The sequence below is a fragment of the Hemicordylus capensis genome, chromosome 2 (genome assembly GCF_027244095.1).
Source record: "Hemicordylus capensis ecotype Gifberg chromosome 2, rHemCap1.1.pri, whole genome shotgun sequence".
Classification (NCBI taxonomy): domain Eukaryota; kingdom Metazoa; phylum Chordata; class Lepidosauria; order Squamata; family Cordylidae; genus Hemicordylus; species Hemicordylus capensis.
The window spans coordinates 15703860-15775948 of record NC_069658.1 but is presented as its reverse complement, the minus strand read 5'-3'; the positions used below and the strand labels follow the sequence as shown (position 1 = coordinate 15775948).

The window sequence follows — 72089 nt, the reverse complement described above, 5'->3', positions numbered from 1 at the left end:
CATCGAGTCCTTCCCAAGGACCTGGGGTGGCTGAATTTTATCATCAATACTGTTGGTTATTATAGATATCGTCGCAAAATATAGGCTGTTCCCAGTAAAGCTGCTTTTTGTAATTGGCTGATGGTGATTTCTGTGACCCCTATGGTGTTGAGGTGCTCTTCAAGGTCTTTTGGAACTGCACCCAGGGCGCCAATTACCACTGGGATTATTTTGGTCTTTTTCTGCCACAGCCTTTCAATTTCAATTTGTAGATCTTTGTATTTGGTGATTTTTTCTATTTCTTTTTCTTCTATTCTGCTATCCCCTGGTATTGCTATGTCGATTATTTTAACTTGTTTTTCTTTCTACTCGGCTACAGTTATATCTGGTGTATTGTGTGGCAGATGTTTGGCTGTTTGTAGTCGGAAGTCCCATAATATTTTTACATCTTCATTTCCTTCAACTTTTTCAATTTTATGGTCCCACCAATTCTTGGCTACAAGTAGCTTGTATTTTTTGCAGATGTTCCAGTGTATCATCCCTTCTACCTTGTCATGCCTTTGTTTGTAGTCAGTCTGTGCGATCTTCTTACAACAGCTGATTAGGTGGTCCACTGTTTCATCTGCTTCTTTACAAAGGCGGCACTTGCTGTTCGTGGTTGATTTTTCTACTTTTGCTCTTATTGCATTTGTTTTTAGTGCCTGTTCTTGTGCAGCCAGTATTAAACCCTCTGTTTCTTTCTTCAAGTTGCCATTCTTAAGCCATTGCCAGGTCTTGGTGATCTCTGATTTTCCACTTATATTTTGCAAATATTGACCATGCAGGGGCTTATTTTTCCATTTTTCTGCTCAGTTCTTGACTTGTTCTTTCTTGTAGGCCTGCTTTGTTTCATTGGTGTTGAATAGTTTCTCGTTCTTGACCATTTTAAGTGCATCTTCTTCACTGTCCTTGATATATTCTTCAAGGCCTATTTTCTCCTCCTCTACTGTTTGATGGACTTGCAGCATTCCTCTTCCACCTGAGCTGCGAGGGAGGTATAGCCTATCTACATCACTGCGGGGGTGCAGAGCATGATTGATGGTCATGATTTTCCTGGTCTTACGATCTAGCGTCTCTAGCTCTGCCTGGGTCCAGTCTATTATTCCTGCAGTGTATCTGATAACAGGTATAGCCCAGGTGTTTATGGCTTGTATGATGTTCCCGCCATTGAGTTTGGACTTGAGGATTTTTCTGACTCTCCTGATGTATTCACTTCCAATATTTCTTTTAACTTCAGTGTGTGTGATGTTATCAGCCTGGAGAATGCCCAAGTATTTGTAACGTTCTTTCTCTTCCAGGTTCTTGATCTTGCTTCCATTGGGCAGTTCTATTCCTTCTGTTTTTCTTATTTTTCCTCTTTTCATTATTAATGCAGCACACTTGTCTAGTCCAAACTCCATTGCTATATCGCTACTGAATATATGGACAGTGTTTAGCAGTGATTCGATTTCTGACGGGGACTTTCCATACAACTTCAGATCGTCCATGTACAGCAGATGGTTGATTTTACTTGATGTTTTAGATGTTTGGTATCCGAAGCCTGTTTTGTTTAGAATTTGTGAAAGTGGGGTCATGGCGATTACAAACAACAGAGGGGATAGTGAGTCCCCTTGGAAAATGCCTCTTCTAATGCTAACCTGTCCAAGTGCCTCGCCATTGATTGTTAACTGTGTACTCCACCTGCTCATTGCTTTTTTAATAAATATCTGAATGTTTTTGCTGACACCAGTTGTTTCTAAACATTTTAGTCATTATTATCAGCATTATTATCACTATCACTATCACTATCACTATCACTATCATTATCATTATCATTATCATTATCATTATTATTATCATTATTATTATTATTATTATTAAGGTACAAGAAGGAGAAAAAACACAGAGGTCACTTGCATTGTGCACAAGCTTCTTAGAGTTCTGGGAGGCTTCTGTCTTGGTCTTGGAAGATTCCATCTTGTCCTTGTATGCTTGAGCAAGCTTCTGCATCTGAACAGCACACACTTCTCCCCACAGAGTACCCCTTTGAACCTCACAGTGGACATATATGCCTCTAATGTGGAGGCATCCACATATATCCATCCTATTATATAGGGGGGGAAACCCCGCCCCCTTTCAGACTTTCCAGATGCAGAAGAGCCTTCTTCTGTAGAGCAAGTTGGTTGAGATGCTCTAATCCTTTTTAAATTTGTGAGTGTTTCAAGTGGGGATTTCTAAAACAATCAGAGCTGTGCTTGAGTTCTGTTTTCCAAATTAGAGCAACTCTGGCTGGGATCCATCGATTCCCTTCTATTGACAAGGTTGACTCAGCCTTCCATCCTTCCGAGGTCGGTAAAATGAGTACCCAGAATGTTGGGGGGCAATATGCTAAATCATTGTAAACCGCTTAGAGAGCTTCCAGCTATAGAGCGGTATATAAATGTAAGTGCTATTGCTATTGCTATTTAAAAACATGTGTCCTGCCTTATTATTCCAAGGGTGTTCAAGGTGGCTTACAACCAAAAAATAAAATAAAATTTAAAAAGAAAAATTCCTAAAAACCAAATCTTAGATCAATGAAAGCAATAGGCAACTAAGCAGTGAAACTCACAGTAAATATTTGAACACAGATTGTAAGCACATGGAACATAGCAAGTATCCCTCTTAACCTCTTCAGGTGTTTTGCAGCAAAGTGGCACTCACACGTACAGCAAGGAAAGCAGGGAGGACGTCCCACCCCGGGTGCTGTCACTCAACCCCTGGACCTCACCAGTCACAGCTACAGCAGCGTTTGTGTGAAAAGGCACCTGCTATAACTGTGATGGCTGTCTGTGTGCAGGGGGATATATGATATTATTATTTGCACAGGAGCAAGAGAAAAGGTGTGCCAAGAATGTTCTGCTTTTTCACATTTATATTTTTATTAGCTTTCTATATACCAATGTGACTTCCAGTTCATCTTTCAACATAGTTATACTGTATCATCTATATTTGCTCTTGTATAAATATTTTCTTCATATTTTACCATCATAATCCTTTAGTTTCACTACTCAAACAAATTCCCCAACGGTTACTTTTACATTTCAAGCCCCATTGATAAACCCAAGTTTGCATTATTTTTTCCTATACCACAAAGAAGGTTTCCAGTCTTCTAAAAAACTTCCTGAATGGCCATCTCTTACTAATACAATAAATTTAGAAATTTCTTTTTTCTTTAGGGATTTCTTCATTGATTAAGCCCAACAGAAAGGGTTCAAATCTCTTGTGACATACATTTGAGAATCTTTTTAAATTCCTCATAAATCATATCCTAAGGCCTCTTTACTTCTCTACAGAACTGCGACATATGATAAAAGGACCCCTCACTTTCTCTACATCTCCAACACTTATTAGATACATTTTTGTAAATTAGAGCCAATTTCTTATGTATTAAATGCCACCCATCAAATTTTATCAAATTCTCTTTTACATTATATCACACTGTGAATTTGAAATCTTTCTTCCACCGCTTCTCTAAAACCTCTAAATTAATATTATATCCTACTTCATGTACCCACCTTACCATTATTAATTTTACCTCTTCCTCTCTTGTTTCTTCACATAATAACAAATTATACATTTCAATAATTTCCCCAACTATTGTCAAACTTCTTCTACTTAGATCTTATCATAGAAAAAATACACATGCCAACACCAACATTTACAACATGTCAGAGTATTAATTGCAAGTATTTAAAATAAATATAACATCTTTAATAATACTCCATTTCTTGATATAATTATTAATTTAATAATTTTTCTAACTTTAATTCTCTTCTGAAATAGTAGCTGGATCTGAATCAAAATTTGCCAAAAAATTTCTAATTCTGAACAATCCCTCATAACAAATTTCTTAGATTTATTTTTAAAAGACATCCCTTCAGGCAATAGCCATTTAAAGGCTATATTTTTCTTCCTCAAAGAGTCAGTCCGCCACATACTTACAATGCTTCCGTTTCTTTAAGATTCTCAATGGGATCTCTTTCAGAACCCTTATAACATGACCCCCAGTGGTGAGAGTATTAGCGAAATGTGTGCCCAAAATCCTCTCTTTAATAGATGTAGTGGTAAGCTGCACTAAGCAATCTCTGGGTAGCTTATTCGCCAAAGCATAGTTGGAGTTCACACGAAAAGTCAAATCCACTTGGCTCTCAAGCTCTTGATAATCCATTTGCATGAGCTCCGCTATCTCTGTAATAAGCAATTGTCTCAGATCTTGGTCCTTTTCTTCTGGTACACCCCAAAGTCTTAATATTTTATCTTTCTGTCTAATTTCCAACATCGCCATCTGCTCTTGTAGTGGATCAGAGCAATCCTTTAGTTGTATTATATCTTGCTCTACAGAGTTCATTTTCTTGCCTATCTGATTAACATCATCCACCGTCTTTTTAACTGTCTCCTCCAAATTAGTTACCCTGGCACTCAGTTCTGCTGTTTGTCGTTTGATAATTATCATATCTTGACTAAGCATCTGTAAAGTAGCCGAGTTTGCCGCCAGAGCTGCGGCATTCTCTTTAGGGATGTGCACGAAAATCTTCGGCGCTGACGGGGGTAGCACTTTAAGGGCGGGGGAGGGTGTACTCACCCCTCCCGCTGCATTTCCCCCGCCGGCACGCTGTTGATTTTAAGCCCCTCAGGGCGGCAGCATTCCTCCCTGCCACCCCGTTTCCTCTGTCAGCCGGAAGTGGCCGGAAGTCGCGAGCGTGCGTGCACCTGTCGTACGTGCGCACGTGTGCCCTTCTGCCGTGTGCACGTGCACGCACGACGGGCGCACGCGCACTCGCGACTTCCGGCCACTTCCGGCCGACGGGGGAAACGGGGCGGCAGGGAGGAACGCTGCCACCCCGAGGAGCTTAAAATCAACAGCGCGCCGGCGGAGGAAATGCGGTGGGAGGGGTGAGTACACCCTCCCCCACCCTTAAAGTGCTACCCCCGTCGGCGTTTCGGCGCCGAAACCGCCCCCAGCGCCGAAACATTTTGGAGGCCTTCATAATGGCCTCTGAAACATTTCGGGCACAAGCCTAATTCTCTTCCACACCTTTTCTAATCGCAATTAGCATCTCATTTAAATCAACTGGCATTGTCTCTGATAGTAATCCTGCTGTTGGAGTTGTAGAGACTGAAGCCCTTCTTCCTGTTGTTTTCTTTGGAGAATGTTCTGCTTTTTGACCATGTCCTTATGGTTCTTCTGCAAAGATATGGCAGGGGGAGGTATGGAAGTGGGGCCCACCTACACTTTTTGTCTCAGGACCCACGCCAACCTTGCTACACCCCTAGTTAGGGGCCCAGTGTGTTTGGGGCTGTGGCTTCCTTTTAGACATATGTCAGAACACTACTAGGAGCATACGAAGCTGCCTTACACCAAGTGAGACCATCAGCTGTCCATCTAACTCAGTATTGCCTTAAATGACTGATAGTGACTCTCCAGGTTGTCAGGCAGGATTCTCTCCCAGCCCTACCTGGAGATGCCAGGAAGGGAACCTGGGACCTTCTGCATGCACAGCCGATGCTCTTCCACTGGCCTACAGCGAAACAGACAGTTCTCACTTTTAGTCACCCATCCAAATGCAAACCAGGACAGACCCTACTTAGCAAAGGGGTCAATTCATGCTCACTATCACCTGTGATATCATCAGCTGTGGTAGTGCAGTGGAGAAGCAGCTTGCCTAGGAAGCAAGAGGCTGTGAGTTCGAATCCCTGCTGGTGTGCTTCCCAAACTGTGCCTAGTAAATATATATTTGAAGTCACCTATATTGGGCAGCATAGGAACATAGGAAACTGCCATATACTGAGTCAGACCATTGGTCTATCTAGCACAGTATTGTCTTCACAGACTGGCAGCGGCTTCTCCAAGGTTGCAGGCAGGAATCTCTCTCAGGCCTATCTTGGAGAAGCCAGGGAGGGAATTTGAAACCTTCTGCTCTTCCCAGAGCAGCTTCATCCCCTGAGTGGAATATCTTGCAGTGCTCACACATCAAGTCTCCCATGCAGATGCAACCAGGGCAGACCCTGCTTAGCTATGGGGACAAGTCATGCTTGCTACCACAAGACCAGCTCTCCTCCCTTTAGACAAGCTCTCCTCCCTTTGCAGCGATATAGGAAGATGCTGAAGCCGGATGCTTGCTTCAGTGACAGTGGCAAAGGCATCATCTCATACTTCATGGGGAAAAGGCAATGGTAAACCACTCCTGTATTCTACCAAGAAAACCACATGACTCTGTGGTCGCCATAGGAGTCAACACTGACTCGACGGCACAATCTTTCCTTTCTCTATCACAAGACCAGCTCTCCTCTGCAGCCAGCTCTCCCCCTCCTCCTCTCTTTTTACAAATTAAATTCTATCCACTAAAATTAAATACTATCCATTTAAATGCTATCCACTAAAATTACAAAATAAATACTATCCATCTAAAAGCTTTTGTCCCTAAACAGAGTAATTGCTGGTCCCTCCCCCCCTTTTTTTCCCCTGTAAAAGAGAATTGTTTAAAAGAAATGCTGAAAAGAGGAACCATGTTAGGAAATCATTACATCATATGCCTGCCTTTGCCAGATCACAAGCATTGACAAGGTCAGGATTTTGCTGTGTGCCTCTGTAACTAGCCTCAGATGACCTGAGGTCCTTCATTCATAAATCTTTACAGACTCTTCACATTTTAAAATAAAGTCTAGTACACCCAACTGATGTTAATGGAGTCATCTGCTTGGTTAACCAATTACAGATTTAATTGAAGATTTAAAAAGTACACTGGTTAATCAGGAACCTCACTAGATGGAGAAGGGTTGGAGAGATGGTCTTGTGGTAGCAAGCATTCTGAGCCACTAAAACAACCCAAGAGCTTTCTGTTGCAAATCCCAAGAGGCGTAACTTTGAAGAGTGTTAATTCGAAATCACACTCACATTTATAAATAATCTCTGCATAGCCACAAAGCTCACCAGGTGATTTGGGGCCAGTCATCATCCTTCAGCCTAACCCACCTTACCGGATTGTTGTGAAGATAAAAGCAGTGAGGGAACTCCACAGAATTTTAGAGTTGTACGGGACCATGGAGGTCTGCTAGAATCTAGACCGACTGCCCTTGCTCAGTGCAGGAAATTTTTCTCCTTGAAGAAAGGGTAATGTTTAAATGTAACATATATCCTGTAGGTCAGAGGTTCTCAAACTTGGGTCCTCATATGTTGTTGGATTACAACTGTCTAGCTGCAATGGAGATGAATGGATGGATAATATGCATGTGGCATTTGTATCATCAGGAGGAATTCAAATGTGTATGGAAATAGACTTGGAAAGAATATTCATAAGAACATAAGAACAGCCCTACTGGATCAGGCCCAAGGCCCATCTAGTCCAGCATCCTGTTTCGTACAGTGGCCCATCAGATGCCGCTGGAAGCCACAGGCAGGAGTTGAGGGCATGCCCTCCCTCCTGCTGTTACTCCCCTGCACCTGGTACTCAGAGGCATCCTGCCACTGAGGCTGGAGGTGGCCTATAGCCCTCTGATTAGTAGCCATTGATAGACCTCTCCTCCATGAAGTTATCCAAACCCCTCTTAAAGCCATCCAGGTTGCTAGCTGCCACCACATCTTGTGGCAGAGAATTCCACAAGTTGATTATGTGTTGTGTGAAAAAGTACCTCCGCTTGTAGAATCAAAGAGAACATTTCGGAGAATTATTCCATCCATGTCTATTCAGAGGCATTCTTACCCCTGGACTTCTGGGCCAAAATCCAGGGCCTCCACACACCCTGGGGCCCCCAAATCCTCTAATCCTCTTTAGTCTGTCTCTGGTGGTGTGATCAGCATCACTGTGCTGAGCAGCTGAGTGTGACTGTGACCTGCACCAGATGGCTGAGTGTGACCTCTGCTTTTTAGAAATGGGGGGTGTGGTGTGTGGAAGGTAATATGTGGGATGGGAATATGTTAGGTTGTGTGTTGAAATGTTTCTGCTAATGCATATTTGCATAAATATAACTCTTTTATATTCTTACATTCTTGTGAGTTCCGTTGCTGTTTGTGCCATCAAGAATCCACGTGTTAAAAAAATACTGTGGGGCTATTCTCACGACCAACAAAAATCGGGCTAGCAGAGGCTAGCCAGATTTTTGTTGGTCGTCAGAACCATCGGGCTTGCAGCCGAGCCCAGTGGTTCTGGAGCGGCTAACCCGCTCAAGAACCCCTGGCAAAAAGCAGGTTTGCGGAGTGAGCGCTCCTACAAACCTGCTTTTTGTGATCGTGAGTAGCCATGGCGCACCTTCGCGCCGTGCCTACTCATGAGTAGACCCCTGGCCGGGAGGCTTAAAAGGCCCAGTATGCCCTGCGCACTCACGCAGGGCATACTGGGGCTTGCGGGGGCCACACGGCCCCCGCTCCCCCACCCCCCGCTGGCTCTGTCTCAGAGCCGGCCATCGTGTGGGCGGCCGATCCTGTAACCCAGGGCTCCCTGCCCGCTCGTGAGCGGGGAGAGCGGGCTTAGCCCGCTCTTACCACTCACTAGACAAAACCGGGTCTCACTGATCGTGAGACCTGGTCCAGTGTGTGTCATGGTGTGTGTGTGTGTGTGTGTGTGTGTGTGTGTGTGTGTGTGTGTGTGTGTGTGTAAGGGGTTGAAGCTTAACTTGCAGTGGGGCGCAGGGCAGGATCAGGCTCCAGAATTATCTAGGTGCACCTCTGTGTCTATTGTGGAAAGTTCTTGAAGTGCAGCAGTCAGAAGTAAGGCAAGGAAACCAACTTCACAGGGGTTCCCAACCTTGAGTTGTCCTTTGATGTTGCTGGACTACATACAACTCCCACCATTGCAAACCACAGCAGCACCTCAGCATCCAAGTCTGATCACCCCTGCTTTTGACCCAGGGGCTAATTACCATGGCACAGCTTTATTCAGGGCAGCACCTGGCACATTTAGAAGGTGCTAAAGAGCCATAATAACATCCCTGTAGCACTGATGCCATGTTTCTTACTGTTGCAAAGCAGGGCACCCTCTCTTGGCACTTTAGTCTGGAGGACGGCCACACTATGCAGCGGGAAAATGACAAAAGGGCCACTTGTTGTGAGGAGATGATATATTGAACAAGTTGTTCTGGTAAGAACTAATCTGCCTACATCTCTTTCATCATCATCTTAATTGATAATTACCATCCTCACAAGTTAACCGATTTGCGCCTCAAATGTTCATGCATCCGCCATCTTGAATTGGGGTGGATGACATCATTACAAACTATACCATTCAGGTGTCCCTATGTACCAAATTTGGTTAAAATCAGTTAGAAAGAGTAATGTCTAAATGTTAGACCACTTGTACCTCAAACCTTTACCCATCTGCCATCTTGAACTGAGGTGGATAATATCATCATAAACTACACCAATGAGGTGTCCCTATATGTCCCTACAGCTGTAGCTAATTTTGTTCAAATCAGTTAGATGGTTCACAAGTTAACCCACTTGCACCTCAAACATTTACACATCTGCCATCTTGAATGTGGGTGGATGACATCATAACAAACGACATCCTTGAACCGATGCTGTGTCACTCACTACAACTGTTGGTTCAAATTGGTTACACAGTCCACAAGTTAGCCCACTTGTACCTCAAACATTCACATGCCTGCCATCTTGATTCAAGTTGAATGACATCATTACAAACTATGCCATTCAGGTGCCCAAATGTGTCCCTACAGCTGTAGCAAATTTGGTTCAAATATGCCACTCTCTACAACTGTACCATAATTAGTTCAAATCGGTTAGATGATCCAAAGGTTAGTCCACTTGTACCTCAAATGTTTATGCATACACCATCTTGAATTGGGGTGGGCGACATCACAAACTACGTTGTTGAGGTGTCCCTATGTGTCCCTACAATTGTACCCAATTTGGTTCATATTGGTCCAGGGATTGCGAAGTTGATAGGTGGGGGGACACAGAGAGAGAGGGAGAGGGAGGGAAGAGAGGGAGAGGAAGAGTGCTGGGAAATTAATCTTATGCTTAATTTCCTAAAGGAAAGTAGGCTAAAAATGGGTTTTGACATGTCCCCTGACGTATGTTTTGAATGCCTCTGTTTGTACTTCGGTCTTGGGAAACTAAAGGCCGCATTCACATGTAACATAGTACTGCAGGACCAATGAACCCGCGGTTCTGCTCCCCACACCCCATCCTGCTCTCCTATCCAAATCTGAACATAATGGAGAGCAGGAAGGGGTTTGTTTAAATTTTACCGTGGGATGTGGTGATGGCCACCAGCTTGGATGGCTTTAAAAGGGGCTTAGACAAATTCATGGTGGACAAGTCTATCAATGGCTACTAGTCTGGTGGCTATGGGCCTCAAAGGCATGATGCCTCTCAATACAAATTGCAGGAGAGCAACAGCAAGAGAGGGGGCATGTCCTCACCTCTTGCCTGAGGGCTCCCCTGAAGCATCTGGTGGGCCACTGTATGAAACAGGATGCTGGACTAGATGGGCCTTGTGCCTGATCCAGCAGGGCTGTTCTTATGTTCTTAAATTTCATTTATTTGTAACACTGATCTAGGTTAGGCAAGGATGTCTGAGTTGTCACAACATGCTCCATGGGAGTGTGCAAGGCTCAGTGACTGGGATTTTCTGATATGTTGAGCTTCTTTTGATCAAGAGAACCCGCCCAGTCTGTTTATAAGCTATGTTGACAGCATGCTGGAATTCCTCTGTAAAAATCTGTCCACATGAAAAAGAATGAATATTCCGCTTTCTGCTAAATAATGTCCCTTTCAAAATTGTTATACATGCAGCAGCTGACATAACAACAAGGCAATGGAGCTGGTAAACAATACTTATCATGGGAAGATGTTTAAAAACCAATCTGGGTAAACATCTCTTCTAGGAGAGATAAGGTGTTGTTCTTCCACCCATAATGGTTAGGAACAGATCAGCAGCTCAAACCTGAAATCCTTGTGGAAAATGGGCTTGTGCCAATGGAATGTCTTGGAAACTGCAGTATTATTCAGTTTCTTGAGTCTTAGCTGTGCAGTAGAAAGCTCATGAACTCAGATTCCATTTTCTCTTTCATCTTAACTCCTGTTCCTGGTATGCACATAAGACCAGTCCTATTCCCATGATCTCTTTTCTGCATCTGTAAGCCGTTTGTTTGTTTGTTTGTTTGTTTGTTTGTTTGTTTAGCATATTTATACAGTGCCAAAACCTCACACATCTGGACAGTTTACTCTAAAACAACACAGATTTTAAAAACATTAAAACAATTTCAAAACAATGATGGATTCTATAAGTTAATTAAAAGTCTGGGTGAATAAATGTGTCTTAACAGGCCTTTTAAAAGTTGTCAAAGATGGGGAGGCTCAGTATTTCAGCAGAGTGCACATTCCAAAGCCTTGGAGCGGCAAAGGAAAAGTCCCCAATCTGCTCCCCCTGCCCACTTGGGGATAAGGTGGATAGTTCAGGGGATGAGACAGTGTGGGGAGACCCTTCGGCCCAGGCCTTGGGTAACCCTGCAGTACTAGGACCCCCAGCAGGAGAACCAGGGGAAACAGAGACAGCCGCCCTATTCAGACATTATAGCCCCATTCACATTTTATGTTCAACACTTGTACAAGTGTACACTGTACACAGGTACAGATTTGTGCACAGGTACAATCATTCACATGTTGTGTTGAATGTAGATACAGAAGTACACTTCCTATCTGTACCATGCATTTGGAGGGCCTGTATCCAGGTTCACATTTAAAATGAACACAGGTGCAGTCATTCATGCAAACACATGTACAAGTGTATAGGTATCTGTATACTCGTACAGCATAATGTCTGAATTGGGCGTAGGTTGTACAAGTATACATATGTCTGTACACACCTACATTTTGTGTGTGTGAATGACTGTGCCTGCATTCATTTTAAAAGTGGACCTGTTACAAGCCCCTCAATGCATTGTACTGATAGGAATTGCACTGCTGTACCTGTGTTCAACATATCATGTGAGTAACTGTACCTGTGTACGGATCTGTACAACCCTCTTAGTGTATGGGTGTTCAGCGTCATGTCCAAATAGGCTAGTACCCCCTCCCCCCCAAAAACCCTGAAGACATGGCCCTTCTTTCATCCTGTGATTCAGAAGAGTTCCTCAAGGGCCTGCCAGCCCAAGTAGATGTCCCCCAGCGCTGCTGGGGCCAGCGCAAGAAAACTGGGCAAGGCACCTTTAAGCAACAGCTATAAAAACCAGCAGTCAACTCCAAGCATCTGCTGGAGCAACATCCATCTCATGCCTGTGTACCCTGCATGCTTGAGTGGCTCTTTGAGCTATCCAAGGTCCTGACCACCTTTCCCCTTAGAGCTGTCTCAGGTCTCTGTTCCTCGTGGCTCCCTCCCTACCTTGGCAGAGGGAACACGATACCTTTCCTAACTGCAGCATTCCTGTACTGGTTCCTCATTCACACATGCACCTACCTCAAAGAGCAGCAGCTGTCTGATGATTCAGCTACATGGAGACTGCTTCATGAGGCAAACTGTTTATGTTCATAAAAATGTATATTCTGCCATTGTGTGAGCATTCAAGGCAACAATGTTGAAATAGACTTACAACAATGTTGAAATAGACTAAAACAATAAATCAAGGGACATAAAGCATAACTAATAATTAATCAAAACTACTTACCATGGTGTAGTGGTTAGAGTGCTGGACTAGGACCAGGGAAACCTGGGTTCAAATGCCCATTCAACTATGATACTAGCTGGGTGACTCTGGGCCAGTCACTTCTCTCTCAGCCTAACCTACTTCACAGGGTTGTTGTGAGGAGAAACTCAAGTATGTAGTACACCGCTCTGGGCTCCTTGGAGGAAGAGCGGGATATAAATGTAAAAAATTAAATAAATAAATAAATATTATAAAGCAGCAACGAGAAACAAAAGCTATCCTGGACAGATATATCTCCAGGAAGTATTGCAACAGTATGAAAAGGAAGTCAGGTGGGTCTTCCAAGGCAGGGAGACTCCACATCCTACGTGCGGCCATGAAATGTGAGATGACGGCTTCCCGGCCAGTTGCAATTTCCATCACATCAGCGCATGCAAATGCTTACAGAGGGGGTGGGCTGGCCTGACTGAAATGTCTGCAACTACCAGGAGCCAATCCATATAAACATCTTGCCACGTGGACCAGCCGTGGTCTCCTTGTGTTTCAAAGTCCAAGGTACCTAGCAGTTTTCTGCTCTGAGAAGGGGATTGGACTCACTAGGATGCTTCCAAGGTCCCTTTGGGAGTTCAGTGTGTTTCTAGTTCCTAATGCAGACCAGGCTAGCAGTATTGTATGCTACTGAAAAGATGGCTTCATCCTGTCCTGTCTTGTAGAATGAGAAATCCATCATGTTCAGAGTTGCATGAAATATATGAGGGAGGGAGGGCACATTCTTCACAATGGGAAACTTCAGATATTTTAAGTGTATACAATAGGCAGTTCCTGAGGCAGGGAAAGAACAATAGTTCTCTACTAGCTGGGCTGGAAGCAGAGCACCGTCTCCTCTAGTTCTCCCCCATTCCCACCACCCCACCCTGCTTCTACTCCTGGAGCTGCTGCTACCGGGCCATCTTTCCTTTTGGCTGGCAGGCGGGCCAAAGAGAGGGTGTGCTGCCCTCTCCGCTGCCCACATGCTGGTTTTGCCCGCCTGTCAGCTGCTGCCTTTTTCTACCTGGCAGCCGGGCCAACCTTCCTTTTGGCCGGCAGGCAGGCCAGAGAGAGAGGCTGTGCCACCCTCTCCATACAGTAGTTTTCTCACCCACCCATCCGCTGCCATTTCCACCCCACCCCCACCTGTTGCTGCTGTTTTCTCTGCCTGGTGGCGGCGGTGGCCAGCCACCACCATCTGCCTCCATCTTTCCCCTGCCAGTCGCCCAGCTGCCACCGACTCCCCTGCCAGTCAGCCAGCTGCCACTATACCCATCGCTATCTGGCAGCTACTTGCGAACTCTCGTGAGAGCTGCCACACATGGGATTAGCCACGGGCTCACCTTAAAGAAATATATATATAAAGAAGATTGCTCCTATTAAATTCTATGAAACTACAAAAATGGACTGCAATTGGCAGTCCTGTAGAGAGGAAGGAGAACCAGCTTTCTGTCCCCCAAAAGAGGGCTACCATCCTGAATACATTTCTCTCCTTTCTCCCATGTTAGTGAAAGCTACAATTTACAGCCAGATGGGCAAGTACTGCACCTGGGTCCTGGGGACATAGAGGAGTCTCATAATTCTCAAGTAATCTGCCAGTATTTTGTAATGCTGAGGCCAAAGTTCTCCAGTTAGAAGTTTCAACCACAAGGTGTAGGGTTTGGAGGACCAAAACTAACCCCCAACAGCACTTCTAGTGCCCAGTGACTGGATGCCATTTCTCCCCAGAAACCCACTCCACCATACCACACTTTGTGATTATGTAGTGTTACTCTGAGGGGAGCTCTAGAAATAAGTAGTATCCACCACATGGAGCACTACTATTGCCGCCACCTATGGGGATAGTTTCACCCCTCCCCAAGTTTTGTCCCCCACGCAACAAAATTTTATTTTAAGCAAAATCCCACCCATCCCCTGTGAATGGGACAGTATCTCAACGCTACGATTTTTGTTGTTGTCATTGTTATTTCTGCTAATTTGGCAAAAGAGGCACCTTTTAACGTAGTGATTCTCTTTATTGAGCAGGGGGAGAGTAACTGGCCCTATCCATCCCCAGCATAGTACTTCCAGTGACTGTTGCTGGTGTCTGTCTTAGGTTTATTTTATATTATGAGCCCTTTGGGGACAGGGGTCCATCTTATTTATTTTTTATTTCTCTGTGTAAACTGCCCCAAGCCATTTTTGGAAGGACAGTATAGAAACTGAATGAATGAATGAATGACTTCAGTGTATACCTGTATGATAGGACACTTAATCACTCAATGCCTGTTATGTAGTTATCTTTCAGGCCACTTGAATGAGAAAGCCATGATCCTGAAGGTTTGAAGGAATGTGGACTGAGAAGTTAGGTTCATAGTGAAACGATTCTATGACCATATTTCATCACATATCCAACTACCAATTTTCACTGCAGACTGAGATGCCGTCACACTGTGGCAGAGACTTCACATAGATGCAACAATTGGCATAAAAGGTGGGTTTTTTGAAAGCGTAACCTAGCATAGGTTTCATGAGAATGAACCCTGATCTTTTATACATTTTAACCATCAATTTGTACTCATAACCAGCATTCTGAAGTTCAGTTGTATTTTAATTCTAAATGATATTATTCAGTATGCTTGACACAATAAGAATTGTGTAGACCCAGCTCAACACATGTAGACCTGGGACTCAACACATCCTGGCCTTGGATCAATCCACCCTGCTCCACGCTGTACAGAACAGGGCTGATCATGTGGGAGTGTGCCCCATGCTCCCACCAAGTAGCCAACAATCAGCGGTGGAGGGGGAGAGGTTTGAGAAACCTTCCGCCAGCCCGGTAGGTCATGTGAACAGCCCCTCTGTCTTCAGGGAACTTTCCACATTAGATCATCCACTGAAAAACTGTGTACGGTGTGTCACGAAACTCCAGTGCACTGTCTGTGGATGACTCCTGTGCATGTTCAGCAGCCAAACCTCTTGCACCATTGCCCCACATGGGCCAAGTGTGCATCCTACAACACACCCTGCAGGAGACCAGTGTGAGCAATTCATTTGTCCACAAAGCTTGACTGCCACCACTGATCTCCTTGAGGAACCTGAGGACTCCCTAAAGCAGTCTGAACACTGCTGCTCTGATATAGAATGGAGAGGCGCAATCTGGTGTATGCAGGAAGAGGGATGCTATGTTCTGACAGTACAAAATGAACATGTCTGATGGTGTATATGGAGCTGTTTGTTTTTGATGCAAAGGAAAGCAGCCCTTAGGTTTGAAGATTTCTTTTCCTTCCCTTTATTGATCCTACCATCACATATGCAAGGTCATCTGTGCCCCTCACCACCCACAATTATTCCCCCATCCGACCCCATTCCAGCCCACCCATATATTTCTAGTCCCATATTCACAATCACTAATTCATAATGGGCATTATTATTATTTACGATATTTGCATACCACTTTTCATTTAAAAAAAAAAAGTTCTCAAAGCAGTTAACACATATGAAGCTTCCTTGTCCCAAGGGGTGGTCACAATCCCTTGCTTCACCCACAAGCATGAATTGAAAGCTAGAAGAAATCCCACCCTCTAAAAGCCTTGACTGTGACCACAGCAGAGTGGTTGGGGGTAACTAATCCTGTTCCATAAATAGCAGCTTGCCGAGTAAGAACCTCCTCCAGCCAGCCATGCTGGAAGTATTGTTAAATTGGCTGTCTTCTCTGGTGTGTGTTTTAGTTAGAAACCAACGCCGACCAGTAACTTTTGTAGACATATTCGCTCGTTTCCATTCAGTGACACAAAAAACTGTTCGGTTAAAGCAGGAGATTGTGAACCCATTCGAGTAGGGACAGGGAATCGCCTTATTTTTCTTGTACTTTGTGTAAACGGCTTTGACACTCATGATGTCACCGGAATTGACAAGCACCCGTGTAGACATCCCATGCAATTTATCAAAAAGGCAACAAGGCTCAAGGCGCTTCTCTGGGACGAAAACTAGTCTCAACCTCCTGAAAACCCTTTATCCGCACACTGGGAGGCGGAGATCTGTAGGATTCCCGAGAACGGGGGATGCACACAGTCGCGGGTGGCGTCTGCATGTTTTGCTTTAAGCTTGTGAGCCCTTTCGGGACAGGGCGCACCATCTTGGTGGTCGGTCATTTTCCTGGGCAAACCGCTCTGAGAACTTTTGTAGTACTGTGCACGCTCTCGAGGTACTTATCCGTCATTAAGTGTCGTGCATGTGTTCAGACGGAGACAACTTCTGAGAGATCGGTCCTGCTTTTATTTGTGATGGTGGAGACTTTTCCCCAAGCCCCGAACTCGGGGGCTGAAGAACAGGCTGTGGGGCTGAGCCGCCTCTCGGGAGGGGAGCCTTCCTTTGTCGTCGTCTTCTCCCTTCCCTCGGCGATGCCCCCCACCCACCCCGCCCATCTTCTCGGTCTTTGTTCCTCCCGGCTGGCTCTCACGCCCCGATTCCTCGCGCCCGTCCCGCCGTCCCTCGCCTCCTCCTCGCTCTCCCCTTCCCCGCCTCCCTCCTTGCCCGGAGCCCGGCGGTGGGGAAGCGGTCGGCCAGAGAGAGCCGGGGGGCAGCTGGCCAGGCCAGGGGCGCAAGCCGCAGCAAGAAGCCCTTCCTCCGGCCCCCAGCCTCCGCCGCTTCCCCTCCCTCCTCCGCCCGGGCGGTTGCCCTCTTGCTTGCCCCGTCACAATACGCGCCAGGCCCACCCAACAATCCCGGGCTGCCCTCCCGGCGGCCGAGATTGGGCTGGCCAGCGGAGGGTGCCTGCGCGCGTGTAGATGGTGCCCGAGGGGACCCGGAGGCGGGAGGAGGAGGTGGTGGTGGCGGCGGTGGAAAGGAAGCCGCCGCGGCCGCCCCTGCTCGCTCGGCGCCGCCCTCCCTCCGCCCCCCGCGCCCTGCCCAAGCAACGCCGGCTGCTCCTCCTGCTGCTGCTGCTGCTGCACCGCCGCCGCCGCCGCCGCGACCCAATCGCCCGGCTGGGAGAGCGGCGCGGGGCGGGGCTGGAGCTGCCTGGGCCGCCGCCGCCGCCTGCGGCCGCCGCTGCTGCTGGAGCCGGCGGGGGGAAGCCGCCATGGAACAAAAGAAGCGCTGAGCCGGGCGGGGGCCGTGGCGGCGGCAGCAGCAGCAGCAGCAGCAGCAGCGCCCAGGCCGCGACCGAGTCACCTCACGCCCCGCAAGAGGAGGAGGAAGAGGCGGAGAGGGAGGCCGCCGCCGCCGCCGGAGGAGGAGGAGAAGCGGCGGCAACAGCAGCAGCCGCCGCCGCCGCAGCAACATGTCGCCCAGGGCCGCGTAGTCGGAGCCCGCCGCCCTCGCCGCCTCCCCCCGCCGCCGCCGGCCCAGCCGACGCGCCTCCTTCGCCGGCCATGCCGAGCGGCAGCGCCTCGCCGTCGCCTCAGGAGGAGTCGCCCGAGCTGGTGCTGCTGCTGCCGCCGCCCAGGCCGCCGCCGGGCCTGCTCCTCCAGTATCACCAGCAGCACCGCCGCCACCAGCACCCGCCGCCGCCGCCTGCTCTGGCCGCTTCGCCTTCCCTGCCCGACACGCGGCTGCTGAGGGATCGCCTGGCCGGCTTGGGCCTGCGGGAGCGCGGGGGCGAGGAGGAGGCGGAGGCCGCCTCACGCGGGGAGCTCCATGAGGCGGGCGACGGACGAGGAGGAGGAGGAAGAGAAGACGAGGAGGAGGCGGCGGCGCCCGGGGAGGACGGAGGCGGCCACGGCGGGGACCTGGAGCTGGACTTGGAGGAGCCGCCTGAGGACGACGACGGAGGGGGCGGCGGCGGCGGCGACGACGACGACGAAGAGCAGCTGCTGGAGCCCGGAGGGGGCGGCCCGGCCTCGCTGCTGCTGCTGTCGCCGCCGCCCGGCTCGCCCCCGCTTCTGCCGCCGGGGCTGGGCTCGGTCTTGCTGCCGCCGCCTCCCTCCTCCGGGTCAGCCTTCGAGGCCCCCGAGGTGGTGGGGCTGGGCGGGGCGCTGTACGGGCCCGGCGACGATGTCCACCCCGGGGTGATGGCGGCGATGCTCTCGCAGGCCTACGGGCCTCCCGGCGGAGTGGTGGCCGTGACGGCGCCAGGGGGGCCCCCCGGGCCGGTGCTGACCGGCGAGCAGGCGGCGCTGCTGAGGAGGAAGAGCGTCAACACCACCGAGTGCGTCCCCGTGCCCAGCTCCGAGCATGTGGCGGAGATCGTCGGCCGGCAAGGCGAGTTGGGGGGCGGGGCGGAGGGAGGCCTCGGTGGGGGCGGGGGCCTCGCCAGCCCCCCACCCACCCACAGCGCCCAAGGGTGCCAGTTGCAGGAAGGGGTCCCAAAGTGGGTGGAGAAGAGGCTGTTAAAGGATGGAGGAAGAATAGGGGTGGGGGAAAGGCTTTGCCAAGCCTTATGGAAACGTTGGGGGGATTGTTGTGGGGCTGCTCTTTCACACACACTTACCTGGGGAGTGGGAGGGATCGACCCCCTTAGCCACACTGGCCATGTTCACACAGCCTTTCAAATCTAGGTTTAATGTGGGTTGCCACCTTCCAGCATGATTGTGTGGACCCACACCAAGATGGGAATCTCAGGTCCATCTTGGACCTTTGTACGGTGGTCGCAATCATGCTAATGTCGGTAACTCACACTAAACCTAGATTTGGACAGTGGTGTAAACAAGGCCAATGAGACTGACTTCAGAGGAAGTGTGCATAGGGTTAGGATGCAAGGGGTCAGTGAACTGGGGAGGGCAGCTTTGTGGAGCAGGGTGATGTGGTGGTGGTGGTGGTTTCTCCCATAGGGAGAACGGCGGGGGAGAGAGTATGGAGTTAGGATTGACTTGGGCCTGAGTTAGAACATTATATTCTGTGTGGCAGGACATTTGACCCAAATTGGAAGTGTTGGTGTCCTAGGATGGGGGCGGGAAGTGATCACCAGCATTAAGATGGGGAGGATAGTGGCTGGCTGAGCACTGTTGGTGAATCTGATGGTTTCGGACTGAACACTCTATGAGATTGGTTTGTGTGGCATCAGAGAAAGGAGGACACAATGAGGTCATTCACACAATCAAAAAACTGTGTTCTACCCGGGTTTGGGAGCTGTGTGTGCTCCCAGTTTTTGATTGTATGGAAAGCAAGGTAGGAGGAAAACCTGGGCAGAGATGATTGTGTGGAAACATGGTAGGAGGAAAAGCTACCCAGGTCTTCCTCCTAATTTGCTTCCACACAAGCGAACATTGGGAGCACACACAACTCCCAAACCTGGGTAGAACACGGTTTTTGATTGTGTGAACGACCGTGCTGAATTGCAATTGACAGATTGAAGAGTGGGTTGAGAATATTAGGTGGCCTGCCTGGTTGAAGGGATGGCAACGGAACTCCAGGAGGGTAAGGCTTTTTAGTTTGGCAAGGATGTGTCTGATGCCTGTGCGGGCTTCAGTACTCGTGTGCTGCAGAGTAAGGGTACCTGTGCAAGAGAGTGGATTGATGCTGGAAAGAAAGGCCCCATGCTTTTAATACTTAATGCAGGAGGACTCTGGGCAAGCTTGGGCATGTTTCACAGAGCGATCGGGCAAATTTTGGTGACTCCTTTTACAAATGATTGTACTTTAGTGCAGGGGTTCCCAACCTGTGTATTCTCTAAAGCGTGCACATGTGCAAGCACTCACAAGTGTTTTGATGTCCACTCAGTTAATTTTAGATTCGGCTCAGGTTGAATCAGGATGGCCCCATTCTGAATGCACATGTGCACACACTGCCTTGATACTGCCGCACAAAACAGAACTACAATTTATTGTAGTTGGGGATGATGGGAGATGTAGTTCAGCAACATCTGGAGTACCACTGGTTGGGAACCCCTGCTTTAATAGAATGGGTAGTAGAACTGTATAGGCCTTTGTGGATGCTTCCTAAGGCAGTTCTAGAAAGGGACACCAAGTTGTTGCTTCCAGTCAGGGCGGTGATGGGAATAGGGTGGAGCAGAAGGCTTCTTCAGGAAGTGCAACTGCATCTCATTTTTTCAGAGGGGAGGGGGTCTCCAGCCTCATGTGAAATGAGCTGGTGTAGCCTGACTATGAATCAGGATATCTGTGCTTCAGATTTAGCTTCTAGTGGTGTGCATGGGACTGATGCCTGCCAGTTCGAAGGGGGCGGGGTGTCCTCTTTGAAGACAGGGGAGGGTGCTCTTACCCCTCCTGCTGCATTTCCCCTGCCAGCACTGCCTTTTAAAACAGTCTGGTGGGGCAGCAGCGTACCTCCCTGCCGCCCAGGTGCCTCCTCGGACTGGAAGTGAGCGCTGTGTGTGCACACATTACGGCATGCGCACGCACACTGGCAACTTACGTCACTTCCAGTCCGAGGAGGCACCGGGGTGGCAAGGAGGTGTGCTGCCGACCTTCCGGACCATTTTAAAAGGCAGTGCCGGTGAGGAAATGCGGCGGGAGGGGTAAGAGCACCCTCTCCCGTCCTTAGAGAGATCCCCCCCACCCCACCTTCAAACCAACCAAACTGCCAGTCTTTCTATCTGGTTCGGAAGCCCATAAAGGTCTGTGCACATCCCTATTAGCCTCTGCCATGAACTCACTTTGGTGGTCTTTGGCAAACCATTTCCTCTCAGCCACAACTGCAGCATGGGGGTGATAATACTTGTTTTGCTCACAGGGTTGTGAAACCTTTGTATTTATACAAATGTTAATTATTATGGTTGTTAGGAGACCTAGGTGGGGCTAGAGTTTCTAAGTTAGAGTAGCAGGGCACTGGAACACGTAGCGGTATGGTGGAATCTCCAGGATAAGGACAGGTTAGACAAGAACTTGGTTAGGATAGTTGGTGGATTCCGCCCCTGAGGCACAAGGGTTGGTTAGAGGACCTCTTCCGATAACTTCCAGTCAGAAAGCTAGTGTCGTGTTGAGGTGAGGGTTGAACTTCTGCATAAGTTTCCAGCCTCCTGTAAAAAGCCAAATAAGATCCATCATCCCCAGAACTCTTTGGAGGAAGGGTGCGATAGAAATGTCATAGATAAATGCATTAGTAGTCCATGGCCTTTGAGAGCATTGAGTACTTCAGTAAACAAAAGAATGGGACAAGATCTTTGAGGGTTCTTTTCAGCGCTATGGCTCTGCGAGTGCTTTTGTGGAAGGAACTGATGCTCCTTGTGACACACTATGTGATGATGTACTACAAGCATCACCACATAGGAAATGTGCTACTTTGTTACAGTTAGGCAAGCCTGTGTAAAAAGTGACCTGTACCTTTGTATGATAGTATTAATGTAGGGTGGGAGCAGAGTACCGACAGCAGAATATAAGAAACTATACACTTTCTTTTTTTTTTAACACTGGCATAACCAAAACAAACATGATTTCGGAGAGATTGCTAGAAAGTAACTAACAGGCAGAATGTGAGTAGAGCTGAAGCATTGAAACTATTGTTTTCCGTTTCATTTAGAAGCGGTTTCTTGCTATCCAGTTTAATCCTATGCATTTATACTTGGAAACAAGTCCACTGATTTTAATGGGGCTTGCTCTCAAGTTTGTGTGTGTGTGTGTGTGTGTGTGTATAGGATTACAGTTTAAATTTGATGTTTGATGTCCCGTCCCCCCCCCCCCCCCCCCCCGCCGCCGCCGCTTGACAAATCCCAGGAGAGTGTGCATTCACATATCGGCCAGATTTACCCCAAAGTCCTAGCTTGGGGAGCACTTCACACACGATTTGGGTTTCACATTGTGTGTTAAGAGTGTAGCCTGATTTATACCCAGTGTTGTTGTTGTTTTTTGCAACGGTTTGCAGGGGCAACTTAGAACTCGCAGTAAACTCACTGTAAAGCCTGCTGTGTGAAAAACACCCAGGTGTCAGGGAGCCATGGTGACTAGAAATTTAACAGTGGAGCCTCAGTTGCTTTATTAGTAAAATCTTGATTTGTCCCAGGCAGCTCTGTTTCTGTTCTAAATATATGTAGAGGATAAAAAGAAACCCAGTCCCCACCCCCACCCCCCCGGGCACAAAATCCATCACTAAGTCCAGTAATTTGGTCAAATGTCCATTGTCTGGCTCCTAGATCCAAGGAAAATTTGTCAAGGCCTGCTATTAAGTATTCCAAACTTCCATATAAGCGCAAAACAAGTGAATGCCACTTTTCTTCCTCTTTTCTTCTCCATTCCCAAGCAATACAATCAATTGTCCAATGCTTTCCTGCCACCCCAGTCCTTTTTAAAGCTAGTTTCCCATCTGTCCTTGTTTTGTCTGGGAATACAATAACCTGAACCTAGTAGGAAGGCGCTCTTGAGGGGTGCAACAAAGCGCCAGGCCGATGTGATCTGTGGAGCATAAAGAAAAAGCTGAAATTGTGTGGTTGGGTTTGCAGACACAAGGACAGACTTTAAAAGCTGTGTAGTTCATCACAATGAGTTCCAAGTAGTTCTTAAAGTTTTGTGTGTCTTTTAAAAGACAAAAGTTTATCCTTGATTATAACTGAATATGAAATTTCCTAACCTCAGGCCAACTGCTGCAAGCATGCTAGTAACTACCACTGGAAGAAGTCAATTGTCTTCTTGGGGGCTGAATGAAGTTACATGCTGTGTCTTTTCATTTGACACATTTCCATTCCTGCTGAATCAGATTGAAAATGAAATGCCCAGGGCTTCACAGTGAGCAAACTGAAGAAGGGGAAATATGCCATGTTTAATGTTTGCCTGGCCAAGGTCTCTTGTCCTTCTGCTTCAGCTTCCTGTTGTTGCTTGTGCCAGGTAACTTGTTCTTCAAACCATGCTTTCATGATAAGCACCCATCTTGTGATGTCATAAAATTAAGCCTTATCACTTCCTTGTGAAAGGTATAGTTCTGTTAAGCTAATCAAAGCACCATTGCACGTGTGCATGTTTTATATATGAAAAACATTGGTTTGTCAGTTAAATAATTTGTAGTTTATTAACCATCTTCCTTTTAACCAATTAATGTAAATTGCATTTGCATATTACAGAGATCTTGATATGAGTGACTTTTTGAGATACTGGACATGTGCATTGTTAACTGTTTAAGAAGTCATTATTAATTGTTAAGAAGAAAAATGTTGTTGTTGGTTCTTTTTCATTCCCTATTACAGCAACACACCAGGACCAAAATAGCCTTTAAAAGTAAATAAATGTGATTAACACACAGCCCCGCCAATTAAGATTTGTCTTGATCGATACAAATGGGCCCCCATCAGTTAATCAACTAAAGTTTTAGTTGATTGATCTTTCAATTAATTCACACAATCCTATTTTTAAAAAGTATGTGGCTAACCTTTTCAGATATTTACCTTCAGAATTAAATGAGCATCTAAACCAGGCATACTCAATTTAGGACCCCCCCCAACTGTTTTTGGACTACAACTTCCATAATCCGCAGCTAGTTGCCAATAGCCAGGGATTATGGGAGTTGTAGACCAACATCTGCAAGAGGGCCGAAGTTGAGCAGCCCTGGTCTAAACTAAAGATTCTTCATGTAAATTTGTCACAAAATTATTGTCCTGAACTTTTGTGTGGGACAGAGTATTATTTATTATCTATATATTTCTCTAAGACATACCTGTGGCTAATCCCATGTGTGGCAGCACTCACAAGAGTTTGCAAGCAGCTGCCAATTAGCTATGGGGATGGGGGAGAAAATGGTGATGGCGACTGGTGGAGAGGGCAGCCTCCCCCTCTGGCCCACCTGCTAGCCAAAAGGCAGGAGCGTGGGGGGGGGGATGGCGATGGACGAGCAGTGGAGTGGGCATTTCCCTTCTCTTGTTCTATTGATGCTGTCCCATATAGGTTAACATGCCTAATTGTAGCGGCTAGATCCTACTGTCTGCCTTTGCCGGTGGGTCAACACCCTGGTGTTCTTTGGATTAACGTCCCTTAAGGTTGGGGTCAGCGCCTTTTCAGTAGGGTGATACCTGTTGCCTCTCTGGTCCTCTTGCCTTATCACAGAGCACCATGGTCAGCAGTCAACTTGGGGTGGGTTGGGTTTCCAGTGTTGAGGTAACTAATCTTCACCTGCTAGGTCCCTGTTCTCTAAGTAAACGTGTTCTCTTCTCAAACATTGTAACTGATTATTTTTAGGCAACTTGGCTTAAGCTATTCCTAGGTAAAACACAATGTTTTCTTACTTACCCACTCACACTCAGTTAAATAAAGTAGTGTGGCTCTGCTTAAGCCAAGCATTATTATGCAAATGTATGTGTGACAAAATCCTTACTCTGAAGACATAACCATCAACAGATCAGATTATCCCATTTTTGCGAGTGTGTGCACAACTCACCCCCCCACCTGGTGTGCCAGATCTGTCCCCGACATTGCGTTCAAATTTGGTCTGCACACATAAGTCAAAATTGCATAGTTACCTCGATTAAAACTGTTGCTCAGATGTATAATTTTGGCCTATGTGCATTGGATTTTTTTTGGTCGAAGACTGTATTCACAAGTGATGGCCCCATGTGGATGGCTGGGGATATTGGAGACAGGGCTGGTGTGCCAGTTGGGCATGGAAGGCAAGCACATTCATGCTCCCCTTATGATAACTGGCAGGCTGGAGCGTGGAGCCACCCTGGAACCCTGTTTTAAATCACATATGTACACTATAAAACTTCAGATAGCCTATTGAAGTGGTAATATAAGCCCCTGGTGGCGCAGTGGTAAAACTGCCGCCCTGTAACCAGAAGGTTACAAGTTCGATCCTGACCAGGGGCTCAAGGTTGACTCAGCCTTCCATCCTTCCGAGGTCGGTAAAATGAGTACCCAGAATGTTGGGGGCAATATGCTAAATCATTGTAAACCGCTTAGAGAGCTCAGGCTATAAAGCGGTATAAAAATGTAAGTGCTATTGCTATTGCTATAATATAAGAGAACCGCTATAGAAACCTAGTTTGAACATAATATGCCTGCTCTTCTGTCCCTTCTTGTTTTGCTAATGTAGATGTTCCCCATTGCCATGCTTTTTTATCTGGTTGTTCTCTTTCCCTCCCTCTACCCCCATATTAGACTCCTATTTGCTCTTGATTCTTATTTATAGCTTAGCTGTGGATCTTGAGTCATACATGAAGGTAGAAGATCTGGAGGGATTGTGGCATTTGGTCTGAGTCAGGGATGTGTGTAAAGTTTATTTTTAGTTATTTTTCACCTTAGATGTTACTTTGGCTTGTATAAATGTACTTATTTTTCCTCTGCCACATAAGAACAGCCTTGCTGGATCAAGCCCAAGGCCTATCTAGTCCAGCATCCTATTTCACACAATGGCCCACCAGATGCTTCAGGAGAGCCCACAGGCAAGAAGTGAGGACATGCCCACTCCCCTGCAACTGCCATTGAGAGGCATTGTGCCTCTGAGGCTGGAGTTGGCCCATAGCCACCAGACTAGTAGCCATTGATAGACCCATCCTCCATGAATTTGCCTAAGCCCCTCTTAAAGCCATCCAAGCTCGTGACCATCACCACATGACAAAGAATTCCATAGATTGATTATGCGCTGTGTGGAAAAAGTACTTCCTCTTGTCAGGCCTAAATTTCCTGACCTTCAGTTTCATGGGATGACCCCTGGTTCTAGTGTTATGAGAGAGGGAGAAAATTTTTCCTTTGTCCACTCTCTCCACTCCATGCATAATTTTAGACCTCAATCATGTCCCCCTGTAGTCACCTCTTTTTTAAACTAGAAAGCCCCAGATGCTGTAGCCTAGCCTCATAAGGAAGGTGCTCCAGGCTCCTGATCATTTTGGTTTCTCTCTTCTGCACCTTTTACAGTTCTACAGTATCTTCCATAAGATGCAGTGACCAAAACTTTACACAGTACTCCAGATGTGACTGCAACATAGATTTGTATAAGGGCATTATAATATTAGCATTTTCATTTTCAATCCCCTTCCTAGTGATCCCTAGCATGGAATTTGCCTTTTTACCCCTGTCATGCACTGAGTCAACACTTTCAGTGAGCTGTCCACCACACCCTAAGATCTCTCTCCTGGTCAGTCACTGATAGTTCATATCCCATTCGTGTATATGTGAAGTTTGGGGTTTTTTGCCCCAGTGTGCATCACTTTACACTTGCTTACATTGAACCACATTTGCCGTTTTGTTGCCCACTCCCCCAATTTGAAGAGATCTTTTTGGAGCTCCTCACAATCTGTTGTGGATTTCACTACCCTAAATAGTTTAATGTCATCTGCAAATCTGGCCACATTACCCCAACTTCTAGATCATTTATGAACATGTTAAAGAGCTCTTGTCCCAGTACAGATCCCTGGAGAACCCCACTTCCCTCCATTGTCCATTTATTCCTACCTTCTGTTTCCTTCAACCAGTTACCAATCCACACATGAACCTGTCCCCTCATCCCATGACTGCTGAGTTTACTTAAGAACCTTTGGTGAGGAACTTTGTCAAAAGTTCCCAATTATACAATCAAGCCTCTGTAGCACTGTTGGGTTCTTTACCCTGATCAAAAGGTAAAGTTGTTGTTGTTGTTGTTACATTATATCCCACTCTTCCTCCAAGGAGCCCAGAGCGGTGTACTACATACTTGAGTTTCTCTTTCACAACAACCCTGTGAAGTTTTTTTCCCCTCTCAAATTCGATTTTTATTGATTTTAACAATAATAATATTGTCATTCATTACAATATACACAAAAGTGGACTTCCCGCACACCTCTCTTCGTGACTCATCGGCTATAAAGTTTACCCTTGCTATAATAATAATTCAAAACATAAATTTAAACCCTTACAAACACAGTTAATCTACCCAACCTGCAGTTTTTTACTAAATTTCAAACCCTGCTGTAAAGTCCATAGTAGGGAAATTATCCTTTAGATACAACAAGAATGGTTTCCAATCTTCTTTGAAGCCTTCCAAATTTTGATCTCTTATCAGTGTTGTAAGTTTTGCCGTCTCCGCATATTCCAAAATTTTTATCAGCCAATCCTCTTTTGAAGGCAGTTCATTACTCTTCCATTTCTGTGCATATATAATTCTGGCCGCCGTAGAAGCGTACATAAAAAATGTTAAGTTGTAGAAATTACACCTTGTGTTATCCCCAGCAGGAAGGATTCTGGCTTCTTAGGAAATGTCATTTTAAATATTTTCTTTAACTCATTATATATCACAACAGCCCTGTGAAGTAGGTTAGGCTGAGAGAGAAGTGACTGGCCCAGAATCACCCAGCTAGTTTCATGGCTGAATGGGGATTTGAACTCGGGTCTCCCCGGTCCTAGTCCAGCACTCTAACCACTACACCACACTGGCTCTCATAAGTGCTGTCTCAAACAACCTCCACCATGCTCTGCGAAAGCCCGGCATTGAACCAGGGACCTTTAGATCTTCTTCTAACACTCTCCCAGCTGAGCTTGTTGTGCCTTTGAGTCAGTTTCGACTCCTGGCAACCACAGAGCCCTGTGGTTTTCTTTGGTAGAATACAGGAGGGGTTTACCATTGCCATCTCCCGTGCAGTGCAAGATGATGCCTGCTGATTAGTAGGGCTGAAATCTTGCTTGGTTACAAAGTTGATGATTTGAACTTCTCACAGCACTTAGTTACTTTACACCTTTGAACCCAGTTCCTTCCCAGAACTGTAATTCACAACCCAGTTTTTATTACACACTGTCCTAATAACCTAGTCCTTTATTTTTAAGACTGTCTTATCCTTTGCAGATCATCAGGTCAACTCCTCTTTGACACCATTCCTACCCAGACCCAAATCCCCACTCTGCTCTGAGTAGCTGCAGCTCCAACTCCCAGCTTCCAACTGAATTCAAACTGCTCTGTCCCCGCCCCACCCACCCCAGCTACTGGGCTTTAATCCCTCCATACCCAGACAACTTTAACTATTTACACTCCAATCTCTTTTCATCGCAGGATTTATATCTTTGAAGTAGAAAAACAGGAACTTCTATTTTTTAAAGAACATTTTATACAAACATAAATGGGGGGAAACAGTGGTGTGTTTCTCTTCTTTTTAAGACCATTGCAGACAGAAAGAGTAAGGAATTGGTTGGCCACTTAGTACAGTGGGTGGTAGTTACCAAAGTAGTTCCACCTGCAACTCACCTTAAAAATGTTCTAGCTTTCATTAGTATCAACAGATAAAAGCTGCCTTGTGCCACATTTACAGGAATGGCAAGATGGAAATAAAACAAGTGGAAACATAGCCAAATGCATTATTTCCCCAATCTCACTTCTAAGCACACCATTTCTTCTTTACATTGAGGGATGAATTGTTATGGAATACATACAGTATATGTGCCATCTGTTATAAAAGTTGAAATGCAAACTGCTCTTAAGCTGCAGTCCTTCGGCTAGGGTCCTAAATGTTGAGCAATTAGCCCTTCTCCAGTTGGGTGGTGGGTTTTTTCCTGTAGTACATTCACAGGAACCTGATGCCTCTTTAAAAAGGATCCAGACAGTGCTATTTGCACAGGAATAGGGTCTTACTCCACTATGGTTGTTGGCGGTGGCGGCTGCTGCTGTTTTTTTTGTTTCAGGTTCCTGCTTTTTGACTTGTATCCCCAATATATAGTTGCTGTTGCAAGGATCATGTCATAAATCAATTTATTACACCAAGATGAAATGTCTCTGCATTTATGTGCGCGCGTGTGTGTATTTTACAATGAGGTACAATCAGAGTTTGACAGGCAGGGAGATGAGTGGTAAGTAAATAGTCCAACATTTGTGCATTTTAAACAGTTCTCAGAATTGCACTATGCTGTTTGCAACTAACAAGCAAAAGTTTTCCACTGAAGTGGCTGGGCTGCTCTGTATCTATGGCCTAGCAATAGTTGTTGCCCTGCTGAAATACTGCCGTGGTGAAAACTTTATCATTTAATACAGTATTCCTGGAAGCTCCTAAAATGTTCGGAGCACTGTATAATTCTATGATTAACCAGCATTATTCGCTCCTTGTAGGCTTTTAGTAAGTATGTATGATACTACAAGGAAAAGGGAGGTGGATGTGTGAGGAGGAAAAAAATGTCAAATACTGGGCAACACAGAAGCAGAGCAACTAAACAAAGTATTTAAGAATGACATAAGGAAGAAATTGAAGGGGAAACGGAGAGAAAAGTAGACTTCTAAAAGCTTTCAAAGAAGGAAAGAGAAGAGGTCAAGCAGAGGGAAGGAATTTCCAGGAATAAGAATCTGATTAGTACTTGCTGTCAAAAGTGGCTGGGGCTGCATGGGTTTTCTTTATCCACACCCACTTACCAACAAGCCTCACCTGCATTGCCAACCATGGTATGGTACACAAGTAGTATAAAAGGGGTGGTTACAGCCTTGGAAGAGGAACTCTGCTGTGGTTTAGGAAGAGGTACAGAGTGAGTGAGTGTGTGTGTGTGTGTGTGTGTGTGTGTGTGTGTGCGCGCACACACACACACACACACACACACACACATGCAGATGACTTAAGCCACTTAAATATTTGGTTTCTTTAAACAATTTTGAAGATTGGTCAAAATATCCATGTGGAGGCTTAAAAAGCCCATTTTTGGCAGTGTGTTGCATGATACAGTTGCATTCACTAAGCAAATCAGAGTTTTGTAGCAAAGGTGGGGTTGTAGGAGGCAAAGCTATCTGCCACTTTGTGACTGCGAAGGTGTTATAGCTCACATTTTGAACATGGAATCATTTCAAGCAGCCTACAGTTAAAAGGATATTGGGCAGCAGGGCTATTGAAGACCTATGGTTGTGACCCTGGAGAACTGCCACTAGTCCGAATAGAGAGTAATAAGCCTGGTGGGCCAATACTCTGATTCAGAATAAAGCACCTTCATATGTTAGTAATTCTACTAATAATAGTAATTGTAATGTTGGGTGACAGAATTTTTACCGTGCTGTGCAAATCTGGAGCCAAAAGCCTCACACTTTTGACTTCACATGGTGTTGCAATCACAGAGGAGCCCATACTTTCAAAACCATGCATATTAGTGAGTGGAGAAGAGTGCTTTTTGCAATCTTACCAAGGTGTCCAGATGTGTTCATAAGGGGATTAAAACCATTCATTTGAGCAAAACGTTAAGGATACCTCTTGGAGACCTGTTCCTGATTGAGTTATCACAAGAATTCCATCAGTCTTTAGCTGATGGTGAGCCCTTTCTCAAGCTTGGAGAAAAGGGCTCTAAAGGGGCAAGGGGGTGAAGCCATGAAATGCTGACCTCCCCTGCAGACGAGCCATTCCTGCTGGCTGGCTGAGCGGATTGCTCACCCAGACAGTCACCTGCTGCTACTGGCAGCTGGGAAGTTTGGGGGCTGAGAGGCTCCCAGAACTCCCATAATGCCCCATCTGAGTGCGCAATGCATTATGGAGAGCCTCCTGATGCAGGCCAGAAGGCTCTTTGTGTGTAGGTGCCGTGCGAAGCCGTGCAGCACTGACACATGGTCATTTAGCCTGCTTTCTGGGAGCCCTCATGCCCAAAAGCCAGGCTAAGCGGGTTTGCTGCTGCACCACCGCTGGGAGCCATACATGCACAACCCAAACCAAGCTGGGCTTCCTTTGCCCAGTTTTCGGGGGGTGGGGTGCGTGCGCAAATAGCTTCGGTGAGTGAAAGTGGGTACCTATGCATGTAAAGTTTAGTTTGGGCAGAGCACAGAATGTTCAGGGAAACCATCAACACTAGACTTCCTACTGAAAGACTTGCATTATCATTTCTGCCAGCACTAAACCTATAGGCCTATGAGGCAGGCTTGTAACCTTTCCAGCCAGAACTGAGGCCATGAAGTTAGGCAGTGTCAGCTCCCTTCTGTGTCTCCCAACTTGATTGACAGTTCCTTGTTTGCGACAAATATAGCTTCTGTAATGCTACAGAAAAGTCCGTGGATTGAAGGTATATTGTCCTTAAGATCTTTCTCAGCTGGCATAAATAGTAAGAGTAAATGTTAACAGAGAAGACCTCTGATTTAATTGTAAACTGCCCTGAGCCATTTTGGAAGGGTGGTATATAAATCAAATTAATAATAATAATTATTATTATTATTATTATTATTATTATTAATTTTATTTTTAAAAATCTGAATAAATTCCCCACTCAGCTGTCCATTCTTACCCACACACTGTCAGTCTATCTGCTCTTTGCTCAGTGAAAAGTATTTGGTTTCAAAAGTAGTTTTAATAGAGGACGTTTGGGAGGGTGAGCACTTTATAAGGCAAAACCGAAACTGATATAAAACCAGTTTTCTTAGAAGGAAGGAATTGTAAACTTTGCATTGTGTAATCAATCCTTTGTAAAATCCACATGTAGTGGAGGATCAGTCTCTACTCTAGCAGCAATTAGCCATAATATCTAAATGAAACCTCTGTGTTCAGATGCTGAGGACAAGCAATGAAACATAGAAACACAGGACGTTGCCTTCTACTGAGTCAGACTCTTGGTCCATCAAGCTCAATATTGACCTTGGCTGCCAGCAACTCCAAGCACTGTTCCCTCTAAGGCGTGCGCACACTCACAAGCTTTTGGATGTCCTCTCAGTTCAATTTAGATCCCGCTCAGGTTCAATCAGGAAGGCCCCGCGGATTGAACCTGAAACCTCATGCATGCAAAGCAAATGCTCTATTCCTGAGCTATGGCCCCATCCCGCCAACACCATTGTGCTTGCCAACCTGCCAAACAGGGTCAGACCCATGCAAAACTTGTGCCCAGGGGCCAGTGGGAAGCTCAGCCGTTCACTGGCAGCTCAACAAGGGCCTTGAAAACTCTGTCGCTATGTATGGCCATTGCCCTCATGCTCAGCTGGTGGACTTCCTGGAGGCATGTAGCTGGCTAGAACTTAGAAACAGGATTCTGGACTACCGTGATCAGAGATGTTAGTTTTGAACGGCATATAAATATGTTAAAGAAATAAAATAAATGATCCCTTGCCTTGATCCTGCAGAACTGCTCTTATCAAGGCTGTCCTTTAGAAGGGCGAATCGGGGCGGCTACCCCAAATCCTGCACCATCTCGAGCTCCATGCTGGGCCCCTCCCCTGAAGCAGCTGCTTTCCCCATCTCTTTCCAGCCAGTCACTACTTTCTCAGCAGGCTGCGGCAGGGTGTTAAAGTACAGAGCAGCAGCAGCGGGTGAGGGAATTCTTCCTGGCTGGCCTGGGTGGATCTGGACTTTTAACTCTAAAGCGTAGCTGCCAAGCAAGTAAGGTCACACTCTGCTTGACTGGGGCAAGTGGTGCGTTCAGCAGGCATTAAAGCGGGGCTAGCACAGCTGTGAGATGGGTGAAAGTGGGTGAGTGAGGTGCACGCTCCCAGGCCTAAGGGAAGTGGTGCTGGCCCAAATCCTTCGCCACACTCTCCTGGCTCAACTTGCAGCCGGTTCACTAGATGGAGGGCTTTCTTTCTCTCTTGCAAGCCCTCCATCTAGTGAACTGGCTTCAGGCCGGGCTTGGAGAGCCTGATTAAGGGGCACACACAGCAAAGGAGGCAGAATGACCGGGCCCCTCAACATGAGAGGCATCACTGGAGCACCGCACTTGCTTACCTTTGCCCTGGGCCCCATTCCCCTTGCCCATAGGGCGGCCCTAGCTCTTGTGTTCAGATGGTGCCAGCAACAATATTTGTTCTGCAAGAAGTGAAAACGAAATTCAGCAGAATTAATAATTGGGATGGAGACTGTTTAGTAGCAATAATAAAAGTAGTCGAGCAATCTTTACTATGAACGATTATCAATGACATATCTTAACGTAGATCTAGGTCCAGGTGAACATTAAGATTGCAGTTCATGTCAGACAGTTTGGTGACTTAACAGAAATGTGATCCCTTAACAAAGCAAGATAATTGCACAGCTTGATGACAGATATCTTAAAGACTAAATTAGTATAAATTTAAAAGTTGCTGCTGGTGTATTGTTTGAGAATGTGCGGAATACTCAAGGATTATAGCTTCCTGATTCTGAAATTGTTATGGATTCAGCAAATTAGGGGCCAGATTGGATTATACCAGCCCTTCTGATCTTTTGATTAGGTTTGTGTGCGCACACATCTCAGCCCCTAGGCATTGTCCCACAAATAGATAATCTCATGGGGATCCTTCTACCTAAACAATGCCAACATGCAATTTAAATAGTACTTTAATATGGTGTCCCCCACTCCACACAATTACGCAGCTGTAGAGCAGCAGTGTGTGTGTGCGCGCACGCAAATGCTCCTTATGGGATTGAATGGGTTGACAGGCTGCATCATCTGAACTGGCCCATAGTCTTCCTGCCTTCACCTGATTCAGGGGTATACATCATTTGTTGTTCGTTCAATTTCTGGAGCTCCCAGGAAATTTAGAGTCTTGCATTTGGCATAATTGATAGAGGCTGCTGCTGGCGTGACTGCAGTAAGTTTCTCACAGCTCCATTCAGTTTTACAAGAGGTTTTGCTCTGTGTTATGTGATACAAAGTCATTCTGAATGACCTTGTGCCCCAAATGAGCAGAGTTCACAATACGCAGAGGATTCAGAACAGGAACGAGAGTGAGTGACTTCTCTTTGAGAATAAATTACTAGCCATAGCTTGGTTTCCTTTCAGCCCTGGTTTGGTGGCAGGCCCCGCCTATTGCACAAAATGATATCACAAACTAATACTGTAGTATCATCTGCAAAGGAAGAGGACCAGACAGCCCCAACTGAAACTTGTGGGATTCTTTCCAACTCTAAAACTTTCACGATAAGGATGTGAAAGGAGGGAGAAAAAGAGATGCTTCACCAACAAGCCTAGGTTTTTTTGTTTCCTAAATCCCCAAAATAGAAGTCAAGGTGCAGATGGAGTAGGAATGGAAGCCCATAGATTCATTTGAAGGTTCATGATACAGTTCTACTGAGGCTAAGCAACTTTTGCCCCATTTAAGCTACTTAGGTGGGAGACTGCCTGGGCACCAGATACTGCTCTTAGCTCTTTGGAAGAATGACTGGGTGTAAGTAAGAAACAATAAAGTAAGTGGTTATTTTGAGAGAAAATATATATTGAAACATAATTCCAATTGACAATGTCTTAAACAGTTGACTGAGTAATATTACACTAGGCCGTGATTCCTTTTGTGAATGCAGGATAGTGTGCAACTGCTTAATACTATACCAAAATACTAGGTATTGAGAAAAATACATTTCCTAAGGTTCTGATCTAGAGATCCCGCATGTATTTGTACTTGCTGGGTTCTTCTCTGGTCTTCTTGACCCACAGCTCCCTTCATACCAGATAAGTTTGTTAAACTCGCTAGGAGATAAAGCAGAGGGATGTTGGAGGTTGACAAAGTTGGAGAAAAAGAACTTGTGTACTCAAATCTCCCAATTTGTTTTTCTGATTGATGGTCTATTAACCAGAATAGGTTAATATTCCTAACCTATTAATAGGGATAGTTTAATATTCCTATAAAGCTATTAGGTCTAAATATACCTAATAGTATTTATATATGCCAAGTAGGTTCTAGAAGTCATGCGGTGTAGCAAAATAGTCTGTTGGGCTTGGACCAGGATTCAGCTGTGAAGCTCACTGGGAAGTCTGTGTCTCTCCGCCTGACCTATTCCTTATGGTAGTTGTGAAAATAATATGAGAGAATCCCATGTATGGCACCCTGAAGTCCCTGGAAGAATAATGTATATACCACTTAAGTACATTTTGGTTTTAAAAGGTAACAACTGTACAGATGTTATATTCCTTTCTCCCCATCTCAGGATTTCCTTTTCTGCTTTCATACCTACTCCAGAAAAGGAGAAAGCCCCTTTCACCATGCCTCAGTACCTTATTTGCAAATAAAGGGAGAAAATGAAGGGAGGGGAAGCAATCTGTGAAAGTGTGAGGCCGAAAGGCTACTGAGGTTTTCTGTGTGTGGCCTGCCGTGCAGTATCTACTGTGGGGAGGGTGAGTGGGTGAATCTATGGGCTATTAAGTGGCATAGATAAGGGTGCTGGATTTGGACCAAGGAAATGGGTTCAGATTCATTATCAGCTGTGAGGCTTGCTGGGCAATCCCAGGCCTAATTTACTCTAAGCAGGGCTTGACAAATCCCAGGCACCAGGGAGCCATGGCACCTTGAAATGTAACTGTAGCACCTAGAGTAAGATATCCAGAGGCAGAGTTATTTAATAAAATCTTGATTTGTTCCAGGCAGCCCTATTTCTGTACTTAGTATGTTACTTGTAAAAGGTTGGTAAAGAGCCATCTAATGGTGCAGCAGGGAAATGGCTTGACTACCAAGCCAGAGGTTGCAGGTTCGAATCCCTGCTGGTATGTTTCCCAGACTATGTTTCCCAGACTATGAGAAACACCTATAACGGGCAGCAGCGATATAGGAAGATGCTGAAAGGCATCTCCTACTGCACAGGAGATGGCAGTGGTAAACCTTTCCTGTATTCTACCAAAGACAACCACAGAGCTCTGTGGTCACCAGAAGTCAATGCCAACTTGATGGCACACTTTACATTTAAAGAGAATTCCATTTATGCTCCCCCCATAATGTCTGTCTTAGTCTGGTAATCTTGTCAAATGTCCATTGTTTGGCTCCTAAATTTTTGGGCTGGCTCCTAGATCCAAAGAAAATATGTCAAGGCCTGTAAGGATTCTTGTAAGGATTGAATGAGATAGTCCCATTTATTCTGGCTTGAACTTTTGGGGAGGAAGAATGGCATACAAATGTGCAAATAGACTTAAAATATGTTTCCTGAGCAAGATTTATATTTTGCGCTGATAGTCAGATATGGGAGGGAGGAGGAGGTTTTGTCAACATGTTGGAGGGAAAAGATGAGACAGTCAGTTCTGGTGCAAGGAAACAGAAACGAGGCTGTGACGTGGGGTTGGACATCGTGCTGATTCAGGAAGTTCTGTCGCCCATGATTCCTGCTCACATCCTCTCTAGTTTCAGAGCCTTTTGGCAGACGCTGGCCGTGTGTGATTTGAGTTTTGCTTGACAGCTGTGAGGGCTCCAAGCACTTCTCTCTGCCTGTTTTCTGTAGGGTGTTTAAAAAAAAAAAAAAAGGCAACAGAGTTCCCAGAGTGTTTGGAAGAGGCCAGGACTAAGTGACCTGAACACAGCCACGGAGGTTTTGGCTTCTAACCCTTCTGTCTGCTTTGTAAACTTTATGACTAATGGCCCTAAATGCCCTTTTGATTGTAGAATGGAGTATGAGCGAAAACTGGCAAACTAACCGAGCATTTTGAAAAAGTGTCGACTAAACAAAAATCCTTAAAATTTAACTGCATGTGGTTACTTGTATACCTGAATATTATGTTTGTTTATACTAAATAAATGTATTATTAATAATAAATGTCTTATTGAGTAGGGCAGGTGCCAAACTACAGTCAGACTTTTTGCACAAGACTTAAAATTATTAAAATCAGCACTCAGTTGCTTGGGTAGTTGTTGCTAACATATTGGTACACACAAGCCATGTGATGCTTTTTAACTTATGAGGAGAAATGCGGGGGCTGTTCTCCTTTCTCCAGTGGGAACAGGCAGAGCTGCCAGCAGTGGTGTAATTATGTCTCCAAGATCCTTTTGCCCTTGCCATTTGGGTGCAGAGGGCAGACATGGCTAAGAACAAGGGAAATAGATGAGACAAGTTAGTCATGGGTAACTAAAGTCTCATTCACCTGAGCAGGACCTTTTCTGCATCCTGCCCTGTATGTTGCCATCTCAGTGAAGAATAACTAGATTTTGGAGTTTCAAGGGGCTTTTGCAGTCTTCTAGACCAACTCCCAGCTCAGTGAAGGAAACTGCTACATCATCCTTGACAGATGGCCATCCAGCCTGTTTGACACGTTCTACTGAGGGAGAGCCTGCCACTGCATGAGGCAGACTTTTCCACTGTCAAATCGCTCTTACAATTAGTCAAGACATTAGGAAGAATTTCCTGCTTCCATGTAATTTCAACCTGTTGGTTCTTAGGCTGTAGGGATGTGCACGGAACCGCCATACTGCAGTCCGGCACTGGGGTGGGGGGTCACTTTAAGAGCGGTGGAAGGGTTTACTTACCCTTTCCGCCGTTGCACCGTAATTAGTAGAGTAATTGGGGCGGCAGGATACCTCCCTGCCACCCCTTCCCCGCTGCGGCTCTGCAAAGTTCCAAGTAATGCTTTGCGCGCGCGCACGTCAGTGACGTGAAGCGCGCGCACAATGTGCACACACGCAAAGCATTACTGGGAGCTTTGCAGAGCCTCAGCAGGGAAGGGGTGGCAGGGAGGTATCCTGCCGCCCCAATTACTCTACTAATTACGGCGCCACAGCGGAAAGCGGCGGGGGGGTAAGTAAACCCTCCCGCCGCTCTTAAAGCGACCCCACACCTCCAATCCGGACCACCCAGGTCCGGACTGGTCCGGGCCCATCCCTATTAGGCTGCCCTCAAGAGGGCAGTTAATAAATGTGGACTAGGTGATGCTAATCACCTAGCCCACGTTTTATCAATTTGTTTGCAAAGATAGGTGCTATTCTCTCTCTCTCTCTCACACACACACACACACACACACACACACACAGGCTAAGGAAGCCCAGCCTGTTTTTGCCTGCACATGAGAACTGCCGGGAGCTGTGTGGCTCCCGACAGCAGCATAGCAGCAAACCATGTTAGGGTTAAGGGCATGAGTGTGCTCTTGCCCCTGGGTGACTGATTATGTGTCAATGCCACGTGGCACCTGCACACAAATAGCCTCCCAGCCTGCATCAGGAAGCTTCCCATAATGCACAGCACACTTGCACTTTTGGGAGTTCCACTTATGGGAGTTACAGGGGCCTCCTGGCCCCCAAACCTCCCAGCTCCCAGTAGCAGCCAGCGAACGTCTGGGTGAACAATCCTGCCAGAAGGTAAGGATTGCTCGCCCAGCCAGAAGACAGCTATCATCTGCGTGGGCATGAGCGTTCTAAGGCTTCCTCCCCTGCAGCATGGAGCCCTTTCTTCCTGATCGTGAGAAAGGCTTCATAGTTATTTATTTGTTTAGTTATTTTATTTAACACACAAGTGATTTTCGGCCCGTTAAATAACGGGCGCTAGTAAGCGCTCCGGGCCCCCCGCTGCCATTCCCCCTCCTGCCGCCAGCCTCCATGCCACGGCCGGTCTCCCCGGCCGGGCAAGGGCCCCAAAGTCTCCCCCCCGCCCGGCCTCGGCGGCGGCGCCAGGCTTCAGCCATGGCTCCGCCTCGGCCAGCTTCCCCTGCCGCCTCTTCCCCCCGCCCGGCTTCGCGGCGGCCGCTTCTCCTCCCGGCCATCATGGCCGCCTGGTCCCGGCAGTCGTGTCTCCCTCAGCCTGTTCTGGGCATGTGCTCCGCGCATGCCCAGAACGGCCAAGGGAGGCGCAGACACATGCCTTGGTGTCCACGGACGGACACCAAGGCTTTTATTAGAGAGGATTTTTATACCGCCCAAAACGCAAGTTCTCTGGATGGTTTACAACAAAACAATACAAACAACCAATAAAAAGATTAAAACATTTCAACAATTAAAATTTAAAATGTTAAAACTATTACAACACAATTAAAACAATATGTAATTAAAAGCCTGGGTGAATAAGTGTGTCTTGACTGCCTTTTTAAAAGTTGTAAGAGATGGGGAGGCTCTTATTTCAGCAGGAAGCGTGTTCCAAAGCCTCGGGGCAGCAATGGAGAAGGCCCATCTCCGAGTAGCCACCAGACAAGCTGGTGGCAACTTCAGATGAACCTCTCCAAATGATCTCAATGGGTGGTGTGGTTCATAGCAAAGAAGACATTCTCTTAAATACTAAGGGCCCAAGCTGTTTAGGGCTTTAAGGGTTATAACCAAAATCTTGTACTTTGCCCAGAAACTTTATCAGCAGCCAGTATAGATTTTTTAAGATAGGAGTTATATGGTTTCTACGAGATGACCCAGAGACCAACCTGGCTGCCGCATTCTGGACTGACTGCAGTTTCTGGACTACATACAAGGGCAGCCCCAAATAGAGCGCATTGCAGTAGTCAAGTCTGGAGGTGACCAGCAGATATACTACTGTCCTGGGGTCATTTATCTCAGGAAACAGTTACAGCTGGTGTATCGGCCAAAGCTGACAAAAGGCACCTCTGGCCATTGCTTGACCTGGGACACCAGGGAGAGTTTTGTGTCCAGAAGTACCCCCAGACTGTGTACCTGTTCCTTCCGGAGAAGTGTGACCCCATCCATATTGTGAGAGACTTTATTTTGAAAAGTTTTCATTCATTCACTCTAAAGAATGCTGTAAGCCCCTCTGAGCCTTTTGGAAAGAGCGGGATATAAATGTAATAAATAATAATAAAAGAACAGCATTTCCTGACACAGGCAGGCAATTTTTGTCTCTGTGTTGAAAGGGGTTGCTGAATTCTCTATGTTGAATTATGGACTCCATCACCTTCTTCATGCCAAAGATAATGATCGTGCCATTGTCTACAGTCGGGCAGAAACTATTCTTGAGATTTAATCTAGAATACATTTTTATCCTGTTCAGTTCACTTCTGTTTCTGTTTTAACTGTTTGAACAAATAAACTGGAGACTGAAGCAAGTGGAAGGGTTTGTTGCCAAAGTCCTAGGTTCTCAAACAGCAGGGCAGGCTGCCCTTGGGGAACAGGCTTGCTTGTACTCTTTCCAGCCCCGCCCACCCCCAACAAAGAGGGCCCTGTACTTGGTCATTACAGGGCTGAACAAGGGGTTCTAGTGGAGCAAGAGGCTGTGCATCAGAACTTGGCAAATAGCAGCAAGAAGAAGCTGCAGCCCACCTCCTGTCTTTCCAATGGATGCCTAGGGCAGCCTGGCAGACCCCATTACCACCACCTTTTCATCTCCTCAGCCTGTCAGCCCTGCCGAGACCAAGCCCTCTCCTGGCGCTGGTGTGTATTGTGAGCCCTAGCCAACACATTCCCTTGTGGCCTTCAGAGATGGGCTCCACAGCTGAGGAAACAAGTAAGTTGGGACTGTGGTACACGAGAGTTGCTATGCAAACGTGAGAACACTCTTGGTAAAAAAATTTAAAAACCTAACAGCCCTTCATTGATGTCCACAGCAGAGGATTATGTGCACATACATGCATGCAAGGTATACCTGTGTACAAAAAGTTTGGAATCTTGTCTAAAAGCTAACTCTCCTTTGGAACATGCCCTACAGGTTGGTGCAAAAGTAACACGGATCTCTTTACTGTGATTTGCTAACTGAGCAAAGAGGCACCTTTACATAGGAACAGAGAGTGCTGCCATACACTGAGTCAGACCATTGGTCTGTCTAGCTCAGTATTGTCTTCACAGACAACAGCCCTCCAGTGGCTGTTGCTAGTGTCTATCTTATGTTTGAGATTGTGAGCCCTTTGAGAACAGGGAGTCATTTTATTTTTATTTTATTTACATCCATGTCAAACGCTTTTGGAACTTTTGTTGAAAAGCAATATATAAATATTTGTACTAGTAGTAGCGATTGAGACCAATGGGCTGCCTGAACATGTACTCTACCCTCTGCATAATAAATTCATTGCTCCAGTCTTAAACTTCTATCCGTGCATACCTCATTGCCAATATGAACCATGGTAATCAGGTTTCCTCTTAGCCATGATTTGATACTAGGACTTGAAGTTGTTTACAATTCTGTTTAAAAAGGAACCTAGTTAGTATTAACCTTGGAGATTAACACTAGAACTTGCACTTGTTAAGACAGGAGGGGGAAAATTCACTCTGAAAAGTAAAGTGTGGGACAGGGGCACCCAGCTGCTGCTGTTCTCTTAACCATGGGGGGGGGGTGCATCCCCATCATTATCTTAGCCATATTTTTAAAGCTGATAAAGCTTTTCTCTAAATACCATAAATTAAAATGCTGAAATCAATCTCAGCAAAGCTGGATGCAGGTTTCCTTTTTTTAAAAGTGTATTTCTCCTCCTTGGGTGGGGGAGAAATGGTAGCTTACCTGCTTTGTGTATTTACACATCCTTCTTTCCTCTCCCCCCCCCCCCGCCCAAGTCAAACTCTGAAAGTAGTTATAACTGCCATCGAAAAAGCACTCCACCCCATTTTGTGTAATTAATAATGTTGTGAATTTAGGACTCTTCTGCCTGTAAAGCAATTGTTGTAAGACTAGTTGAGCCAGTTGCTGGCACTGAAAACCAAACCAAGTAACACAAGTTCCCTTTTTAGGGGTCACCATCAAAAGAGCTGGTCCATCTCGCTCAGGATTGAATGCTATGACTGGCAGATGGCATTCCAGTGGCTCAGACAGCAAGCTCCCCCCCCCCCCCCGCACTGTGCCAGCTAACATTGTTTAACAGGAGGGTCTAGGGACTTTGTGCATGCATGGCACATGTTCTGCCACTACGCCCTAGCCCCTCTCAATGAGGAACTATAGCAGGGATAAGCAACCTATGGCATGCATGCCAAAAGTGACACACACTATGATTTTAAGTGGCACGGCGGACAGACCCCTGACATTTTCAAGCTGCTTGGAGGACAAGTGGGAGGTAGAAGCAGCAGTGGCAGTGCCATCCGTGGCTGGTTGGGGGCAGTGGCACCTCTGGAGACAGGGGGCAGGGCTGGGGCAGCAACTGGCATGGCAGGTCCTCGGTGTGAGTGGGAGCACCTGAGACAAGGTCAAGAAGATCTCGCACAAGTATGGGAGCCAGTGTGGCGGGGGCCTGCCCCTTCGCCCAACCTGTGTAGACTGTAACCAGATGTTTAGAGAAGCCTTCCCTCATGCTCGGGGGCTGCGGTGTTGGAGTATGCAGCGGGGAGGGAGGGAGTGTGCAGGCTGTCTTGTCTGGAGTGCATTCTGCATCTTGCCTGTGCAGTTGTTGATGTCAAAGAGTCCACAGCAATGAGAACTACTCTTACAACTTCTAGAGGGGACCAGATTGATTACTACCTTCCTTTTAACTGCTGTGTCTTTTCTTCCAAAGGATTTCTTTCTTTTTATTGTGTTTCTTCCAGTTGGCTTGATATGAAAGGGCATGCTTAGTCCTCAGGCGATTCAGGGTGAGAGAGATTTATCTTGGGGATTAATTGTTGGTTGCTTAAGAAGTGGGTATCCCTTCTCTTTTCTTATGGGCTAGTTTCTCAAGAAAGCCATGTATAAATGCATGCTCTGCACAAGTGCTGAATTTCAGTTTGGAAATGGTAATAGTGGCTCCTTGACAGACGTGTCTCACAGAGACTAGCACAGGCTTGTTCTGTGCAGCAATCTATATGAGGAGAGCTGCCAGACTTTTTTTTTTTTAATCCTCTGTAGGAAAATGGCTTCTCAGCCTGCCAGTGTGGAGTAGACAGATTTGTCCCTGTATGAAACCTTTTATGCAATGAAACTGTTAGAGGAGCCACGCAAAGGGAAGCCTGTGGAACGAGGACTGGGCGTACTGAATGGAAGATACGAAGGACAAGGCTTTCTGCTCCTCTGGAAGGAGATAATAGCGCCTATTCATGCATCATTTAACAGCACACTGGAAGTCCCACCTGGAGTGTCACTCACTCACACTCTCCCCCAACTTGCTCATAAGTTCAGACATTTGTCTGAAAAGATTAATGCTGTAAGCATGATGGCGGGCACTTCTGTGATTGGCAGGCTTGGAAGCCAGTGTTCCCTGTAACAGGCATTCCCAGATATTGTTAACTACAACGCCCAACATCCCTGGCTGCAGTGGCCTTTGGCTGGGGATTCCTGTCACTGTTGGGCGCCTGAGCCTTCTGATCACAGAAGTGCCTGCCATCACACAGCATTAGTCTCTTTAGCTGAATGCCTGTAATTATGAGTCACGTGCCAGGGAACTGAGTAAGTGGCATGCTGGGTGGGATTTCCAACATGTTTTTGGATCCTGTCCACAAGTACGGCCTCTGTTAAATAATATCTGGATAGAGCTAATGCTGGGTTTGTGGGTTGGGAATATTAGGTGTGGTGTTAGGAAACAGAACTGGCAGCACTACTGTAAGCAAGGGTGATCAGCTAGTGATGGCGTTTAAGTTTCAGCCAGCAACTCTCCCCACCCCACCCCCGTAATGTTTGAAATATTGCTCTTGCTTTGGTATTGATGGTGTTTTTTCTTGTCTTGGGAGAAGGCCCAGACTAGAGTCTTAATACAAGGACTAGAACATCTGTGGCATGGCCCCGACTGTTAGGAATTCAGTTGTTAAGTGTATACTTACCACAGGGCAATGCAATTATGTGGGGAGTTAAATCTAGGAATGAGTTCTGCCACCTCCCTGCAACCAATCAGAAATGTGTGGGAGTAGTGTTGTGATAAAACTTGCTTTTCCATGTGCCTGCATGCTATAGGTAACTGACTCTCACTGTAAGTGCATGTACCCTGCAGTAAGTTTCTAAGCACCAGCTAAGTCCCCTGCTAACTGAGCAAAGAGGCACCTTTTAAAAGTGGTGATTCTCTTTATTTAGCAGGGGGAGAGCAACTGGCCCTATCCATCTCCAGCACAGCATCCCTCCAGCGGCTGTTGCTGGTGTCTGTCTTATGTTCCTTTTTATTTATATCTATGTAAACCACTTTGGGAACTTTTTGTTGGAAAGTGGTATATAAATATTCATCATGTTGTCATATCATATATCACTAGTGGTCATTTGTAGAGATGTGAAGACCTGGGGGGAAACTGGAAAAATGGGTGGGGGCAGGGTGTGTGTTTTTATTTTTGTTTGTTTTGTTTTTTCATTTCCTCCCATGAAAAATGGGGGGGGGATTTATTATGAAATATTTATTACTCATTTAAAAAATAAGCATAAAATGTTTAAGAAAAGGTGTTCAGATAAGAACATAACAGCCCTGCTGGGTCAGGCCCAAGGCCTATCTAGTCCAGCATCCTGTTTCACACAATAGCCAACCAGATGCCTCTGAGAAATCCACAGGCAAGAGCTGAGAGCATGTGCTCTCTCCTGCCGCTGCTCCCCTGCAACTGGTATTGAGAGGCATCTTGCCTCTTGGACGGGCATTGTGTCTCTCCAAAACTTCTTGCTTGCTTCAGATACTTCCATCTTCTACAGCTTATGAAAGATGTTTCATATATGTTTTGAAATAACAGGGTTGTTGTGAGGAGAAGCCTAAGTATGTAGTACACCGCTCTGGGCGCCTTGGAGGAAGAGCGGGATATAAAATGTAATAAATAAATATAAATATACCAGATCAAGAAATAAAGGAACATGTGAAAAGGTAGAGTGGCTTGTTTCAATACAGGCGATTCAGTTTCCATAAGTCAATACAACAAAAATGAAGGATCAGAAGAAGCAGAAACTGCTGATAGTGATATAGTACTTCTAAATGTAATATACCAAACATGAATTATTATATGAGCAAAGTGGGTTATACATAATAAATGCTCTGAAAGAAACAGTGTGACTTTAGACCCATAAAGGGTGATAGGAAAAAAGTATTGCATATATTTCAGTTTTTCCCAAAATTTCCTTTCCTCCCACCCCCGCTAAGGGAGAGAAAAAACAAGGGGGGAAATGGTTGTTTTTCATGACTTCAAAATTTCTGGAAATTTTACATCTCTAGTGAATTGTATTCCCTCATTGAGGGGAAGCAAAAGCACCCTAAACCATCTGCTTCTTGCTACTCTTCTTGCTCCATCTTATTTATTTATTATTTCTCTGTGTAAACCACCCTGAGCCATTTTTGGAAGGGCGGTATAGAAATCGAATAAATAATCATTCTCGTGGTTGTCTCTCCTCGTCCCCCCATTGCCTTCAAACAACTTTTTCTGCTGAACAGAGTTCACATTGCAGGAGACAATATTACAGTATTGTAATGGAGCAGTTAATGTTCCATAATGTGGGGACTGGCCACATACCCCAAGGGAAGGGCAGTGCATTCTAGGGTGAGCTTCCTCTAAACAGATGTAATACTTGGCACCTTCATTGTTCTTGGCCAGATGCTGCAAAGTAAGCAGGAGCGATCTTGTTTCAGTTCCGTATTCCTAAGTGAGCAGCACTGTGAGTGACGAAGATAGCACTTCCTCAGTTTGGCATGCCTCCCTTTGCGCTGAGTGAGATGGCCCAGTAGAGAGGAACAGGTGGGCTTGGCTCCTAGGAAGAGCTGATTATTTTAACAGCAGTGCTACGTCTTGGAAGGCACAGACCCTCCTGGAGATTAAATGAGGACTGAGGAGTGCTTAGCTGAGATGTTTGCCCTGTGGGACTTTGGCCATTGCTGCCTGACCTTGCTCTGCATGAGGTCATAGCCTGAAAAAGTGTTTACACTGTGACTTGGTTCTTGTGGATGGGGCGGGGGGGGGGGCGAGTATATTTCCACACTCAACTACTTTGCAGATGTTTGAGACAGTGGTTACTCCATCACATTCTCATTCTGTTTTGCCTTGTACAATTGTACATCTTTATGTTTGTTTCCCCCCCAGTATATTTGTCTACTACTATCTAGAAAAGTTCCGACTGCTGAATTGTCACTGTAGAAATCCTCTTGAGCCTTTTGGTTTATTTGTAAAAGATCGTGGCTTACACCCTTTGACAGGAAGCAAATGGCATTTAGATGCATTTTGTTTATGTTCTCAAGCACTTCTGAAAACAAATCATTTGAAAGGTAAATAAGTAAGTGTGACTATAATGGAAAGAGTGTAAATAGCTGAATGGAATGAGTCAGTGTAGAAATGTTTTCAGTTTAGTTGAAGAGTCAAGAATGTGTTTTTGTTACACAGTATCCAATAATTTTTATCTCTCCTATACCACTGTTTGCTTTTCTGACATGTTAATGTCTAAGTAGAAAGAACCAATGAAGCTAAAATGCTACAAGCTTGTCTAGACTGCTCGCTGAGGCACATGGGTTAAACTTGACTTCAGCTTACTGGTATCTGTAGTTTCTAGGGATGTGCATGGAACCGGTTCCGTGCACTCCCGGGAGGCGGGGGCAGGTTGCTTTAAACGGCAAGGAAGGTGGTCCAGAGTTGGCAGGGTTGCTGCTGGTGGTTTAAATGGCAGGGAAAGCACTACCTGCCAGCCCCCACCCCACCGCTTTTTCCCTGCCAGTACTCTCCCAAAAAGTGGGCATGCGGGGCTTCACTGTGCCTGCTTGCGGCCCGGTTCAGCGTCATGCACACGGCAGCCCCACACACCCGCTTTTTGGGAGAGTGCTGGTAAGGGGAAAGGGGCGGGGGCTGGCAAGTAGGCAGTGCCTTCCCTGCCATTTAAAGCAAAAAACCAACTCCTCTGCCCTCTGAACCGATTTGAACACTTGTTGACAGAAGCAGTTTGACACTCCTCGGCTGGAGCACTGAACGGTTTCATGCACATCCTTTGTAGGTTCCTGATGACACCTTCAATTGTTCATGTAGTGTTTAGAAAGTAAGAGGCAAAGGTACTAATTGAGTGCTGACTTGCAGAAATCTGGAAACAATATCTTTTTTACTTGTTTCTACAAGTTTGAGGAACCTGTGTCAGAAAAGCAGGATGTAAATTTAAATGACTCAGTAGCACAGCCACAATGGGATTGGGTTTGATGTGTGTGTCCTGGAACGCATACTGGATTTAACTCCTCCCCCCCCCCTTTTTTTGGATCCTATCTCATTTTGCTCACAACTGCTTCATAACTGACTGCAAGGTTCTGGAGACCTTGCGTGTTCTGGAGGCCATGGAGAGCAGTCAGCCAGTATCTGCAGGGTGCTTTTTACAGTTTAGGGATTCTTGCCATCCTGGATGATTCTGCAGCAGGGGGAAATTCCAGATCAGAGGAACAACCAACAGATACACATCTCTTCAGACCTTTGTCAGTCGCATATGGCATATGAAGGACATGCTTAGGAAGACGTACTTATCAGACTACAAAGATCATGGCATATAGGGAATGAGGCAGCCTAGTGTATTCACAGCAATGTTCCCTCTAACACGGATTCCCAGATAGTGACTGCAACTCCCAGAATCTCCAAGCAAAAGCCATTGAAGCTGGTGATTCTGAGAGTTGTAGTCAACAACATCTGGGAATCTCTGTTAAGAGGGAACTCTGATTCTTGGTCCAGGTTATCTTGGGTTTCATAGTTTAAAACAGATTTCTTTTGTTTGTGACCTCATTTGAAGAATATGCAGCTTCTGAGCGGTTACTTAAAATCAGGCCTACACAACTTGACTATTGGCCACTCTGGCTAGGGATGATGGGAGTTGTAGTCCAAAAACAGCTGGAGTGCCAAAGTTGTGCAGTCCTGCTTTAAATATTGGGAGTTTTATGTTGAAAGGTGGTATATGTGTATACTAAATAATGCAGCATATTCTCAGGTTGTATGGCTACCCTATGTATAATTGTTGACAGAGGGCTAGCTAGAGCATGCAGTAGTCTCCTCTATATGGATGGCTTTGTTCTCTTGTGCAGCTATGATCACATAGGGGACTGAGCTATCAGAATGTAAGTACTTAGTTCCACACAATAGCCTGGATCCCATAATCTCAGTAGTTCCAAAAAGAATCCCACTGCTGCCATTGAGATAATGGCTATCTCAAGTAATTTGGTATACCTTTACTTCTGGTCCATACGTTCCTTCTCCTTGAGGCCACAGATAAGCCCAAGCACATTCACATGGTGGAGGCCATTTCGTTAGAATACAGTTTCCATTCAGTGCTGTTTCTGTTTGCTTAAATCTCACTAGGCACATACATATTGTGAACTGATTCTTGTGTATTTTGCAGGATGATCTCCATTCCAGGGTTATGTCTGCTGTTTAGACCCATGGGCTTTTCAAAAATAGGATGTCCGCTTTGACCATAAATCCCCTGTACATCTGCTTCCCTGTTGTTGTCACAGTGAATCCTCTGGGTGATGTCATCAGAGATGTGTGTGGATGGGTGTGTTTCTTCTTTCGACAGGATTCCTGTGCTTATGCAGAATGTGGAAACCTGGGAATCTCGCAGTTTAGAGAGAGGTTCCTAGTCTTTTTGGTTGCTGAAAATTTCTTAGAAATGTAAAAGGTGTGTCTTAAGAATAGAGACTTCCAGTGGTCAAGAGTATGATTGTCTGGGTCCACCACAACTTTTGTTCTTCACCCTGGTGTCTTGCTACTCTCCTGTATTCATTGCCCAGCATTCTGGCTAATGAAATATCAGTGCAGCAGTGTTGCATTCCAGACTGGAGCCTGCAGCATTGCCTGTGGGAAGCAGGGGGCTCCCCTGCAGTTGCTTGCACCCTCTGAAAATAGCGTGCACTCACACTTTTTTGATGTCCACTCAGTTAATTTTAGATCCCGCTCAGGTTGAATCAGGAAGGTCCTACTCTTAATGCAGGTGCGCACACACTGCCTAGATACTGCCGCCTAGAACAAAACTCATTCTGCATACAGATGAAAAAAATTAGAGAAAATACTGCTCAAGGACATGTTTTCAGGAAGCTGCAGAAGGAAGGGGAATATCTTCACCACCAGTACCACCACCACGTGCTCCACTGCAGCCTTAGTCTGGAATGCACCGGCACTTGGGTAGTTGGGATGTTGGCCACTGCCCGCAGTCCCAGGAACTCACATGCCCTGATCCCTCTTGGAGGGGCAGGTGGGCTTTGCACTTCTCCAGTGGCTGGACACCATTCTCTTCTCCTTTTATGGGACTGAGAATTCAAGTGCATGCAGTCCATGGAATTATGAGCAGTTTACAGTGCGCTCTTGATCTCCTTCGTGCTCTCTCTGTTTAATTGCCACGTGCCGGTTATTCGACTACCTAATTCTTAGGAACTAAGTGCACAGTTACAAATAACTGAATAGTTATTCTGAGCTTACAATTTGGGTAAGTTTTCTGATGTCCGCTCAGTGAATTTTAGATCCTGCTCAGGTCGAATTAGGAAGGCCCTGCTCTGAATGCATGTGCGCGCACACTGCCACCCAGAACAAAACTCATTCCACACAGAGATGAAAAAAATTAGAGGGACCACTGGTTGGGGAATGCATGCATAAGCACAGGTTGCTGTAAGGAGCTGCTACAACTTTGATATGTTGTACTGTACAATATGTGGAGGTGGAGGCATAAAAGGTTGGCCCAGCAGGTCATTTCTCTTTCATTGGGCAACACAGGGTGGCTTACTTACTCTCCTGCTTGGGAGGTTGTTCTTCGTTGTAGTTGGTTATCAAGGAGTGAGTTGATGACTGTTTTATATGGAGCTTTTGTTTTGCTTTCCTTCGATGTTTGCATTGTGAATTGCAGTTCTGGATACTGGGAGCTTGTAGGGGTTATCTGACAAAGCAACATCATGGAAACATGTTTTTGTTAGGAACAACTACAGTGTTCACAGTACAATCTTAAGGAAAGTGGTATATTATGGTTTCCGGGTTCTGTTCTAAGAGACTGACACAGCTACTTGATTATCAGTATTTGTTTACTGAAGACCAGCTCTGCAGGAGCCCCGTAACACATGATTATAAATTGTATTTCAGCTCAAAGTGCTGTATTTCTGTTTTAGCATTCCCTTACCTATTGCATTACAAGTTTTGTACCTATTTCCTTGTGGATCACAGCCCTGGCACCTGTTCCTCTTGTGCCTGAGAAGAGTAAAATTGCCTCCAGGTATATCCAGTAGAGGAGATGTCAGAGAGTTCTAGCCTGTCTGGAGAAACCACCTTTTCTAATCCCTGAGGTGTGGGGACTCTCTTTAGTTATACTTTGGTGAAGTAACACACTCTGAAGTTGCTGGAGGGTGCTTCCATCTGTTCTCCATTTATTCCAATTGTGGCCAGAGAAACAGTCTGAGAAGGAAGTGTGCTTTTTCCCTCTTTATGGATAAACACAAGCAGTCTCCATAGATCTAAAATTAGACAAAATACCTCTTTCCCCCTGTCTGCCTGCGCCATCCGTATGCCCTACAAGGATTACTTCACCCACTAGAACCCATTGCTAGAGTTACAGTACAGGAGGCTCTCGTTTTATGCAGGTTTGGTTTCCGTGGTTTCACTTATATATGTTGAGACATGTATAAGTGAAGGTCTTGTTATCCCAAACCCTTGGTATAGGGTTTTGGCTATTCGTGGTTTTTGCAGGTGTGATTTTTTTGTTTCACTTTCAGTATTGTGGCTTATATCAGTGTGTTTTGAGGGAGGAGCTTTGTGGGTTGTTGAGTTGATGGTGGAAGCTTTTTCTAGCTGCTTTTTCTAGGAAAGGAGAGCTGGTCTTGTGGTAGCAAGCATGACTTGTCCCCATAGCTAAGCAGGAGCTGCCCTGGTTGCATATGAATGGGAGACTTGAAGTGTGAGCACTGCACAGGGGAAGAAGCCGCTCTGGGAAGAGCAGAAGGTTTCAAGTTTCCCCCCTGGCTTCTTCAAGATAGGACAAGATTTATTTTTTTTTAATAGGACAAGATTTTTTTATTGAACCAACAAACTACCAAAGCATACAGTACGTTGCCAAAGCACAATTAAATACAAAGTGGTTGTTTGTACATCATATATCTACAAAGATTTACACACAAGGATTTGGAAACCCACAAGGTTATGAAGTATATGCAGGTAGTACTGTAACTCGGGGTGGGGGATTTCAAGGCACATCAGGTAATTGGGGGGGGGTTACGTCCGACGTCCATTTCCATAATTTGTCCCATTGCTGTTTAGAAGAGATACTCTTGTCTTTTTGCACATAACCATACAAACTTTTCCAGAAGAGATTTACTGTCTCATCTGCATGAACCTCTTGTTTGCGTCTTCCCTCCCTATTCCTATGCAGGAGCATTGCATAAATGGCATACAGGTTTACTAACCTGATTACGAGAAGGGGAACGTTCCAATTCAATAGTATGAGGGCACCCGTTCCGTCCCGTTTCCTTGAAGGTTTCTTTCTGGGACCTCGAAAGGAGGTTCTATCGCTCAAACCCGAGGTTAGTTCTTCCCAAGTCTCTTTTTCCAAATCAGGCCACTCTAACAAGTTGCTTACTCCCTGCCACACTCTTTTGGCTACCACACTCTCTTTTAAGAAACGTGAGTGGGTTTTAGGGGTGTGCATGGTTCGGTGCCCCCCCAGTCTGGCACGGGGGGACTGTTACTTTAAGCGGGGGGGTGGTAGTACTTCCCTCCCCCCGCCGCTCTTCCCCCTCCGGCGCTAGTCTTTTGAAAAATCTTCTTGGGGCGGCAGAGTTCCTCCCTGCCGCCCCTGCCCCCATTGTTGTTTGTAAAGGCTTAAAAGAGACGAGCGCTAGCGGCGCACATGCGCCCTCCTCGGCGCGCGCGCCGGTTTCTGACGCTGCCGCGCGCGCGCCGTGACATATGCGGCGTGCGCGCGGCAGCGTCAGAGACGAGCGTGTGCGCCGAGGAGGGCTCATGTGCGCCGCTAGCGCTCGTCTCTTTTAAGCCTTTACAAACAACGACGGGGGCAGGGGCAGCAGGGAGAAACTCTGCCGCCCCAAGAAGATTTTTCAAAAGACCAGCACCGGAGGGGGAAGAGCGGCGGGGGGTGGGGGGAAGTACTACCACCCCCCCGCTTAAAGTAACTGTCCCCCGCCCATCCGGACCTCTGGACTGGTCCGGCGGTCTTTTCTGTTGTGCCCGGACCAAACCGTGCATACTCCTAGTGGGTTTCCCTGAATGTTTTGCCTAGCTCACTAGCTTTCTGTTTGCAGGTGATTTTAGGACACTCTTGCTGGTCCTCTGGGAGCCATGGCTTAGCCGCATTAAGTGGTAGTACTTGATGGTATAAGCGCCACCTTGTTTCCCATAAATGGAAAGGGACTTTTTTCTCCTTAAAGAGAGCAATAGGGTGATCGGGTTGCAACAAATACTGTGAAGTGCGGTGTTTGTAGCATTTACGTTCTAAATCAGGTTTTAAGAAACATAGGGCTGACGGAGATTCCTGCCTGCAACCTTGGAGAAGCTGCTGCCAGTCTGTGAAGACAATACTGAGCTAGATAGACCAATGGTCTGACTCAGTATATGGCAGTTTCCTATGTTCCTATGAGGTTGCAGTGTGTGTCTGGAGGAGTTTGGAGTTTCTTGTGCTTTGGAATGTCCTTTAGAGCTGCTGCTCAAGGTAAAGTCCAGGTCATATTTTGAATTGTTCCTCAATGGGGAGCGTGCTTTATTGGACAAATACTGTACAATACCAAGTCAGACCCTTGGTCCATCTAGCTCAGTTTTGTCTACACAGACCGGCAGCAGCTTCTCCAAGGTTGCATGCAGGAGTATCTCAGCCGTTCCCATATACTCGAGGTGTTTTTAAATGCAGTTTTGCCATTCGCGGTAGTTGTCAGGAACTTAACCCCCGCGTGAAACAAGGGCCTCCTGTATGGACTAGCTGACTTGATAGGGTTGCTGAAGAGTGCAAGAAGCCCTCTTTTTCCTCCTCCCATGTGTGCTGTTCTTTGTAGGACCTGGTTGATGCTGCCTCTTACTCGTTTAGCCCAGTTTTTTCCTTTTCCTAACTCAAGGAGTTTTCTCTTTCCTGAGCTTAGATTTCCAAGGGCACAGTTCCAGAAAAGAAGCTTTTTCAGTGCTACGTTTAGCTCTGGAAGACAGGTCTTAATAATAATATGTGAGTATATGCAGCAGAGTGCTCTTCCTTCACCACTGAGTAATTACAGACAGAAGCTACTCAGATTACAATTTTGAGTAGACTTGAGCATTGACACCTCTTAATTAAGCACTGAAAGGAAAGTGGGGTGAGAGACAGAACAGAACACAGCCTCAAGAGTGGGCTGCTTTCTCACAGATGTGCTTTGGCCTCCATCTCTCAAATCTTTCCTCCAGTCTGATTCATATAAAACCTTTCTGGGTCCTGAATGCTGAAAAGATGGTTGCAACTCTGCTACAGCCCATCTCTCTTAATCCAACTCTTGCCATCCACGACTGCTTGAAACAAAAGCGTCACCAAATTACAAATGTCACATATTAGTGCTGTGCCAGTTGTTTCATGTTCTGCAGTGTGTTCTCCCATGTTGTGTTTTAGAGCAAAAATGGTGTTTTTCAGGGAGACCTATGTATTTTTCTCCACTCCGGTACCTGTTTGCTGCCATCTGTTCTGCTGCTTTTCCTGATCTCCTCCTGCTTCATCACCATTTACTTTACTGGCTTATCTTTCTGGGTGTGTAGCCACATTGGCAACCCCGACTTATTGGGGATCAGCAAACAAGATGATGTGCTGGCATCATGAAGGAGCACTGCCCACACTCCCAGTGGGCAAACACTTTTTGCCCTCTTTAGCAGCAATGCCCCCAAAAGTTAATGAGTGGGAAGGTGCAACTCTCCCTTTCCTCTAGAAAAAGGGAAGTGCTGGTAGTTGCCTATGGTACGAAATGGTTTTTGGCATGATTCGGAATGAGTTAACCACACACTACCTCTTCCATTGCTCCCCACCCCCCGTTATGGAATATTTATGGCTTTAAACTTTTCCACATGTACCCTGGTCTGTATTTCTATATTAAAAGATTTATAGATCTACCCTTCAAGGCAGCTAGCTGATGACTTGTGCATAGGTTGGGTTGATCCTGCAGTATATTTTCATATCCTGTGGGCAGGAATAAGCATGCAGTGCACACACACAAAAATCATTTGCTAAAGAAATGCAAAAACTATGTCAGAATAAGTTACTCAAACTAAGCAGATTTGCATGCATTTGTTTTACATATATCAACTTTAGGCATGGAGGTTTTCAACAAAAAGTTGACATCTTTTTGGCAGTGATTACTAGAGGCAGAGGGTGATGGAAGGAAAAAAACTGGCAGAAATTGGACATCATGGGAAATTGGGTCGGATAAGAGGGACCCTGAAGTCCTAGATGCCACTCATATTTCCAGACTTGACTACCATCATAGGTAGCACCTGCCCTTTAAAAGCATGGTATGCTTTTATCATTCCCTGTATTAATAAAGTAGGGTGCCTGTGTGCAGACACTCTAATTGCCTAATTTGGGGGGGGGGGGAGGCAGGTTCAGAGAGGGAATAGAGACCCTTTAGCATTGCAGAAAGAGAGGAGAGCTGGTCTTGTGGTAACAAGCATGACTTGTCCCCTTAGCTAAGCAGGGTCTACCCTGGTTGCATATGAATGGGAGACTAGAAGTGTGAGCACTGTAAGATATTTCCTCCCTAGTATGCCTTATTGACTGTATAAATATCCTAGAGGTATTTCCATTTGCCAGATTTGAATATGGGGTGGGGAATCAACATTGCCTACTTGATGTGGTTCCACTGTTATGTTCAAACCAGTACCTTTTGGCATCTTTCTCTTATTTAGGGCTCAAATAAGTTCAGAAAAAATGAGGACCCAAGACTATCTCCATTAAATTGATTTTAAACACACATTTTAAATGTTCATTGTTTTTGATAATATAGCTTTTCTGGAAACCACTTCTTTGTATTGGGTGTTTGGGTGTTTCTGCTTCCGCCTGTTTCATTTGGAGTCACCTGAAGCCCTATTCACATACTACCTTCAACGCACACATAGCAGTACACAAAATCTGAACTCTGCATTTCGGGGGGGGGTGTCATGTCCCTGTTTTTAACATGAACATATGCACAGTCATGCACAGGGAATAGTATATTTGCATATAGATATTTGTGAGTGAATAAGGGATAAGGGGTAAATAGCCCTTAATTATTGCAGTAATGAGCACTCTTAGTGCTGTGTCCAAATTTGTTTGCCTTTTAGAGGAGGGCTCGCTCCCATGAAAAGTTGTAACTGAGCAGTGTAATTACTTCAATTCTTGTCATAGATCCATTTTAATTCATTCCTAAAGCTTTTAATATGTCAGGTCCTTGAATCCGCTTTCTCTGCCCCCACCCAGCTGCCACATTTTGCAGTTCATGAGAAAGTAGTTTTAATTCCCAGCAAAGTAATGTGAGACTTAGCCAGTTTTTTGAGGCTGAAAGATATGGGTTAGGAACAGGTAGTGTGCTCAGGAGCCTAGAAGTACAAGGGAGGTGGCTAGTGTAGGGATAAGGAAGAATTCTGAACCCAGTTGATTATCATGAGCCATGTGCATTTTTAATATAAAACAGAAATATGTGTAATTTAAGTATGTTTGGGGAAGATATTTTGATGATGAATCAGTTATGTAGCATATAGCCCAGTTTTATATTTATCTGTTGTCACAGTGTCTGCATGTGGTAGACACGCACATGTCTAGTCTGTGTGGGAGATGCAAGTTTTCCTCCTTATAAGCCTTGTGCTTCCAAATCCGATAGAGTGTGCAGGAAGCAGAAAACATCTAATACACTGGCCATGCGAGTCATCATAGTGTAGTGTGATGTCGGGCTTTTAGATGGTATGTTAGGATGCGGCACGTTATGGAAGTAATTAATGGGGAGGGTTAAGGAAGTCAGAGATGGGAGTAAATACAAACATTAAGGTCATCCATTGGAACTGCATGAGAAGGTTAATGGCCTTTGTTTTGGCCTGGCTGTCTTTACAGTAGAATGTTGTCGGTATTCTGCCACCAGTTCCTTACCAGTGAAACTCACTTAGCATTGATTGATGACACATTCAGAAGTTTCAGGTGTCGGAGGCTGCGGCTTCTCTTGATGGCAGTTCTTTCTCTCAAAATAACAGAGGAGAGGTTGACCTTGGAGTCTGTAGAGTCAGCTTTCCTTTCAAAGACACTTTTTGAAGGGGAGAAAACCCATATTTTCATGGTCCTGTTTTTTGTTTGTTTGTTTGTTTTTGTTTGTTTGTTTGTTGCTTTGGATAAAAAAGCGAGAGATTGGGGCTTGCTTTTTCTGTACTCCTGGTGAGAAACCAAAGACCCTTATGGTCCGGTACATGGGATGTCTTCAGACAGGAGATAAAAATGTATGCAAACCCTCCAGTGATTAGAATGTAGATACTGCTCATATGCCCGATTTTGAGCACTGACTTCCCAGTTTGGAAGGTGAGGCACAGAGATCATTGCTTCTGCTGGACAGTAGAACTAATGCTGGACCATTGCTGGACAGAGCAGCTGTGGTGGCTGCTGATGTTGGGAAAGGAGGGTGAGGGGATTTTCACTTTCTTCCCAGTTTGCTTAGGAAACTGACAAGAGGCATATGGTGGGAAGCAGTTCCCTCTAATTTTTTTCATCTGTGCACAGAATGAGTTTTGTTCTGGGCGGCAGTATCACAGCAGTGTATGTGCACGTGCAGTCAGAATGGGGTCTTCCTGATTCAACCTGATCTAAAATTAACTGAGCGGACATCAAAAAACTTGTGGTGCACATGCCTTAGAGCAGGGGTTCTCAACGCTGGGTCCCCAGATGTTATTGGACTTCAGCTCTCATAATCCCCAGCCAAAGGCCACTGGGGCTGGGGATTATGGGAGTCGAAGTCCAATAATATCTGGGGTCCCAACATTGAGAATCCCTGCCTTAGAGGGAACACTAGTGGGTAAGGCTGGAAGTCAAACATTCTGCGTTTGCACCAGCCTTTCCCACTGTGACATTTCTCACTGTATTTATTGAAACCCTTTTACACCTTTATGCAAAGTGTGTTGAATGTTCTCAATTGAACATTCACAGGTGTCGGTCATTTTTTACCTCCTGTGCTTTTCCTGCTTATTATCCATATATCCAGAATCATAGAAGTTTGAGCTCAGCTTTGGTGGTGGTAGGTTGATGGTTCCAGATGGGGAAGTGAATCCTTTCCTGGACGATAGGCGCTGTCAGGATCTCGTTGTGCAAGTGATGGCTGCAGGAGGAGGTACCCTCCAGTTAAGCACATGGCAAGCTTCCCATCCCTCCTTTGCTTTGGAATAGTTGAGCCAAGAAAAACTGAGCAGGCATTTAAAGGAATCTCTGTGTTCTAAACCATCTCAGTCTTTGTCTCCTTTTCCGTATTTGTTTCACATCTGGTGAGAATTATTTGGGTGGGGTAGGGGGTACATAAGAACAGCCCTGCTGGATCAGGCCCAAGAATACCCATCTAGTCCAGCATCCTGTTCCGCACAGTGGCCCACCAGATGCCGCTGGAAGCCACAGGCAGGAGTTGAGAGCATGCCCTCTCTCCTGCTGTTACTCCCCTGCAACTGGTACTCAGAGGCATCCTGCCTTGGAGGCTGGAGGTGGCCCACAGCCCTCCGACTAGCAGCCGTTGATAGACCTCTCCTCCATGAAGTTATCCAAACCCTTCTTAAAGCCATCCAGGTTGTTGGCTGTCACCACATCTTGTGGCAGAGAATTCCACAAGCCGATTATGCGTTGTGTGAAAAAGTACTTCCGTTTGTTGATCCTAGATTTCCCGGCAATCAATTTCATGGGATGACCCCTGGTTCTAGTGTTATGGGAGAGGGAGAAGAATTTTTCTCTATACACTTTCTCCACACCATGCATAATTTTATAGACCTCTATCATGTCTCCCCGCAGTTGTCTTTTTTCCAAACTAAAAAGTCCCAGGTGTTGTAGCCTTGCCTCATAAGAAAGGTGCTCTAGGCCCCTGATCATCTTGGTTGCCCTCTTCTGCACCTTTTCCAGTTCTACAATGTCCTTTTTTAGATGTGGTGACCAGAATTGTACTCAGTACTCCAGGTGTGGTCACACCATAGTTTTGTATAAGGGCATTATAATATTAGCAGTTTTATTTTCAATTCCCTTCCTAATGATCCCTAGCATGGAATTGGCCTTTTTCACAGCTGCCACACATTGAGTCGACACTTTCAACAAGCTGTCCACCACGACCCCAAGATCCCTCTTACTTGGGTAGACTTAGGTTTCACCAATAGTAAGAAATAGCATGGTTGTTCTGTAGAATATTACAAGATATTTATTGAGGAAAAGAACTATCCACTCCTTTGTATGTAATAAGACAACAGTAGACTTTCATTTTTTCAGAAGAAATGGAAGTTGTCTGCATAAATTAGCTGAGTGACTTTATTTCTAGTGACAGAGTAGGGTGTCGGGCAAGATGCTGATGGCACTGTCATTTCCAGCAGAAGCCAAACTGGTAGTCTTTTGAACAGAGACTCCAAATAACACAACACAGGTTTTCCAAATGGAGGTAATCATTCTGCCTTTTTTGTGGTGTATCTCTGCTCCTGAACCTTGCTGGCGTAATCTTAAAAACTCTTCTGAGTGGGAAGGCAGTAAGCATGTAGGGTGCACTTTACTTTAAAAGCAGTTGTTGGGAACATTGCCCCACAAATTTAGAAGAGCCTTTTAAATGCCATACTGCAGAATGTTTGGGGAATCCATGAAGGCTCTCTTATATTTGATTTTTCCTCCTTAAATTTTCCTAAGTGTTGGAGCTCCTGGAGAAAGATGGGGGCATGTACTTTTCTACCAAGAAGAGGGGTGGTGCTGTCTCCCTCATTAAAAGATTTACCTCCCACTTTAAATTCTCGAAGGAAGTCAAACACCACATATCCTAGGAACACAGGAAGCTGCCATATACTGAGTCAGACCATTGGTCTATCTAGCTCAGTATTGTCTCCACACAGACTGGCAGCGGCTTTTCCAAGGTTACAAGCAGGAATCTTTCTCAGCTGTGCAAAAAGACAAGAGTATATCTTCTAAAAAGCAATGGGACAAATTATGGAAATGGACGTTGGATGTAAACCCCCCCCCCCCGATTACCTGATGTGCCTTGAAATCCCCCACCCCGAGTTACAGTACTACCTGCATATACTTCATAACCTTGTGGGTTTCTAAATCTTTGTGTGTAAATCTTTGTAGATATATGATGTACAAACAACCACTTTGTATTTAATTGTGCTTTGGCAACGTACTGTATGCTTTGGTAGTTTGTTGGTTCAATAAAAATATCTTGTCCTATTTTTAAAAAAAATAAATCTTGTCCTATCTTGGAGAAGCCAGGGAGGGAACTTGAAACCTTCTGCTCTTCCCAGAGTGGCTCCATCCCCTGAATATCTTACTATGCATACATTCTAGTCTCCCATTCATATGCAACCAGGGTGGACCCTGCCTAGCTAAGGGGACAAGTCATGCTTGCTACCACAAGACCAGCTTTCCTCTCCTCTCCTACTAAAAATGACATAAAAGCAACGAAAGACCACAAACCAAGGTGAAGGGGGTGAGGGGAGCACAGCAGCTCACATACAGAGCAAGAAAACACTGGTGCGGCAAGAGAGCAACTTCTCAACTGACTGCACTGGTGCAGCAGGGAAATGACCATTTTTGACTCGCTTACTTTTCCTAAGGAAGCCCTCTGTGCCACCCGAAACTATATCCCTAAGGATTATGCTGCCCTTTGGGACATATTTTCAGAGGGCTTCCTGGGGGAAAGTGAGCGAGTCAAAAATGGTCACTTCCCTGCTGCACCAGTGCAGTCAGTTGAGAAGTTGCTGCACCAGTATTTTCTTGCTCTGTATGTCAGCCAGCAACCCCGTCACAGTCAGCCCATATTTCAAAAGGGAAGGCTTTTTCACACTTTGATGCCAACCCTCACACTTCTGATGGAAGGGGAACTCAAAGAGCAGCCTCCTAAAAGGGAATCTTCTGGGTCAAGCAGCTTGAGGTGGAAAGAGATGGTCTTTCAGGTGGTGAATGATAATTGTTCATAATTCTCCAATCTGAACCCTCACACTAGGCCTACACCACCGCTGCACAGCTTCAGTCCTCCAGCTGTTTTTGGACTACAGCTCCGATGATCCCAAGCCAATAGTGGCCAATAGTCAGGGATTATGGGAGTTGTAGGCCAGCATCTTCAGGAGGGCCGAAGTGCAATCCTGGCCTACACACTTAAAAATGATGATCAGATCCCTGACTTAGGGACCACAAAGAGGCCAGATGTCTCCCTGATCAGTAAGGCTGCCACTGATGGGGCAAATTCTCTGAATTGATGGGTAAACATTAGGGTTCCTCAGAATCCCCCCCCCCTCAAAAAAGCTACACGCTGAGAATTTAATTGGATCAGGTGATGGACCTTTGGTGCCCTTTTAACATTCCTGCTAGCTGAAGATGCATCACCATTTTAGCAAAGCAGTAAGTAGGGATGTGCATGAACCGGTTCAGAGGCCCTTTTATGGACCTATGAATTGGTTTGAAAGTCCAGCTGTTTGGCCAGTTCGAAGGTGGCGGGGATAGCTTTAAGGAGCAGGGAGGGTGCTCTTGCTGCCGCCACCCCACCCCACCCCGGCCACCTCATTTCCCCCGCTGGCATGTGTTAAAAACCGGTCCTGCGGGGCGGCAGCGTACCTCCTTGCAGAAGTACCCGGTGCACGTGTGGGAAACGAAGCAGGTGGAGGAAGGAAGAGCAGCCTCACTGGTCCTTGGAACCAGCAGTTGCCAGTTTCATGCATATCCCTGGCAGTGAACACAGATGTCCTTGCAGGAATGGTGAAGCTATCCTGCCATAAAGAGAAGCTGTGCTTGCACTTGGTTACATTGAGAAGCTTAATGCACGAGTGGCAGGGACATCTTAACAGTGCTTGAAAGAATCTCTTGTCATAAGTGAAGCATTTGTATGCAATTTCAAAAATAAAATTGTTCAAGAGTTCAATTGAAATTGAATAAAATTGTTCAATTTCAAAAATAAAATTGTGAACGGGGGAGAGGAGAGCTGGTCTTGTGGTAGCAAGCATGACTTGTCCCCATAGCTAAGCAGGGTCTGCCCTGGTTGCATATGAATGGGAGACTAGAAGTATGAGCACTGCAAGATATTCCCCTCAGGGGATGAAGCTGCTCTGGGAAGAGCAGAAGGTTCCAAGTTCCCTCCCTGGCAGCATCTCCAAGATAGGGCTGTGAGAGATTCCTGCCTGCAACCTTGGAGAAGCCGCTGTCAGTCTGGGAAGACAATACTGAGCTAGATAGACCAATGGTCTGACTCAGTATATGGCAGCTTCCTATGTTCCTATGTAAGAGGAATGCCACTGCCTGATTAGTGAGTGTGAGTTGGTGGATTTATATCACACCTGTACTAAAATGGGTGTATTGATCATTTATTTTTATTATTATTTATTTATTTAGCATGCTTGTATACCACCCACTACCAAAGTCTCTAGGTGGTTTGCAACATTAAAACAAAAAGATTAAAACAACTTAAAACCGCCTTGGGATTGTTCTAATGAAAGGTGGTGTATAAATTTTACAATAAATAAATAAAATAAAACATATAAAAGTTTAAATTAAAATAGCTAAAAAGCTTGGCTGAAGAGATGCATCTTCAGTTGTTTCCTCAAGGTCAACAGGGATGGAGCATCAGCAAGTGCATCCCACAGCTCTGGGGCAACTACAGAGAAGGCTTGCCACTGAGGTGTCACCAGATGAGCCGGTGGCACTCTCAGAGTGGTGTATTTCCAGGCCGATTCACTGTCCTGGCTTTGACCTATAAAGCCCTAAATGGTCTGGATCCTGAGTGCCAATTTTCATATGAACCTCCCCAGATTGTGCAATCAGCAGAGGAGGTCCTGCTTCCGGGAGTGTCCTATTTGGAGGCAGGATTGACCTCCATGAGCAGCCGAGCTGTTTTGATTGCCACTCTGGGGCTTGGACAAGCTGTGTGTTTGGCTCCGTCCCTTCTGATGTTTGGTAAGCAGGTTAGGCTGCTTTGGGTTCTTGCATGTTGGTCTGCTGCTCCTGTTTTCTGTTGATTGCTTTTTACTAGGACTGTGTTTTATGTTTTGCTTGCTTTGAAATGTGTTTACATGAAAAGCAGTATATAAACAAATCCCCTTTTCAGCTTATTCTGCCCTTGAATTGTTGCATTGGAAAGAAAACTGAAATGTTGGCTGCACGAAGTGGGTGTGGGTTTCAGCTAATTGCTTGGAAAAGATTTTCATAGATGCCTCCGAGTCAGTGCAGCCCTGAGGCTAAAGAGTTAGGTCAGGATGGTAGAAACCCAAGTTAAGTGTGCTCACTCGGCAGTCAAGCTGAAACCATGTAGTCTTTGGCATCATGCTCTCGCTGTGCTCCACTTAGCCTCATAATCGCTTTGGAAACACATCATAGATAAGACGGCTTCTTAAAATTGAATTTCTATTCCGCCTGATATAGAAATCTCGAGGCAGTGTACAAATTAAAGACTTGTTTGTGGTCTTAGTTAAAAGAGGCTTGTAAGTAGCCTTTGCCCATGGCAGGCCTTGACAAATATTCTTTGGACCTAGGACCCCAGGACACTTGGCCAAATTACTGGACAGTGGTGGCCATTGTAGTGGGGGAAGGTAAATGGGCTTCTCTTTGTCCGCTTTATAAGTAACATACTTGGAACAGGAACAGGGCTGCCTGGGACAAATAAAGATTTTACTAAATAACTCTGCCTCTGAGTGTCCTAATCTAGGCTCTGTCATTAAATTTCTAGGGGCCATGTCATGGCCTATGGTAAGTAAGAATGGCCTCAGCCTGGCAGACTAGCTTTTCAAATACTGATCCTTTCCTTCTGCCCCCCACCCCACCTCACCCCGCTGGCCACAAAGCTTGTGTGCACAGACAGGCTACTAAAGCTCTCTGTAAGAGTTGAAATCAACTTGACGGCACACTTTACCTTTAAGCTTAAGTAACTAGGGTGAATTTATTTGCAAAGCCAGCTTGGTGTGCTCTCTCACTAGTAGCCATCCCTATGTGGCAGTTTGTTAGACTCAGTATGGTAGTATTCAGCCCATCCTCCCACTAAATGAGAATGGAGGTGCTTTGCCAGAGAAGGTATTCCTGTTTTTCACTGACTTGATGGGGAGGGGGTAGCAGCAGCAGGAAAGAAGCAGAGTGACCTCCCAAAGCTATTTAGAGGCTAAGCTTCTCTTCCATCTTTTTGATCTCAAAATTCTTTACTAAAACACTTCTCTTTTTGGTCTGTGTGTTTTTTCCATGCAGGTTGCAAAATAAAGGCATTGAGAGCTAAGACAAATACGTACATCAAGACCCCTGTCCGTGGAGAAGAACCCATTTTTGTCGTGACTGGACGCAAAGAAGATGTAACCATGGCCAAAAGGGAAATTCTTTCTGCTGCTGAACACTTCTCGATGATAAGAGCTTCACGCAACAAAAACGGCCCAGCTCTGGCAGGCCTGTCCTGTAACCCCAACCTGCCAGGCCAAACGACAGTCCAGGTCAGGGTGCCTTACCGTGTCGTCGGGCTGGTGGTTGGCCCAAAAGGCGCTACGATCAAAAGAATTCAGCAGCAAACTCATACCTACATAGTTACTCCCAGTAGAGACAAGGAGCCTGTCTTTGAGGTTACCGGCATGCCTGAAAACGTAGATCGTGCTCGCGAAGAGATCGAAATGCACATTGCCATGCGCACTGGGAACTATATTGAACTAAATGAAGAAAACGATTTCCATTACAATGGTACAGACGTGAGCTTTGAAGGGGGAAACCTGGGGTCCACCTGGCTTACTTCCAACCCAGTACCTCCTCCAAGCCGCACCAGAATGATTTCTAATTACAGAAATGACAGCTCCAGCTCTTTAGGAAGTGGCTCCACTGATTCCTACTTTGGAAGCAATAGGCTGGCTGACTTCAGCCCAACCAGTCCTTTTAGTACAGGCAATTTTTGGTTTGGAGAAACGTTGCCTTCTGTAGGTGCGGAGGATCTTGCAGGTGACTCTCCCGCATACGACTCCTTGCCGACGCCTTCTCAAACAATCTGGACACCTTTTGAACCTGTTAACCCACTCTCCAGTTTTGGTAGCGATCCGGCTAGTAACGTGAAAGCGCCACGGAGAGGGAGTCAGCCATCCACGCCTCGCCTGTCACCTACATTTCCTGAAACCCTCGAACATCCCCTAGCGAGGAGAGTAAGAAGCGATCCCCCCAGTACAGTCAACCAGGTTGGCCTTCCAATCTACATCCCTGCTTTTTCTAATGGTACCAACAGCTACTCTTCTTCCAATGGTGGTTCCACGTCGAGCTCCCCTCCGGAGCTGAGACGGAAGCATGACTGCGTGATATGCTTTGAGAATGAAGTAATCGCTGCCCTGGTTCCGTGTGGCCACAACCTCTTCTGCATGGAATGTGCCAACAAGATCTGTGAAAAAGAAGCACCAACGTGTCCAGTTTGCCAGACAGCTGTTACTCAGGCGATTCAAATTCACTCTTAAATATATAGAGATATTATATATGGACTTTTTAAACTCTTAATGGCTTGGATGTAATGGTACCCCCTAAGTAAACCTATAATGAACTCAGACTGTTATTGGGCTTTCTTGGGAATAGGCTAATGTTTGTGAGGCATGTACTCTTTAAAAAAAAAAAAAAAGGCTCGTACAGTTAACACTAAGCGTAGCCATTAGCCAATCTTCCATTTTGGTTCCAGCTGTGGCACCTGTAGCAAAGAGATGTCTGGAATGAAGCTATGCTGTGGCAGGAACTTAGATCAGTTTTGGAGCCAGATAAAGCACGGACCTTTGCAGGTTTTCCAGATGTTCTTGACTATGTGGTGGTGGTGGTGGTAGTAACAGTCTTGACGGCAAAAAGCCTGGTACGGTCCTGAATGTAGAAGCTGTCAGTTTAGGGGGAGGGTACAAAGGATTCTCAATGTATCAAACATACTTCCAATGCTGCCTTCTTTACACTGCCAGTTCTTCAAAACAGGTTTGGGGCACCTTTTTTTCCCTCTTTACAACATTGGCGTCACTGTTCTGATGTTGCAAACAATTTTATGATGCACAGATTGATTTCCTTGCATTCAGAGACTAGTGTAGTGGTAGTTTTTATTAATGAGATCATTGTTCATAGGGGACAGAGGGGGCAAAGTGGTATGAACTGACCACCTTCTCATCCAATATGCAAATAAGGCATCTTAAGAGAATCAGGAACTGTGTGGGTCTTCCATTGCTGAAGCGTGGGAAAGTCTGCCTTGCCTCAGTGAATGTTGAGGAACACAGGAGTCTCGCACATTGAGCTCCCCCGTCAGGAGGGGCTTCCCTGTGCGTTTCAAGGAAGAGAGCTCGTCGTACTGGTTGCTCTGTGTGTGCATGGATTGGCTCCAGCCCTTGAAGTGAATGGGATCCTCTGTGTATGCTGGAGCACCACATGTGCATGAACACATGTGGAATTCTGGATGGGGATGAGCCGTTGAGGGCTGTGGTGTCTCCATACCCAGCGCAGTCCACCAAGTCTCTCTCTCCCCACTTCCCAGTCCCCATCTGCTTCAGTGAGGCATGCATGGGGTGAGAGAGATTTGTTGGTTTATCACACCCATTATATATCCGGTAGATAGGATGCAAACATTCCATTGGCTAGTTTGATCAAGCTGTTCTTAAATTAACTATTTTAGAGGATATCAGAGTTCAAAAATGTGAATCATTTTTACGTTTCATCCATACTTGCACATTATGTGAAACATGTATTTTATTTTTAGTAGCGTGAGGGAGGCAGGGGAGGAGTCTCATCCACACCCTTCTATCCTTCATGAAAGCAGCTGTGACTGAGCAAGCAGTTTCATTTCAAAACCAGACTTCCCTGTCTCAAGGAAAAACGCACTTCCCTGTTCTATTCCTTTTTTTGTTTCTTTGGTTTGTTTTCTTTACATTTCAACCTGTGGATGTTTCTAGCTTCTTCATCCTCAGAATGTTCCCAAATCTGTGCTGGCATTTGAAAAAAGAACACTCAGAAGTTCTGATGGATTTCTTTATTGTTTGTCTCTCTCTCTCTCTCTCTCTCTCTCTCTCTCTCTCAATCTCTTTTTTTTTTTTTTGAGCAATATTTTCCCAAGTTGAAACAAATAGGGTTTTTTTCTCAGTATAGCAAATTCTATGTGTATTGAACTAGTAAATATACAGAAATCTTTATTTTTTATTTCCACTTGAAAGAGTTACATTTCGTATAAAAAAGTTTACAGATAACGGTTTTTATTTTATGATTTTTTCAGTATAAAATTTGCCTTGATGGCATTATTATTATAATATTATGAGATGCATAACTTTAACGCTAAGAGCTTGTAGGATAGTTTAAATGTCAGTATTGAAACCTTAATCTTTAGCTGCAGTCTTGTAGATATGAACAATCTCGTTCACAGAGCATGTATTTTGTATTCTATTGCATTGTACACGGCAACTAATAAGCCAAGGAGTCGACAGACATTAGGTGCGTGTACCATTTCTATAAACCACAGATTCAAGAATGACAAAGCTCTCTATAGTTTAGTATTTGCTAATTTTACTACACTCTTTTTGTTATGTATATGTAGGGAGGTCATAGGGATTATAAATTCAATTTGAGTAAAGTATAAAAAAACCATATATTTTATGATAAAGGGCCTTTAACTTATTATGGCCAAAGCACTGATATTATATATTTGCTGTAAAGAGAATTATAAGAGTTTTATTTTTCTGATATTAAAAGTTACTTAATAAAGACTTGTTTCCATTAACTTGAATGTTTTCTTGACTTTGCTCTTTTCATGGTTTGTGGTTCTCAGGCAGCTTTGATGCTGCTTCTGACTCTACTTAACATTTATTCAGCATGTAAGACACTCGTTGCCTCACCTTAAAAGACAATTTATTTATTTTTATTTATTTAAAATATTTCTATACTGCCCAAAACTTGCATGTCTAGACGGTTTACAATTAAAATCATTTAAAACATTGACAACATTTAAAACCCAATATTAAAAATATATACATCTAATTAAAAGCCTGAGTGAATAGATGAGTCTTCAGTGCCCTCTTAAAAGTTGCCAGAGATGGGGAGGCTCTTATTCCAACAGGGAGTGCATTCCAATTTGCCAATCAGAAACACGCAGCCAATGAATTAATATTATTTAAACAGTGCCATCAATATGTGTTGTAGAGTTTCATATGCAAAAACACGGATCTGCTGTTGCTGAGGAACTTTCTGTCTAAGCTGAACAATGAGGTAGACAACAAAAATTGAGATTGGTGGAAAAGGTAAGCCAAAGGCTTTGCCAAAAAAAATTGAGTTTTGTGGGAGGGTCCAAAAGAAAAGAGCAAACTGGGAATTTCACACATTAGACCAATGAGGAGCATGGGCAGAGTTGTTTAGCAAGTTGGCCTAGAAAGCAAGAGACCTTTTGAGCAGCTGAAGATGGTGGAGTTAAAGCAAAGGCCATGGGCTGGGATATAGTAGGAAATGAGGGCCAAAGAAGGGTGTGGCGAAACGGTGGAGGTTTTAAAGGTAAGGCCAAGGAAGTTCTACCAGACACGGAAGGGACTGGGAAGCTATTTGAAGGGATTTGAGGGGAGGGGCTTCACATAGTCATAGTGACAGGAGAATTGAATGATTTTGTGGCAAAGTTTTGAATAGAGAGAAAATGATGGGTTACTTTATTTTTACATTTATATCCCTCTCTTCCTCCAAGGAACCCAGGTCCTTGTTCATGTTTATGCTCACAACAACCCTGTGAGGTAGGGTAGGCTGAGAAATAAGTGATTGGCCCAGAGTCACCCAGTGAGTTTTGTAGCTGAGCAAGGATTTAAACTCAGGTCTCCCCAGTCCAGCACTCCAGCCTTGAGAAGAGTTGCAGTGATCAAGGTGGAGATAAACTAGAGTTTTTCCAGAGTGAATGGATAGGAATGGATGGATTCTTGCTGTTTGCATAGGAGAAGTCACATGACTTGGCAACAGGTTAGGGAGGAATTGCAACCAAGGCTGTGTGTCTCCTCAACAGGTTCATGGTGGTCTTGTCAACTGACATGGAGAGGGATCAAGTAAAGGAGGGCTTGGGAGGAAAGTTCAGTTTTGGACATTGCATCTGTGAGAGTGAAAAGACATTTGAACAGATGAATTGAACAGGTAGCAGCAGATGGAGTGGGAGACATCTAGGCAAGAGGGGTATAGGTGATAGAGAAAGCCATGGGGTCTGATGAGATCACCAAAGAAGAAAATATAGAGGCAGAATAGCAGGGGATTGAGAACAGAAGCCTGAGGAGTCCCAACTGCAATAGGAAAGGCTGAGGAGCAGCTGGTTATTGGCCTCCTTGGATTCCCATTCCATATCCCCTTACACAGATTTTTCTGCTCCAGGGAGAACTAGGCTGTTGTCAACATTGGAAGTAGATGCAAATATTTCAGATCAAGATTCTGGTTCCAAGAACTTGAATTAATTCACCATAGAAGCTGCTGAAGGTGAGTAAAGGGAAGAGGACTTGAAATATCCCTTCCACAGGACAAGGGGCCACGTTTCTGGAATCCTAGTCACCTTTGTTTCAGTTACATCTAATGGCCATGAAGCTGTATGATGTTAATCTTTGCAACCATCTTAGTAGGTCATTATTCCCATTTTACAAATATGGAAAAGGAGGCTGCTGGGTGTTCTTGGGTTAACTGAGATTTGAATTCAGATCTTTCAGGCCTAAAGCCAGTGTATTATCCATTAGGCCAAATTGGTAGTCTCGAGAGTCAGTGAAAGTACCATCTTCACACACACACTATCGTGAGAACATAACAGCCTTGCTGGATCTGACCCAAGGCCCATCTAGCCCAGCACTCTCGTTTCACACAGTGACCCACCAGATCCCTTGGGAAGCTGCACACAAGCAAGAGGTGAAGGCATGCCCCCTCTCCTGCCGCTGCTTCTCTGCAACTGGTTTTCAAAGGCATCCTGCTTTGGAACTTAAATATCACCTGTAGCCATCAGCACTAGTGACCATTGATAGACCTGTTCTCCATAAATGTCTAAGCCCCACTTAGCTATCCAAGCTGGTGGCCATCACCACATCCCCTGGCAGAGAATTCTGTTGTTGGGCCTGATGTGGATTAATTTATTTTGGTATGTCAAGACAAACTGGAAGTCTGAAGTCTTTAGGAAGGTTGCTTCTTTGTTCACAAGGCACAAATAATGCAGAAATACTCATTTCCTTCTCCATATGGAGGGCTTCCTAACTAGCATTTTCTGAAAAATGCGAAGAAAACTCTTAAATTCCATTTCATGTTTGCTAGCATGAGTTAACAAAGCTGGGGAGTTTATTAAAAACTGCAGACCTCACAGTTACAGGCAGCTAATAAACAGATAAAAGGCTGATACCCCAATAAAATCTCCCTGGACTGTTCTAAACATGCCAGCTGTTGAGTACAAGGGAAGTATTGTTCTGGAAGACTAGTTTTAGTTTTCTTCAACACTTTCTTCTCCCTGTTGTTTTCAATTAGCATGTGTAGATGAGTGAAGCATTTCAACTAGTGCTTGGAGATCACTCAAACCATTTGTTAATTTGGAAGCTTCAGGTGGTCCAAAATGCTGCTGCAAGGCTGCTCGTGGGTGCTAGTTGCTCCTCAAGGATCACACCTGTCCTGTGGCAGCTTCACTGGTTGCCAGTTTGCTTCCAGGCCTAATTCAAAGTGCTTGTCTTGACTTTAAAGCCCTACATGGCTTGGGAATCTGCCGGCCTGTATTCACCCATACAAATCTGCCAGGGCTCTTTATTCATCATCTCAATATTTGCTTGCAACCCCACCATTAAGTGAAATTCGGTTGGCGGCGACAAGAGACTAGGTTTTCTGGTTGTGGCCCCGCGACTGTGGAATGCACTCTGAGAAGAACTTCGTCATGCTCCCTCCCTTAGGTTTTGTTTGGTTTTGTTTTAATCTCAAACCCCATCTATTTAGAGAGGTGTTTTTTTAAAAAAAATTAATTGATGGACTTCTTAAATTTTGTGTCTTTAATTTTTATTTTATGCTGTTTTATTGTTTTAAACTCTTACTGTTTTGAGCCGCCCCAAGCGGTATTGTACTGAAGGGGCACAATATAAATAATTTGAAGAATAATTGCTGTTTTGCTAATGCCGTTATTCTTAACACAAGCTTCTATTTGCCCATGTTTGTAGCAGCTTAGATTATGCAAACCAATTAAACCATGTTAGGCCAATTATTCTTGAGAAAGACGGTGCTTTTTCCCCCAAGCCTGAGAAAAAATTATGTCAAGAGTCAGATTCTTTCAGGCTTTTATACTAGGACTGTAAACTGAAGGCACGTGACTTTGACTCATTTAAAGAAAAGAAGGATCTGATTCAGGGATGTGTCTGTACTTAAGAAAATCTAGAGGTGATTCTGTACTTTATACTTGCCTGCACAGAAAAATGCTTCGAAATTTGACAAGGCATGTCAGAAGCTCCACGTAGAAAGTAGTGGGTGGCAATTGCCCATGAATGCATTTCACTATTACATGTTTCTGCTAGGAAGCTGCAATTGGTGATGATGCAGCAAACTATATGCTGGGCCCTGTGGTTGCTCCTACAGCAGAATGATTCTGCTCTTGGAACAGGCACCATGTTGTATTTCAACGCATCGTCACTTCAACAAGGGGAAATGCTTGGGAAAGGGATTTGTGCAGAAACTGAAGAGGTAGGCTCTTTTGAAAGCAGGTAATGTTTTACTCAAAGCAGCCAAACCAGACATGGTGTCAGAGATTGTGGTAGACGGACCTTCAAAAAAAAAAAAATCTTTAAAGCAGCCACAGAGGGCTCCCATTTGGAGTGGAATTGTAATGATGTAGGAGGAAGTGTTTAAGCCTCCCTCCTCTCAGTGCTTTGGATTTAAATCACCACATCTGGATTGGGCCTTCTCCTCCCTGTAGAGAGCTGCCAGGCTCCTCCTTGGTTTATAGCTGTCCCATACATTTGTGGGATCTAAACACAGGTCTGCTTTTTATATAAATACAGGCACAGTCTTTCACACACACACATGTAGGGCTGTCCACTTGTATAACATGATGTCTGAATAGGGCTCCTGGATGTTGTACACTTGTACAAGTGTTCAAAATAACATGCATACGGCTCTTAAGTTTTATTGATGCTGTTTACTATTTTATATACTGCTTTTGTTTTTAAATCTCATCTTTGTTCTATATTTGGAAAAGCAGAATATAAATAGTAATCCCCCTACTTCTACTAGTTCATTTCCCTGCAAACCATTCCATCCTATACTACATGGTGCTGCTTCTATCCAAGTAAGAATCTATCTACACAGAGCTTCAGCTTCCATACAGAGGTAGTATGGCAGTTGTACTTCCATTCCATTCAGTTTTCCAGTCCCAATATTCCAGATTTCTGCTTTTCCAGATAGTGTTCACAGAACCATTTTGCTTCCTCATTCTGCTCTCAACCACTCTCCCAGGCATATGCTGTGTGACCTGCGACAGAAAAATAACTCTGTGTGCCAAAGTGTTGTGTACAAACCTTTTGTCCATCTTCTGTGTTCCCTAAAGCTGCATATTTTGTGTTATGAAAATTTATTCTAGCAACCGTTGTGACCATGTGCTTTTTGCTTCAATTTTCTGAACAGTTCCCCTAATTAGGCAGTTTCTCTGTACACTTCCTAACATGACTGTGGCACCACTTTCAAGAGGTAGTGTACATACACTCTTGGTTGTCCTTCTAGCCAATATCTTTCAAGCACAATGCTCTTAGTCAATTGAAAATAATGAGTCAGCCAACCAGGATTTATCTTCCAGGATGTGACTATTGCGAATCCATAAAGGCTAGTGTGATGAGTCAATCTTGAGTCAATCTAAGGGGCAATTTCACTGATGACTCACCTGTACTTCAAATAAGAGCCCAAAGCAAAATAGTATTTTGCAACACCTGAAGGTTCTTGCTTTCATGGCTGATGAAGCACGTGACTATGATGCAGCCAAGCAATGCTGGAAGTGGCACAGTCCAGGAAAGGTTTTACCACTTAATTCAGCCTGCTGCATCCATTGGCTTTGAAATGCAGCAAGGACAACACACAGCACTCTGTCTACTAAGAATTAAGGTAAAAGGTAAAGTGTGCCATCAAGTTGATTTCAACTCCTGGCACCCATAGAGCCCTGTGGTTTTCATTGGAGTACAGGAGGGGTTTACCATTGCCTCCTCCCACG

At 45.3% G+C, this 72089-nt stretch overlaps 1 protein-coding gene across 1 annotated transcript; it reads left to right on the top strand.

The window, feature by feature from the left end:
• Window positions 1-17257: 17257 nt before the first annotated feature.
• Window positions 17258-66653, top strand: MEX3C (mex-3 RNA binding family member C). The gene is made up of 2 exons (XM_053292724.1): window positions 17258-18849; window positions 63146-66653. Exons 1-2 carry the CDS (start codon window positions 17436-17438, stop codon window positions 64372-64374), a joined length of 2643 nt encoding a protein of 880 aa, XP_053148699.1. The 5' UTR covers window positions 17258-17435; the 3' UTR covers window positions 64375-66653.
• The last annotated feature ends 5436 nt before the right edge of the window (window positions 66654-72089 follow it).

Coding starts and splice junctions, on each gene's coding strand:
- MEX3C (XM_053292724.1), top strand. CDS start 17,436: ATGGTGCCCGAGGGGACCCGGAGGCGGGAGGAGGAGGTGGTGGTGGCG. Junction 18,850..63,145: donor GGAGATCGTCGGCCGGCAAG/GCGAGTTGGGGG, acceptor TTTTCCATGCAG/GTTGCAAAATAAAGGCATTG.